Source organism: Carcharodon carcharias, chromosome 9, assembly GCF_017639515.1.
Source record: "Carcharodon carcharias isolate sCarCar2 chromosome 9, sCarCar2.pri, whole genome shotgun sequence".
Lineage (NCBI taxonomy): Eukaryota > Metazoa > Chordata > Chondrichthyes > Lamniformes > Lamnidae > Carcharodon > Carcharodon carcharias.
In genome coordinates, this window is record NC_054475.1 from 124,254,790 (window position 1) to 124,326,878 (window position 72,089).

Consider the following 72,089-nt stretch of genomic DNA (forward strand, 5'->3'; position numbering starts at 1 on the left):
GGGTTCTGGTTGATAGGTGATGGTGGGGGCATAGAAGGTGATGCTGGGGGAGGTGGGGTGTCAACAGTGATTAGGAAAAGGACATAGGTTACTGGGGAAGGGGAAAGGATAGGAGAGCTGAAAAGAAACCTTACGACAGCCATGCTTTTGAAATCAAAAGTGAGCGGAGCCTCATGTTGGATGCTCACAGGTGCTGCATGGGAGTGTGATCAGTTGGTGGGCGGAGATGCGGGTCAGCTCAGATGGACAGCTGAAAGAGAACCTCAGCAGGCAGCACTGAAAATGCTCAGGACATTGAGATGACCATGGTTGTGGAAGGCTCCACATGCATGGGAGAATGATTGCACGAGGCTCCAGAAGGTCCTGCCACACACACATTTCTCCCACCAGAATCACTCCTGGTCCGGCTGCGTGCAGCTCAACTGCAAGCAAGGTGGGTGGGGGAGGGATGATGCAGGGAAGAACTCACAAAACCTGTCAATGAAACTGAAAGACACCATTACACCTCATTCAGTGAAATTGAATATATTTTTAGACTATAAAGTGAAAAGATGTGTTCACCCATGCAACCACTTGAGATCAGAAATTCTTAACTTTTCTAGGCCTACCACTTTTTCTAGGTGCTGCCCTGACATCTGCAGGAGGGGTGGAGACAGCCTGTGCAATGGTTGGGCCCGTTGCCTCTGATGACTTTGGCGTGGGCCCTCTGGAAAGCGGAGGACTTGAGGGCCCTGGTTTGCATTGGCTGTCCACCTGTGGACCAGCTGCTCCACAGTGACAGAGGACGAGGTTGAGGGGGTCACAGGCAAAGGTGATTCAGAGGGAGAGGACAGCCTCTGAGATTCCTGAGTGGATGACCTAGGGGTATCCAGCTGCCGCTCCTCCTCCCTTCGAATGTCCGGGTACCACGGCCTGAATCCTTGATGGGAAAGACAACCTGGATGGGCGTCGAAGACCCCTGTTTCCCTCTCACATTCCTACTGCAGGAAGTCACCCATGGCTACCTTGATGGAGTGCAAGTCTGTGCCCATCTCTGCATTCTGCTGGACCAGGGTCTCCATGGTGCCTCCATCCTTCCCATGGAGATATCTATGCGGGCACATGTGGGTACTGCTTTGTCAGGGAGCATGCAGACGCACTCTGACTTAGATGCCACTCTGTTGAGGCCTTCCAACAGCTCTGCATTGTTTTTGCGCCTTCTGCTGACTCTCCATGATGAGTTGGAAGGCCAAATTCAGAAGCTTGTCATCTGACTCGGCCCTCACAAGATGCCTCTTCCCCAGCAGTCCCCGAGTGCCAGGGAGATTGGCTGAACCTGCCTCCTCCTGCTGTGGTGGACACATGTCTCTGTGATGCCCAGTAGACTGTGAACCTGAGCCTGCTCTAAATCTAGGTCCCACTGAGATATGCATCTCTGCACTGGTGGAGGGTGGAGTCAATGGGAATCAGGGGGGAAAACTCTCCACTGGTTAGAGTCATTCCTAGTGCAAAGGAAGATGATTGTGGTTGTAGGAGGTCAGTCATCTCAGCTCCAGGACATCATTTCAGGAATTCCCCAGGGTAGAGTCCTAGTCCCAACCATCTTCAGCAGCTTCATCAATGGCCTTCCTTCCATCTCAAGGTCAGAAGTGCGGATGTTTGCTGATGATTGCACAATGATCAGCACCACTTGTGACTCCTCGGATACTGAAGCTGTCCATGTCCAAATGCAACAAGACCTGGACAACTTCCAGGCTTGGGCTGACAAGTGGCAAGTAACAAGAGCATCACACAAGTGTCAGGCAATGATCATCTCCAACAAGAGAGAATCCAACCATCTCATCTTGATGTTCAATGGCATCACCATCACTGACTCGCTTATTATCAATATATCCTGAGGGTTACCATTGACCAGAAACTGAACTGGACTAGCCACATAAATACTGTGGCTACAAGAGCAGGTCAGAGGTTAGGAATCATGCGACAAGTAAATCACCTCTTGAATCCCCAAACCCTGTCCACCATCTACAAGGCACAAGTCAGGAGTATGATGGAACACTCCTCACTTGCCTGGATGAATGCAGCTCCCACCACACTGAAGAAGCTGGACACTGTCCAGGACAAAGCAGCCCACTTGACTGGCACCGCATCCACAAACATTCACTCCCTCCACCACTGATGCACAGTAGCAGCAGTGTGTACCATCTATAAGATGCACTGCAGGAATTCACCAAGACTGCTTAGACAGCACCTTCCAGATCCACGACCACTACCACCTGAAAGGACAAGGACAGCAGATAGATGGAAATACCACCACCTGGAAGCTCCCCTCCAAGTAACTCACCATCCCGACTTGGAAATTTTTCGCCGTTCCTTCACTGTGACTGGGCCAAAAGCCTGGAACTCCCTTCTAACAGCACTGTGGGTGTATCTACAGCACATGGACTGTAACAGTTCAAGAAGGCAGCTCACCACTTTCTCAAGGGCAACTAGGGATGGGCAATAAATGCTAGCCCAGCCAGAGAAACCCACAAACTGTGAATGAATTTTTAAAAAGTAGCCCCTAGACATGATTCCAACCTTTTTCTGTCTCTCAAGAGTCTAACAGATGAGTGATTGGTGTGAGTGCTGCATCAACATCTATGTCATAATAGTATCCCTTAAAACTACACTTCCCACCAAGTATACTATCCTGCTTTTTACAACATGAAACTATGTCTTTAACTATTTATATTACATATGTGTAACTCCCTGTTTATAACTACAGACTCTAACCAACTCTAACTCTACTCCTCCCGAGTCACATTACTGGAGGATTCAACGTCCCTCAGTATTTTCCACCCTTAGGGAAGGTGTCTTGGAGACATGAGGGCTTTCTTCTGCTTCTGGCAGGATATCATCACTTGCAGAATAGGACAGCACTTTAGCAGCATTGCAGCCAGCATAGCTGGGAAGTTGAGTGTAGATTTCAGTATGACTGAGCTGTAAGGATGAAGGGGACTTTGGAAAAAAAGATCCAAAAGAGAGGACTGAAGAGATTCGGCCTTTGGACCCTCTAAGGCTAGAAGAGAAGAACACGGGACACTCTGAGGAACTTGTTGCTCCGCCAAAGAACTCTGGGAAGAAGATTCGGGAGAGGAAAGATCTTCAACTTCAGGAAAGCCTGTCACAGCTGTACCCTTGACTGCTGGATCAAAGACTGAAAAGCATTAAAGACCTGAGTTTTCAATGAGCTTTGATGACAAAGCAAATAAACAACCAACTTCCTGTAAGAATGTCAGGACAAAAAGAAGAGATGATTTCCCGATGACTTTTTGGGAGGACTGTCTACTTTCAGGCAGAGATTCACTCAGCAGACGAGGGTGAACGATGGAGAAGTCCATGCATGTTCTGCTGATGTCGTGGCTCTGACATGCGAGCACCTCAAGGTCAACATGGAAAGGCTGGAAATCACTATTGAGACCTTGGCCTAGCAGTTCTTGCAGATTTGCGCTAGACCGTGAACTCCATGGCCACACACCCTGATGGGCACCATCAATATGTAGGCGACATAGGATGAGGCACCTTGATCTCCCTCCAGGAGCACCATCTCCTGCAGGAGTCAGGGCTGGCCCCTCAGGCACCCACATGGAGGATGAACGTCAGCCGGACACCCCGGGGACCTCCTCTCAGGACACTCCAAGGGAGTGCAGCTGCCAACATACCCCTCTGCCTGTGACCCTATCCATTCCAGCTTCTTAGGCACTGAGGGCCCTCTGCCCCTGATTGGGTGACCTTTATCAGGCCAGGGCCCTCCAGGCCTCAGGCCACCAGAGGACATCTGCCAAGGTCATCACAGACATCAGGACATAGCAGACAGTAGCCTGTCTCCACCTCTGCTGAAGATGTTGGGGCTGCACCCAGGCATAACGGTAGAGTTAGGAAAGTTAATAAAAATTGATGTCACTTCTGTGTCAAGAGTGTGCTATACATGTAAAGAAATTGCAATTTTCTGAATATATTTGATGGTAATGTGAATGTTCTTGGCAGCTGAAGGCGTTGTGATTTTGTACTTTAGAATCCTCTTATTTTGAGGTTTAGTCTTGCTCCCACTCTGTGATAGTGTCCCACTATGGGACTCACATTCCTGTGATGTCAACCTCAGTTGAACTAGTCTCCGCACCCTTGTGCGATGGCAGGGAGATGTGTTTAAATCTTTATTTGAAATGTGTGATGTAAGCGCTTCTAACCCTTCTTCCTTAAGGAACACAATTGAGTGAGGGCAGCTCATCAGCATTAATATTCTAGCGGCATGTGTGTCTCCTCAGTGGTAGTGACAGAAGAAAAGACATGCACAAGGAGGGGGAGCCCCCAGGCATTTCCACATCTCAGTCGCAGCAGTGTTGGCATCATTAGATGGCAGCGAAGCCTTCAGGTCTTTTCTCACATCAGTCATATTCCTCAGTGGACTCTCAGTTCCCAGAGCGAACTCACTCACAGGGCCCCATAGACTAAAGCAAAGATCATGGCCTTGTGATTCATGAGATCAGAACACGCAAGTGTGAATGCAGGACTCATTCTCACTGCAAGTGGGTGGACATCTCGAGTTGAAAGAAAATGACATTGAGGGTTAGGAGAGATGTGGGCATATTCTCTCACTTTACTCTTCCTGGAACCTGTCAGCAATTAACGTATCATGGGCATATCTCCCATGACTTCCTTCCTCCATGGCATGATATTAGTCATACTGACCCTCAGCAATCTCCTGAGATTCCTGGGCCTCTGGATCTTCATCCTCCGATAAGCTCTCATCCTCCTCCAGTTCACCCACTGGCAGGGGTTCACCCCTTTGCATAGCCAGATGGTGAAGGGCATAACACACTGTGATGATGCAGGAAACCCTGTTGGGAGTGTTTGTTTTGAGCAACCTGAGCGGTCCAAGCATCCGAAGCACATCTTCAGAATCCCTATGTTCTGCTTTTTAAGGGAGCGTGTGGAGCTGTGAGCAGCATTGTACGTCTCCTCGGAACAACTCTGAGGATGATGTATCAGTGACGTCAGCCAGAGTTTTAGTGGGTACCCCTTATCCCCAAGCAGCCATCCCTGCAGGCGTAATGGCTCCTCGAAAATCTCAGGCACCTAGGAGTGACTCAGGATGTTGGAGTCATGGCAACTCCTAGGGTTACCGTGCACAAACATGCAATATGTGCTTCCAGTGATCGCACACCAGTTGTACATTGATGGAATGGCAGCTCTTGCGGTTTATAAGCATTAGGGCCTGCTGCCATGGAGCCCATATAGCCACATGGGTGCAGTGTATTGCACCCTGGATTCTTGGGAAGACTGAGATGGTGGTGAAGCCAGTGAATCTCTCAGCCTAGTTATCTTCATCCAAGGCAAACCTGATATAATGATGGACCTTCCTGTATATGGGGTCTGTGACCTTGTTTATGCATCGATGTGCTGTGGACTGAGAGATGCCACACAGGTCCCCTGTTGATCCTTGGAAAGAACCAGAGGCCAAGAAATTTAGCACTGCGGTCACCTTCAAAGCCACTGGCATGGGATACCCTCTAACCCCATGTGGCATCAGATCTTCATGAAGAATGTGACATATGTGATGTGCCAGAGCCTTGGACAAGTGCAAACACGCACGGCATCACCTCTCACTCATTTGTAAATAAGAGACTCTCCTACGATATACCCTAGGTCTGGCGAGTTGCCCCAGTTGTCTGGGTTTCTCGTCCTGACCCGCCTGTTCTTTCTCTGGCTCTGCTTAACCATGTCCCTCCTGCTGGAGTTGTGTGCGGAGCTGCCTCTCCCTCCTTCTCCTCCTCCATTGCTTTAGGACCTTGACAAAGGCAGCGTTGAGCCCTGGGTCCATATCTGCTTTTGCCTTCTCTCTGAAAGGAAACATTGAAGACATTAATGATTCAAGGGGCAAGAAATTGAAGCTCAGAGGATGACACATTTGGATATTGTAAGGGTCCATAGTTTCTCCTGCCCTACTTGCATGGTGGCTGATGCTGCCTTGTCCCTGAGACACTAACACACACATCGAGGTGACCAAGATGGCATCTTGAGCCCTGCGTGGGATACAAAAGTTTCAGTGAGATGAGTGACCCAACCTAGCTCTGTGCTCCAATCTCTGATGTGGCATATTAATGACCAATCAGTTGCTCATGGTCAATGTGCGGATGCCCTTTGGCCCATTAGGAGTGTCAAATCCTGTGAACACATGACAGGCTTTCTTTGATGGAATGCCATATATGTTACAGCCGTGTCTCCCTCACTATTGCCTGCATTCCCAAATTCTACATTCCCATGTGTTACTCTTGAGATGCAGCGACTGTGATGTGAAGCAACTCAGTACTGAGTAGCCCTTTGACAGTGCTAATAAAGCCATAGGCTTTCAGTGACTTTTAGTGCAAGGAGGTCTTCCTCCTTTTGTCTAAGAAGACAACTGTTCACTCCTGCGGCAACAAGAGGTTAGAGGGCAACCCCAGAAATGCTCCCCTCATGTTCTCCCTTCCCCCTCACTGCCATTCCACAGCCTTTCTTCCCTGTTGCCCCCATCGTGTTCATCAAACCCAACCTCGCTTTACAGCCCACCCCTGGCTGAAGTGCTAGTTTCTGAAAGTGGAGGCCTGTATGAGTATCACAGCACAGTGATGTTCTTCAGGACAATGTAGGTATAGAGCAGGAGCAGACCAACCCTACAGCCCAGCAGTGCAGCATTTATTGCTACAAGACCAGCACAGTGCTATGGCAGATAGACTCTGTATGTTCCACTCACCTCGAAGTTACCAGCGAACTGAGGCCTGACTTGTGCACGCCAGCCATTTTCAACGGGTTTGAGGCTGACATAATTTCCCGCTGGCGTGACATAAGATTGGAAGACCTGGCAAGATTCCAGGGAGCAGCTATTTTAATGAGCATTCATGATATGTTAATGAATACAAATGGATTCACACCACCAGTTGGCAGGATAACCGACCTGCCATAAACCCACCATCGGAATAATTGCAAGCTGTTTTTACACTGGTGGATTTCCGAATTTTTGCCTGCCACTGAATTCTCCGCTCCCACCCACCATGAAACCCATCATGGACGGGATGGGAAAATTTCACCCCAGGCGTGTGACCTCGTCATTAGACAGACTGTAGACATACTCTGGTATCTGCTTAACACTTGTTTATTAGTACCACATCTAAACAGGTTACACAGTAGGAATATAGCCCCTAGTCATGATTCCAACCTCTCTATCTCTCTTTCTCTTTCTCTAGCACATGACTAACTGGTGGCAGTGGTATATCATTATTTACGTCATACACTAGCGTATCTCATCTGTTAACCCTCTACTACAGCAGATAGCCCGTCAGCTTTCACTGCGCAGGTTGTTGTCAAGTAGGGTGTTATCCCTGTGCCCATCAGAGGCAGCCCACCCCTTTGAAGTCCATTCTCCTCCACTTTAAGCCTCCCCCCCCAAGCCTCTAAAACACAGCCCCCACCCCTCACTGAGGTTTGTCCAAAATCCCCAGAATTATCTGAAGCCTGGTATGGCTATTAGTCTTCCTTTTCAAGGATTGTTTGTGCTCCCAGCAGTGGCAACTAGTCAGTGAAACAGATTGGCCGGCAGCTCTCAAGGGCAGGACCTCCTCCCAGCTGGGGGCGGAAGTCCCACTCTGAATCAATTAAGTCTGTCCCCAGTTTACCATTGCTGCAGGGCGACTGGGTTTCAAGTGGGTGGGCTGCCTATGGACTTTTCAGTTAGTGGGGAGGATGGGGAGAGGAATATGCCCCCCATCTCCTATGCCCCCCTGTAAGATCCAATCTAGGGACTCCCTGCTACATCGTGATAAAATTAAATAACATGCCATGCAACATTCAGTAATGATGACTTTATTTTAATAGCGAATGAAAAATGATCAATTTTTTGATGGAAGCCCCGCAACTTATTGTGTCCAATTTGGGAGAGTTTAAAGAGGGCTGCACCCTCTGCACTGGCCTGTCAACTTCTGCCCCTGCCACTAACAGTGCTGTTGCTCACTTGTGAAGTATGATTCTCCGGGTGAATCTGTTTTTCCAGAAAAACTCTACCAGGTTGATTCAAGTACTGGGTCCAGCCTTTCTAGACAGGTTTTCCTCCCCACTGATGTTTAGCTCCAGACAGCAACAAGTCGTTCAAGAGGGTCTCCAACTCTGGCATATTTTGCCTCCTGTGGCTGAACTGCCTGATTGGGTGAAAAAATGCTGCAACCTTTGGGGGGCTATTGATGCAAAGGAGAATCATTGAGCAGCAGCAGCACAAAATGTGTAATATATTTACAGGCCTTCCGAGCATACTGACCACGATTACAGAGAGAAAGAACTGAATTTTCACTTTCAGACTCGCTCATAGCGGAAGAGTCGGGCAAAGCTTTGGATATCCATAACTTCAACACAGCCGCTACATTTGCATTTGTCTTCCTGGTCTCCCAGCCAATTATAGCAGGTGGGTACGATAACAATCTGCATTTCAGTTCCATTATTTAAATGGACCCTGCCAGGGTCAAAACTAAAACCTTGCAGAAGTGTCATCACAGAGCCAGGAGCTGCACTGGTGGAGGCATCCCAGTTGCATTGCTGTGGGCTGTAAGGTGGTAAGGCCATAGGGAATTTCTGTTCCCCATGAACTGGAGGAAGCAGGCAGCCTTAGAGAACAAGCAGCCGAGACTGGAGGTGGGTGAAGAGGTCAGTAGCAGGAATGTGGTGCCTTGTTCCTGGCTACGGTGCCACAAAGTGCTCAATGACTTGATCAGGGCAGGAGAGGTAAGTGGCATGGCACTTTCTAGTACAAAGCCTCTCACTCTGTCTTCCCTATGTTTCTCCCTCACATCACTCCTCATTACAGTACAGCTGGCAGGTTCTCCCAACCTTCTCTGTCTAGCTATCTATTCATTTCCCATCTGACCAGCCACTACTGACACTCACCCTCATCCTATTGCAACATCATGCCAATCCCTCACAGTGACTCTCTACCAATGTCCTTCCATCATCTCAAAACATTTCACTACTCACACTCATTGATCTCTCCTTTCTCTCCTTAGAGGAGATAAGAACACCAAACACCAGGAAGAGGCAGAAAACCTTTAGTCGCCTTTACCGAACAGCTGTAGAGGAGTTGGTGATAGAGATAAGTCAGGTCTCCCATGTCTGGTCACTGGAGATGGGGAAATGGAAGACTCCCAGCTACCAGGTGATAGAATGAAATGTCACACAGCCACATGACATGTAGCACTCGCTCATATTGACTTGATGTCAGAAGTCACTAAAATATGATGGTTTGCTCAATTATGACCTAGAGCTATCTCACTATGTTAGTACTAACTCATGTTCTTCATCTGTCACAGCCCTTAAAGCTTCCCTTAGGAGGCAGTGCTGGAGGAGGCCAAAGACTCCTCAAAGGAGGTCTCCCACTTTGAGGAAGCAGTACCACAGGATACATTAGCAGGATAGTTGTTTTTTCATGATGGGATGAATGGCCTCTTTCTGTGTTGTAAATTTTCTCTGCTTTTAGCTGCTTCCCCAATGGCTGCAGCATGGTGGGTGGAAGGCTGCTGATCTCTAATTGAGGAGATGACCTCGAGCAGCTCTGAGCCTAGAAGACCCAGCTCCTCAGTGTGGGTTGCAGAAGCTCCTGTTGGTTGGCTGACAGGCAACAAAAAGGGCACAGGTGAAGTGGCAGGGATGGCAGCGAAACTGCTGTCATCCTGAGAGAGGACAGCAGGTTTGTGTTCATGGAGCCACTGGCATTCTCCTGGGGTAGCACCCCAGGCATCAAAATGATAGACTGCTGTAATGCCCTTGAAGCCCCTTTGAGCACTGATATCCAGTACCTTGTTGGTAGTAGTCTGAGCTTCCACTGCTGTACTCAGACATTTAACGGAAGCTGCAATGGAAGCTGTCCCATTAGTCACCAGACATCAAGGTTTACAAAAATGGTTCCAGGGATGAGAAACTTCAGTTGTGAAGATAGATTGAAGAAGCTGAGACTGTTCTCCTTGGAGAGGAGAAGGCTAAGGGGAGATTTGATAGAGGTATTCAAAATCATGAGGGCACTGGACAGGGTAAAGAGAGAGAAACTGTTCCCACTCATAGAAGGATTGAGAATGAGAGGGCAAAGATTTAAAGTGATTTGCAAAAGAAACAAATGTGATGTGAGAAAAAAGCTTCTTCACATAGTGAGTGGTTCAGGTCTGGAATGCACTGCCTGGAAGTGTGGTGAAGGCAGGTTCAATTGAGGCATTCAAGAGGGCATTAGATGATTAGTTAGGTAGAAACAATGTGCAGGGGTACGGGGAAAAGGCAGGAGAATGGCACTGAGTCATAATGCTCATTTGGAGGACTGGTGCAGACAAAATGGTCTGAATGGCCTCTTTCTGCACCAGAATGATTCTGTGAAAATGGTGGGTTTTGCAGGTGTGCTGATGTCCAGTGTTACCACCCATGTTACCACCCATTCTACATCAGACAGAATGGCTTCAGTCTCTGTGCAAAGGGCTGTGCCTATTTGGTGCTAGATTTCTACATGCTACTTGACATTATGTACAGGATTTCTGGCTGGCATTCCAACACACCAAGCATTTGATTATGTAAACCCATCAACATTCTTCTGTAGCCTGGTCCATAGAAGTCCCCATTTAGGTCTTCTGTGGCAGAACTCATTTGCGCTTTCGACTCCCAGCAAGCTGGCTCTTACACCATCCTTTCTCCTTGACCTGGCTCCTGTGCACCTACACCCAGTTTCTCAGACTCCTATGCTATCCTGGACTTTAAAACGCACACAGTGTTAGTTTCTGAGCAACAATGATGTTGACTCTTCATCTTCACTGTCTTTATCTTCTGTCTGGGGATGTTTCAGTTCCTGGGTATCTGAAGTTAAAAAGGGCTAAAGGTTTGTGAGGGGGAAGGAGTTCATGCTTACACCCAGTGTGGCTTGTAAATCAAAAGAGATTGAGGGATTAGTGTGAAGTGGGATGAGAGAAAAAGGGTTAAGCATGCTAACACTTTCATCATCAATGAATCATTGGCCATGGCCTCATCAAGGCTGGCATTGTCTCCTCCGCTAGGTCAAACCCGCTGGCATGTTTGCAATCTCTCTTCCAATTCTTTCCTGCTGCCTCCTCTTCTGCGCCACCTTTTCCTACAAAAAGAGCAAAGTTTGTCAGAGTTTCATGCAATATGTCGATGTGATGGCTGTCATGGATGGTAGCTACCTCTGTGTGCAAGCTATGAGTCGTGGGTGTAAGGCTTGCAACAGCGACGGTGAGGTAAACATATGAATTAAATGGTTGAATACTGATTGATAGGAATTGGCATTAAGGTGGGCAATGAGTGTGTGGTGAGTTGAGCAGCGAATGAGGCTAATAATGCAATTGGCAGAAAATAGCCACTCATCTTGAATTCACTCATCTTGATAACTCATGTCAGTTTGTTAAACTCCTTCCTGCACTATATCCATGCTCTTGGAGTAACACTCCTCTCATTGGTCTCCTTTCTATTTGGTCCCATTACCTTCTGTGCATTTGTCTGGAGGGCCTCTTGCCTCCCTGCAGATACAAGACATTTCTCACTCTTTCTACACCTCTCATCTAGACCTCCAGTGCATTATCTCTAAGCTTTGGTGCACGTTGTCTTGCAAAGTATCAAAGTCCAGATTACCTTTAAAAAACCTCATCATTTCTTGAAGCCACAATGCACCTCCCCTTTAAGAGGCCCAAGAAGTTTTTAAGCAGCATTAGCCATGATATTGCTCCCTGCTGATATGTGCAGCCAATAAACAACGCAGGGAGCACTGGCTTCATGCAGCAATTATGTAAAGCAGTATGAACTTAAGTGCAGCCTGCAACATAATGAATAGGAATAAGTTAAACATGGGCTGCGATTACCCCACCCATTTTCCCTTGTTAACTAATCTCTCACCCATCATCTGGAATTTTCCCATGAGCAGACATTAGTCAGGTTAAATTTGATCAGTGTCTTTAGTTCACCTGGTCTGCAAAGACCAATTGGCAATATTGCCATTTTTGTAGGAGCCATGCTTTTTAAAATAAAAACAGACCCAAAAGTTTGTTGATTGAAATGTTAACTCTGTTTCTCTCTCCACAGATGCTGCCTGACCTACTGAGTATTTCCAGCATTTTCTGCTTTTGTTTCAGATTTTCAGTAACTGCAGTATTTTGAGTCATGCCTCTAATCTCACTTGATGACTTTCAGCAATTTTCCCTCACAGTCACTAAAGATATAGCTCCAAATATCTCAGTGGAGCTTTTGTTTCACTTCAACTCCACTAAAAATGCATTAACATTGAATTGAATTAATGGCATTTATAGCTTCTGATAAATAATCATTCTCATCAATGCATTTTTAATTCTAAAATAAATGTGGTTGCATTTATAGCAAATGATACTACAGTGAATGTGAATGGTTTTGGAGAAGAGAAAACATTTTTCCTATTGAAATTTGGCTCTGCTCAGAGTTGCTCTTAGATGACTATTATTATGATGTGTGACTGTGCTCTCTCTATACAATCCTTTGATATATTATCACCTCTGTGTAGAATCATGTCTACATTACTCAGTCTGTGTGACTCTTTCAAGTACAAACCCATTCCCATCTGTTTCAGATGAAGTCACATTGTTTCCCATTGTGAGATTTGAACTCTTGATCTTGAGGTTACAAACCCAGTACCATAACCACTTGGCTATTTAGGCCAAGCCACTCAGTCTGTGTGATTCTGCATCATTAAACCACTGCTTAAATAGGTTATTAGTTCCTCTTTGTAGTATATTTATTCATCCACAGGGAAGATGATATGCATGCATATCTCTGATTGTAAACTGAATTACTGCGTGAGTTGCATAATTAAAATGAATAAAGAAATGATTAAAAGGACCATAACTTGATAACGTAGCATTGAAGCCACTTGCACTGAAGATTTATGAAGTGTGAAGTAACAGAATCACAAACCTACAAAGGATTTGTTTATCCTATTGCTACACATAAGGCAGGAAAAACAGTTCCTTTCCCCTCCCTCTATTTGATGTTCTCGTAGCTCAGAGCATGATTCCCTGACTGCCTCAGATTCCAACAAACCATTTCCAGTTTCCTTCAAAACAAGATCAAGAAAGGTGTAAGTGATACATCCTGCAGTAAGTGAGACTCATGACTGATGAGATAAAGAACAGCAAGGGTGTCCAATGTATACCCGGTCTCACCAGTCCTGCATTTGAAGTGAAGTGCATTAAATCAGAAGTTCTTGAGAGATGACATGTGGAATATGATCAGCAGATGAAATACGGAGGAGATATGTCTCCCAAGGTCAAAAAATGCTAGGAAATAACCATCACAAAATAGAGAAAGGCCAGCCATCTCCCCTTCACTTTCAATGGCAGCATCATTGAGACCCCATCATTAATGTCAACAGGGTGGGGCTTTGGAATTTGTCAGAGGCTGAATTGGACCAGTCATATCCACTTTGTGACTACAAAAACACTCCGTTAGCTGGGTCTTCGATGATGAGTGGCTCTTTCAAGCCTCCTCACCATCTATAAAGTTTAGGTCAGGATTGTGATGGATTACTTTTGCCTCTAGCCTGCGAGCAGCCACAACAGATAAACTGAAGTTTATGATGGGTGGAGGATGACAGGTCATTCAGCAGTGTATCAGGATAAACCAGTCTAGTGGTGATAAAGGCATCACTGGAGAGCTAAGGAGAGTGTAACAAAGGGCAAGTAAACTGTTAGTCAACATATTCAACACCTGAGTTATGAAGAAAAACTGAAGAAGACTAAAATATTATGGATAGGATAAATTGTGGAGTAGATGGCCAAAAGAGATTATTGGGCTTGATTGTATCAGCAAATTCAATAGACAGCTGGATAAGCACACGGAGAAAAGCAAATATCATAGAATATAATGTTTCATAGATATTGGAATTAGCCAGATGGATCCTGGACATTCCTAAGAACTAGTACAATGATAACTGAGGCAGATAATAGAAAACAGTCCTGTGACTCACTACAAGCAGCTCCAAGAGAGTTCTGCTAGATTTTAAAAATCACAGAATCACACAGTGCAGAAGAGGCCCTCCGGCCCATCGAGTCTGCACCAACACATGAGAAACACCTGACCTACTGCCTAATTCCATTTACCAGCACTTGGCCCATAGCCTTGAATGTTATGATGTTCTAATTGCTCATCTAGGTGCTTTTTAAAGGATGTAAGGCAACCTGCCTCCACCATCCTCCAAGGCAGCATATTCCAGACTGTCCTCTGAGTAAAAAAGTTTTTCCTCACATCCACCCTAAACCTCCTGCACCTCACTTTGAACTTGTGTCCCCTCATGACTGACCCTTCAACTAAGGGGAAAAGCTACTCCCTATCCACCCGTCCATGCCCCTCATAATCTTGTACACCTCAATCAGATCACCCCTCAATCTTCTCTGCTCCAACGAAAACAACCCAAGTCTATCCAACCTCTCTCCATAACTTCATCCCAGGCAACATCCTGGTAAATCTCCCCTGCATCCCCTCCAGTGCAATCACATCCTTCCTACAATGTGTATAAAAATAACTGAATAATATTTCTATGCTTCTATAGTGTGTGAATGGCCTCAAGGTCATTGATACTTTTAAAAATTAATTCATGGCATGTGGGCACTATTGGCTAGGCCAGCATTTATTGCCCTTGAGAAGATGATGGTAAGCTGCCTTCTCGAACCACTGCAGTCCATGTGGTGTAGGTACACCCACAGTGCTGTTAGTGGGGGAGTTCCAGGATTTTAATCCAGTGACAGTGAAGAAATGGTGATATATTTCCAAGTCAGGATGGAGAGTGGCTTGGAGGGGAACTTCCAGGTGGTGGTGTTTCCATCTATTTGCTGTCCTTGTCTTCCTAGGTGGTCGGGGTTGTAAGTTTGGAAGGTGCTGTTTGCGGAGCCTTAGTGAATTGCTATCACTGTGTGTCAGTAGTGCAGAATGTTTAAGGTGGTGGATGGGGTGCCATTATTTGGCTGATGACAATCCTTTAGATAGTGTCAGGTATACCACCCCAGGAACCAGCCTGGGTACTCCTCTAATCTCACTCTCTCGACTGCCTTATCTGTTGCCTGGGGGTTTCGCCACATTTTTGAACAGTACTAAGAATAGCCTGCTTCTAAACTTGTGCTTATTGATTCTTCTACAGAAACTGAAGTTCTGTATAGACATTAGGAAAGATTAGATAATTAGAATTCATAATATTCATTTGGCATGAAGTGCTAAACAAATAGTTGCTTATATAACTTAATTATTCATTTGTCATTGACCCCAAAAGCTGGATGTCAATTTTAATTTAACAGCCAAAATGAAAACAGAAGGCAGGGCCCACCTAAAATGCTAAGCTTTTTTAGATTCTCAATAATGGAAGGGGCCGGTGTTGACTGAAACTCCCACTGAGATTTAATCAAATTTGGCAGTCTTCATAGTGCCATCTGGAAAAAAAAGAAAATGGTGCAGGGAAAAATTCCAGTTGTACTCAGAAGTATATCTGCAGGCTTATGAGATGCAATAGTTAGATTTTTGGGTTTTAATGGCAGTCCTGGCTTCAATAAAGCAAAGTATACCAGGACTTAAAGAGTTAATCTTCAGAACAGGTTGCCTGCACTTGGCTTGTATTTCATTAAGTGGAGAATGTTGAGAGGTAATCTAATTGGAATGCTTAAAATGATACAAGATTTGAAAGGATAGGTACAGGGAAACTATTTCCTCTGCCAGGGAAATCTTTACAGAGTCAAAATCTTAGGGCCAGGCCAAAAAGGAGTGAAATCAGGAATCACTTCTTCACGCAGTGTATTTGAAATCTAGAACTTAAAAATTTGGGTCAGAGCCCCTGCGATCTCCTCCCATGCCTCCCTCAGCAGTCTGGGACACAAGTCATCCAGACCTGGAGATTTGTCCACTTTTAAACTTGCCAACATCTCCAATTCCTTGTCACTCCCTATATCAATTTGCTTAAGGACCTCGCAGTCTCTCTCCCCGAGTTTGATACCTTCACCCTCATTCTCTTGGGTGAAGATGGATGTGAAGTATTCATTCAACACTCTAGCGATGTCCTCTGGCTCCACCCATAGAGTGTCCCCTTGGTCCCTTATGGGCCCTACTCTTTCCCTGGTTATCCTCTTCCCATTGATATACTTATAGAATATCTTGGGATTTTCCCTACTTTTACCAGCCAGAGCTTTCTCATATCCCCTCTTTGCTCTCCTAATTGCTTTCTTAAGCTCCACCCTGCACTTTCTGTACTCCACTAATGCCTCCACTGACTTGCTTCCCTTGTACCTGCTAAAAGCCTCTCTTTTCCTTCTCATCGTAACCTGAATATCTCTGGTCATTCATGGTTCTCTGGGCTTGTTACTCCTTCCTATCACCCTAAAGGGAACATGTTGAGCCTGTACCCTCCCCATTTTCTTTTTGAATGCTCCCCACTGTTCCTCTGTAGATTTCCCCACAAGTAGCTGTTCCCAGTCTACCTTGGCCAGATCCTGCCTTATTTTATTAATATCCACTCTATCCCAATCCAAAACAATTTTTAATTCCTCTCTGGCCACGGGGGAGGTGCTAGAGAACTGGAGAACACCTAATGTGGTTCTGCTATTTAAGAAGGGTTGTAGAGATAAGCCCGGGAACTAGAGGCCAGTGAGTCTCATGTCAATGGTAGGGAAACTATTGGAGAAAATTCTGAAGGAGAGTATCGATCTCTACTTGGAGAGGCAAGGTTTGATCAGGGATAGTCGGCACGGTTTTGTCAGAGGGAGGTCATGCCTAACAAATTTGATTGAATTTTTTGAGGAGGTGACCAGGTGTGTAGATGAGGGTAGTGCAGTTGATGTAGTTTATATGAATTTCAGCAAAGCCTTTGACAAGGTCCCACATGGGAGACTTATAAAGAAGGCGAATGCACATGGGATACAGAGTAGTTTGATAAGGTGGATTCAAAATTGGCTTAGTTGTAGGAGACAGAGGGTCATGACAGAAGGATGCTTTAGTGACTGGAAGCCAGTGTCCAGTGGCGTACCACAGGGATCTGTGCTGGATCCCCTATTATTTGTCATTTATATAAACAATGACGGGGGTAGGATTAGTAAGCTTGCAGATGACACAAAGATTGGCTGGGTGGTTAACAGTGAGGTTGAGTGTCTTGGACTACAGGAAGATATAGACGGGATGGTCAAATGGGCAGATAAGTGGCAGGTGGAATTTAACCCTGAAAAGTGTGAGGTGATACACTTTGGAAGGAGTAATTTGACAAAGAAGTATTCAATGAACAGCATGAGACTAGGAAGTTCTGAGGAACAAAGGGAAATTGGCATGTGTGTCCATAGATCTCTGAAGGCGAAGGGGCATGTTAGTGGGGTGGTGAAAAAGGCATATGGGACACTTGCCTTTATCAATCGAGGCATAGATTACAAAAGTAGAGAGGGCATGTTGGAGTTGTATAGAACTTTGGTGAAGCCACAGCTGGAGTACTGTGTGCAGTTCTGGTCACCACATTATAGGAAGGATGTGATTGCACTGGAAGGGGTGCAGAGGAGATTCACTAGGATGTTGCCTGGGATAAAACATTTGAATTATGAAGAGAGGTTGGGTAGACTTGGGTTGTTTTTGTTGGAGCAGTGAAGGCTGAGGGGTGACCTGATTGAGGTGTACAAGATTATGAGGGGCATGGACAGGGTGGATAGGGAGTAGCTGTTCCCTTTAGTTGAAGGGTCAGTCACAAGGAGACATAAGTTCAAAGTGAGGAGCAGGAGGTTTAGGGGGGATGTGAGAAAAAACTTTTTTACCCAGAGGGTGGTGACGGTCTGGAATGCACTGCCTGGGAGGGTGGTGGAGGCAGGTTGCCTTACATCCTTTAAAAAGTACCTGGATGAGCACTTGGCACGTCATAACACACAAGGCTATGGACCATATTCTGGTAAATGGGAGGTAGGTCAGGTGTTTCTCACGTGTTGGTGCAGCCTCGATGGGCCGAAGGGCCTCATCTGCACTCTGCGATTCTGTGATTCCGCATCTCTAAAAGGCTATGGATGTTCGGTTGAAACTTTCAAGACTGAGATCGATACATTTTTGATGGATAAGCATGTCAAATGATATGGAGGAAAGGTATGAATCAACCATGATCTACTTGAATGGCAGAACAGGCACAAGGGACTGAATGATCTACTCCAGTTCTTATGACTTGCACACATGCAGCATCTTTTATACCTAAAGTCCCACATCCCAAGTGCTTCCCAACCCATGATGGGGATGGGGATGGGGAGATGGTGGTGTAGTGGCAATATCACTGCAATAGTAATCCTGAAGCTCTAGCTAACATTGTGGGGCTGAGTTTAAATCCCATGTGGCTACTTAAATTCATTCCATTAAAAAGAAATCTGGAATATAAGTCTCAATGACCATGACAACCATCACTGATTGTTATAAAAACTCATCTGATTCACTAATCTCTTTTAGGGAAGAGAATCTACCATCCTTACCTGATCTGGCCTACATGTGACTCCAGACCCACAGCAATGTGATTGGCTCACAACATCCCTCTGTAATGGCCTAGCAAGTTGCTCAGATCAAGGGCAATTAGAGATGGGCAACAAATGCTGGCCTTGTCAGTGACATCCAAATCCCATGAAAGAACTTTTAACAAAATAAATCTGGTATATATAGTAAATTCTCTCATTCAAACAATCCAACAGAGCAAAAAACCTCTAAAATTGAGTCTAGCCCATCCACCTTCAGCATTTCTGGAGAATCAACATGAATCCTATGAGGAAAAGTTAGTCCCTCAATCACAAGTATTCCATAGCTTCAGCCTTGGGATAATGAAGGAGCGATTGGTCCTGCAAGTTGGTTGTGAGTAGCCTTGACCTAGACAGCCCCTGATAGGCCAACCAGGTAGCAGCAGAGTTGTCTACAGAGCTTACAAGAAACTTTCTCTCCACATGAGATTTATACATTAGACATGGTGGTGTTCTGCTACAGGATTAATAAAATCAGAGGTCATGTGTTCAGATCCTACCATGACAAGTTTTGAAATTGAATTCAATAAATCAGGATTGTCATCAGCAAATAAAATGGCCATGAAAGCTGATGATTGCTGTGAAATCCCAAGTAGCTTGTTAATGTCATCAGGGAAGGGAACCAAGACTCCATGGTCTGGCTTGCATTTCCCTCTAGTTCCGCACAGAATGGTTGACCCCCACATTAGAATGGTCTAAACAACTTAAAGAAGGTGGTCACTAATTTTCAAGGGCAACTAGGGGAAGACAATGTAAGGAATTACCCACATCACACAAATATATAAAATAAACACTAATGAAACTTGTAAAAATAATAGCTAGATAAATACGTGAGGGAGAAAGGAGTAGAGGTTTATGCAGGGATGGATGAAGGGGAGGAGCAGGAAGCTTGTGTGGAGCATAACCGCTGCCATAGACCAGTTGGGCTGAATGGCCTGTTCCTGCGCTGTACATTCTATTTAGTTCTTTTTTTGTAAACGATGCCAATATGGTGAGCTTTAAAATAGAACAGAAAGAGTGATACAAAACTGAATTCATTTCAAGGAAATACTCGTGAGAATTTTTAAACTGTTGTGCAGATTGAGGTTGGAAACGAATGCCTTTCATTTATAGATACTGTTGAGCTGCACTGTGGTCTTGAAGTTCATGCCAATCAGAGACAGGAGGCATTGAAGCAGAATGGAGGTCAGGACTGTTTGTTAGCAAAACACACTGTTCCCGGCTTAATCCACCCAATGAAAAATAAACTTATTAAAAGCAGATCGTGTTTAAGGTGATTTTCAGCAAGATTACACGTTGAATTCTAATGGATTAACTGGGAAAAGAGTGCAGTGGAGGAGGGTTATAGCTTTAACTCAGTATATAGTAGTCCCTTGCTATTGATATAGTTTCTGATATCATGTACTATTTATGAGTCATTCAATAATCAAGAAATAATGGCCCAGATCTTCTGGGTCTGGGTGGTCTTTCCCCCGAGGTACTCCAGATAATGAACTGAGGAACACTTAGAAGTCCCCATGCACTGACTACATGGGAATTACCTGGGAAGTTTTTACTTCCCTTTCACAATTCCCCTGCACCTGGACCCTTCAAAACTCGGAGTTAATTTTGGGGGCTCCGGATGGCTCCCACTCAGTTAACAAAATATTTACCCAGGAAAGGTTAGAAGGATTAAAACCAGTTCTAACTCCAGGGTAACCTTACTACTGATCCCCTGACTCCCCACTGAACCCATCGGCTATCACCCCCTGACTACATCCCCACCCCTCAACTAACTACCCGTCCAACCCGCCGATGATACCTCATGCCCCCCGACGATACCCACCCCTTGATAAACCTTTCACACCCCCACTAACCTCCCATTCTGACTACCACCCCACACCCCCAACTACCCCCATCCCCTGACTTCCCCTCCATGCTGCCCACCCCGGCTACTGCCTCCACCTCTCCAACCCCCAGCTATACCCCCCACACACCACCCCCCCAACCCCCCGACACACCCTATCCCCTCACCCACTTATCTTGCATACTTACCTTCTCTCCACAGATTTTAAAAGTGGCTTTGGAACAATTAAAATTACCGGTATATGGTTGCTGGTGCCATAAGAAGGTGTTGGCGCTTGGCTTCCTCCAATGCTCCTCCACTAAAAGGGAAGAATTTCAGGAGCAGGTAAGCTGTGGTGAGGACACAGAGAACCTGAAAAGAAATATAGACAGGTTAAATGAGTAGGCAACAAGACAGCAGGTGGAGTATGATGCAGGGAACTGTGAAGTTATTCACATTGGTCATTAGAACAGAAAAACAGCATATTTTTAAAAAGATGTGAAACTTGTAAGTGTCAATATTCAAAGAGACTTGGATGGGCTTGTACAAGGAATGCAGAAAGTTAGCACACAGGTGCAGCAAGCAATTAGGAAAGCAAATGGCATATTGGCCTTTATTAAAGGAGAACTGGATTACAAAGATAAATAAGTCTTGCTACAGTTGTATAGGGTTTTGGTGAGACCACATCTGGAATAATGTGTGCAGTTTTGGTCTCCACATTTAAGAAAGGATATACTTGCATTGGAGGCGGTACAGCAAAGATTCACTAGGTTAGTCCTTGGGATGAGGGGATTGCCCTATGATGAGAGGCTGAGTAAATTGGGTTTATAATCTCTGGCATTTAGAAGAACAAGAGGTGATCTCATTGAAACCTACAAAAGACTGAGGGGGTTTGATACGGTGGACACAGAGATTGTTTCTGCTGTTTGGGGAATCTAAAACATGGGGCCATAGTCTCAGGATAAGTGGCCGATCTTTTAAGACTGAGATGAGGAGAAATTACTTTACTCAAAGGGTTGTGAATCTTTGGAACTCTCTACTCCTGGGGGTTGTGAGTGCTCCATCGTTGAATACACTTAAGGTTGGGATAGGCAGACTTTTGTTCTCGGAGGGAACTTAAGGCATATGTGGAGTGGGTGGGAAAATGGAGTTGAAGCCCAAGATCAGCCATGATTGCATTGAATGGCAGAGCAGGCTCAACAAGGTCTACTCTTTTTTCTATTGACTCATGGGATGGGGGCATTGCTGGCTAGGGCAGCATTTATTGTCCATTCGTAATTACCCTCAAGAAGGTGGTGATGATCTGCTTTCTTAGCTACTGCAGTCCATGTGGTGCAGGTACACCTACAGTGCTGTTAGGGAGGGAGTTCCAGGATTTTGACCTGATGATAGCAATATTTTTCCAAGTCAGGATGGTGAGTGGTTTGGAGGGTAACTTCCAGGTGGTGGTCTTTCCATGCACCTGCTGCTCTTGTCCTTCTAGATGGCAGTGGTTGGGAATTTGGAAGTTGCTGTCTAATGAGCCTTGGTTAATTCCTGCAGTGCATCTTGTAGATGGTACACACTGCTGCTAAACTGTGTCAGTGGTGGAAGGAGTGAATGTTTCTGGATGTGGTGCCAATCAAGCGGGCTGCTTTGTCCTGGATGGTGTCAAGCTTCTTCAGTGTTGCAGGAGGTGCACTCATCCAAGCAAGTGGGAGTATTCTATCACACACCTGACTTGTGCCTTGTAGATGGTGGACAGGCTTTGGGGAGTCAGGAGGTGAGTTAATCACCACAGAATTCCTAGGCTTTGACCTGCTGTTGTAGCCACAGTATTTATATGGCTAGCCCAGTTCAGTTTCCAGTCAATGGTAACCCCCAGGATGTTGAAAGTGGGGGATTCAGTGATGGTAATTCCATTGAATGTCAAGGGGCAATGGCTGGATTCTCTCTTGTTAGAGATGGTCATTGCCTGGCACTTATGTGGCGTGAATGTTAGTTGCCACTTATCAGCCCAAACCTGGATATTGTCCAGGTCTTGCTGCATTTGAGCATGGCCTGATCCAGTATCTAAGGAGTTGCAAAAGGTGCTGAACATTGTGCAATCACCAGCAAACATCCCCACTTCTGAGCTCATGATGGAAAGAAGGTCATTGATGAAGCAGCTGAAGATGGTTAGGCCGAGGACATTACCCTGAGGAACTCCTGCAGTGATGTCCTGGAGCTGAGATGACAGACCTCCAACAACCACAACCATCTTCCTTTGTGCTAGGTATGACTCCAACCAGCAGAGAGTTTTCCCCCTGCTTCCCATTGACTCCAGGTTTGCTAGGGGTCCTTGAGAGTAGACTGATGGGGCAGTAATTGGCCGGGTTGGATTTGTCCTGCTTTATGTGTACAGGACATACCTGGGCAATTTTCCACATAGTCAAGTAGATCCTCATGTTGTAGTTGTACTGGGACAGCTTGGCTAGAGGCGAGGCAGGTTCTGGAACACAAGTCTTCAGTACTGTTGCCGGACTATTGTCAGGGCCCATAGCCTTTGCAGTATCCAGTGCCTTCAACCATTTCTTGATATCACATGGAGTGAATCGAATTGGCTGAAGACTGGCATCTGTGATGTTGGGACCACTTGGTCATATTTATAATCATAGAGTTATCGAGCTCTACAGCACAGAAAAAGGCCCTTCAGCCCATTGAGGCTGTACCGGTCAAACAATTACCTTAGTGTTCTAATTCCATTTTCCAGCACTAGGCTCATAGCCTTGTATGCCATGGCATCACAAGTGCACATCCAAATACTTCTTAAATATTATGAGGGTTTCTGCCTCTACCACTCTTTCAGGCAGAGAGTTCCAGATTCCCACCACCCTCTGGGTAAAAAAATTCTTCCTCACATCCCCTCTAAACTTCCTGTCCCTTACCTTAAATCTATGCCCCCTGGTTATTGATCCCTCCACCAAGGGGAAGAGTTCCTTCCTGTGTACCCTATCTACGACCCTCATAATTTTATACACCTCAATCGTGTCCCACCTCAATCTCCTCTGCTCCAGGGAAAATAACCCCAGTCTATCCAATCTCTCCTCATAGCTAAAACTCTCCAGCCCAGGCAACATCCTGGTAAATCTCCTCTGTATTCTCTCTAGTGCAATCACATCCTTCCTATATGCGGGTTTCAAAACTGCACGGAATACTCTAGCTTATTTCTTGTGTTCTTGTGCTCCATGTTTCTCAGGAGGTTGGGCTTGGAAGTCCAGGTGAGAAATGTAGAGCTCCAGGGTAAGGTAAGTAAACAGGAGGGGAATGGCAATCTGTCGGTGATGGTCATCCCTTGTAATATTCGGCACAATATAACACAATTGTTTTAGCACAGTTTTTGCACAGAACCACCAGGGCAATGGCTGTGGATGTTAACCTTTGTGTTTATATTTTCAATCTTTTTTTTAAAAAGGTCAGGTTTTCACTTTATATAAAAAAACACTGGCTCAAAATATCATGCTCATATTATCCAGAATTAACTGTAATGAATAGGCCTTCCAGCTATGTGTGCAGTATAAGATGGATAGTGCAGCCCCTTGTCACTCAGCTTTCATATGTTCCTGCAATGTTCTCTGTGACAAACTCCTGAAACTCCCTCCCTAACAGCACTGTAAGTATACCTACATCACATGTATTACAGCAGTTCAAGAAGGTGGTTCACCACTACCATCTCAAGAGCAATTAGAGATATGTGATAAATGCTGGCCCAGCCAGTGATGTCCATATGCCACACATGAATTAAAGAAAAGTCAACTGCAGAAGTGAGTCAGACTGAGAAGGACTCATTTTTGATCTGCTTACTGCTGAATAAACTAGCTGGGAGACACCAAAAATAGTCTCAATGCCTTTGGTCATGGAGGGAACAATCAACCAGAGTTCCCAAACATGATCATAATCCTGCTGGGAAGTGGAGGCAAGATGAACAGAAAAACAGCGTATTTTCAAAATGGAGAGAGGCTGCAGAACTCTGAGGTACAGAGGGATCTGGATGTCCTAGTACATAAATCACAAAAAGTAAGTATGCAGGTACAGCAAGTGATTAGGAAGGCAAATGCAATGTTGTTGTTTATTAACAGGCGAATAGAATATAAAAGCAGGGATGTTTTGCTACAGTTGTACAGAGTATTGGTGAGACCACATCTAGAGCACTGGAACCAGTTTTGTCTCTTTATTTAAAAAAGGATATAAATGTGTTAGAAGCAATTCAGAGAAGGTTCACTCGACTGATTCCTGGTATTAGGGAGGGTGGGGGTGGTATCTTATGAGGAAAGGTTGGACAGGTTGCCCTGTATCCGTCGGAATTTAGAAGAATGAGATATGATCATATTGAAACACATATGATCCTGAAGGGACTAGGCAAAGTGGATGCTGACAGTATGCTTCCCCTTGTGGTCCCAGTGCTCTAGATGTGGTCTCACCAATGCTCTGTACAACTGTAGCAAAACATCCCTGCTTTTATACTCTATTCCTCTGTTAATAAACAACAACATTCCATTTGCCTTCCTAATCATTTGCTGTACCTGCATACTAACTTTTTTTGTGATTTAAGTACTAGGACACCCAGATTCCTCTGTACCTCAGAGTTCTGCAGCCTCTCTCCATTTTGGATGCTGACAGTATGCTTCCCCTTGTGGGAGAGACTAGAACTAGGGGATATAGTTTAAAAATAAGGGATGTTGCATTTAAGATGGAGAATTTGTTTTCTCTCACAGGGTCTTAAGTCTGTGGAACTCTCTTCCCCAGAGAGTGGGAGTGACAGCATCATTGAATATTTTTAAGGCAGAGGTAGATAGATTCTTGACTAACAAAGGAATCAAAGGCTATCGGGCGTAGGCAGGAAAGCGGCGTTGATGCTCCAGTCAGGTCAGCCATGATCTTATTGAATGGCAGAGGAAGCTCAAGGAGCCAAATGACCTACTCCTGCTCTTAATTCATATGTTTGTGTGTTCGTAGGCGTGGAGATGTCCAGTGGATAACACCTGGCTCAGCTATTAAATGCTCCATGGTTGAATAGTTTGCACTAGGTTCAAGAATAAAGGATACCAATGGGACCCAATGAACCATACTGCTGCATGAATCAATGCCTTCAGAAGAGGTGGGAAAATTGGAATGGGAGCTGAATATAACATTAAAAGTTGGAGAAAATTGCAGTATGAAATGCCTACTGTTTCCATGATACTGACTATTTTTTCCACACAGACACTGATAAAAATGTCACCGTAACTATGAGTGATGATTTGGCAGTGCACTCTCCTTTTAATTCTGCAACTTGAGTTTGAATCCAGTAATGATAATTTCCTCTCCCCTGTATAAATTGGAGTAATCTGAGAAGTAAGGACGCAAGTCTCAATGACGGAGATTTTTAGGAGTGATTTCACAGGCTCTTATTCCCAGTGGGGAGCTGCATACACAATCATCATGAGTGGGAGAGCTTGGCTCTACAATATTATCACCCTATCTCGAATCTGTGCCCGTGGCTTCTCCACTGACAGCTCTATTCTGCATCTTGCATTGAACCTAATTCAGGTGAATGGATTCTAATGAGTGGAACAAAGAAATGTATTCTGTTTCTCAGGACTTTTAGATAAAATATCCAGTTGCAGGAGATAGCCAGATAAAATTCTAAATGGAATTTAAAAAAAACTAACTTAGGGCAGGGTAGCCAGGAATATAGTACATGGGTACAAACTGATACCAGGCTAGTTCAGGATTGACATCAGTAACACTTCCTCATGCAAAGAATAATGCAATGAAAAGGCCACCAGACAGATCAGTGGAGACAAAGGGTCAGCTCCACAATTAGGGGGGAGCCATATGTTCTGAGGTAAAGGAGCTGGGAAGTCTTCCTCCTTCATAATCGTCTTTGTGTTCTAACTCTCATGAGTTGAGCACATAAATCTGGAAATTTCTAATTTATCAAAAATGTATTCTTCACATTCTGGTTAATCTCAAATAAGCATTTTAGTGGAATGTATGGGCATTTGAGTGCTTATTAATGTTAAATGAATAATCTGTTTTCTATAAAATGTTGATCAGTAATCTGGCATGTACAGTGTTCAATTCAGTGACAATTTTGTGTCACACTTTTTATTTGTTGATATAATGGAAAGCTTTCCAAAACGCATATTTGTTGCCATCTACTATTACTTTGAAGCTAATGCATTTTGGAAAGTCATGTGACATAGTATAGAAAGTGACTGCAGTTTGGGCTGTGAACATGACAAATAGGTCATCAGGACAAGACATATTCACTTAGCAGTAAGACAGCCTCTCCATTATGATGAGTGAATACAATGATTATAGACAGCAAATGGTTCACAATTTCTCCTCACAGAACTTCTCATGGCTACAATCAACTGCAAGTGAAAGTGTGAAAGATTCAGAAAGAAATGGAGCTGTTTAAATTTAACAAGCAACTAATAAGTGACCCTGGTATCTGAATGTCCTTGAGAATACTAAGAGCAAATTAAATCTATTCATTGCATTAACTATTGTATTGCATCACCTTATGTTATTCCTGATGCAATCCATGCCATTTTTCTGTCTCTGCCTCTGATCCATGCCTGTATTTTCACATAACCACCTCTCCACTATTTCAGCGATAACCTTGGAACTTGCTACAGTGCTGTTCAAGGTTATTTGGCAGCCAGGGTATAAAAGATCTATCAGGGTCCTGTTTCTTGAACATAAACAGTGATACTCCTCGCAGCACTGTTGACAGGGGTGCTACCATCTTCACAGGGCGATGGCATTCAGCTCTCACTCTGCCCTTCAAAGGAAATGTCACTGTGAAAAGGATAAGATGAATCAAGGCAGCATCCTTTACCACATCTTAAACCACAAGAGACATCAGCATCTACCTACCTGCAGCTGCAAGCATGAATCCAAAGAGAAGGTAGCACTAGGATCGCCTTACATCGCCTGCAAGGCTGCTTCTGAAGTTCTGCTCAAGACTATGAACTTTATTAAAAATCTGCCCTCCTTTCGGTGGCTGCTGCAGCCAGACCAGCTGCTATTGCTGGAGAACTGCTGGGCTGCCCTGTTCGTATTGGGCTTGGCTCAGGAAGGGGTGGATTTCGAAGTGATTGAGCCATCAAAGACCAGCATACTGAAAGAGATTCTAACAAATCAGAAGGGCAAAGGCAGCGATGAGAAAACAATCAGTGAACCATCAGCTGCTGAGGTACAGAAAGTCAAATCGTTCCTAACTAAGTGCTGGAGCATAGATATCAGCACTAAGGAGTATGTTTACTTAAAGGGGATCATTTTATTCAGCCCAGGTGAGCTATCCCACTGGAGTCCTTGACTCAAAGCTTGATTTTTATTTTTAGTAAACCTGTGTGGAAATGATTGAATTGACATTGAAAGATTGTTAAGGTTATTCAGGAAACCTAAATCTTCTTGTTTGTGTCATTCATGAGAAAGCAAGAAATTAATTTGCAGTTAAAAGGCCACTCTGGTGAAACATTATTTGTTTGGCAAGGTTCAATGTGTGTACAAATTGACAATGAAAAACTTTTAAGGATGATGTGTTTGTGGTACAGTTAAAGGAAAGTTAGTGAAGGCAGCTGAGGGAAGAAGCTGAATAGAAAAGCAAAGGGTGGGGTGTAAGGGTAGAAGCTGAAGAAGGATGGGAAAAATCAGCTTTTGTTTAACTCTCAGTGAAATAGTTCTCTCAGAAATGTCACAACATTGTTCAATCTCTTTGGTTAAAACTCTCAGCAGGTCTGTTCTTTACCTATTAAGGAATTAAAATTGATGCAGCTCTTCACAACTGTTGACTGAAATGTCAAATAAATTCAAACATGTTTCCAACAAGCCCATGGCTGGATTACTATCTCATACTAAAGTAAACTCTTCTGTAGTGTTACACTGGAAATTATCACGTGCTCTGTAGTTACTAATTACTATTGTTTCCAAAAGTGTTTGCTTCAAATTTTATACGAGAGAAAAAGAGAGCTTTGCTTAAATGATAGCTCTGATCAACAATGTGTTGTGAAAATTGTTTGATAAGGAACAAAACTGTTTAACCTTGACAGGAAATGTTGGCCTTCAGAGCTGATTGGCACCTTAGAAGGTTCAGGAACATGCTGGTGTCAGTGTTTTTAGCAAGGGCTATATGCAAAATCATGACTGGCAGCTCACGTATTGGATTATATTATATCCAATAAAGTGCCAATACATTTCACCACTTGCAACCTCAAATATTCAGAGGTTTCCCTGATTAACAGGAAGATCTTAATTAAATTTAAAATAACTACTGAATGCTACCTGAGATAGCCTATTTTAAGCTTACTTTAACCAGTGTTCTGTAGCTGTTGATCCTTGGCAGTTTCGTGAGGAGCTCTCCAGTGGGCTTGCAGTCGTAAACTTATACATAAACATAGGAATGTGCAGGATCAAAGATCACTGTGGCTTAGCTGGTCAGCCACAGTGACTTGTGCGTATATTTGGAGGGGTGAGAAACAAAAGGAGTAGGACAATTAGCTCCTTGGGCCTGCTCCAGCATTCAGCTATACCATGGCTGGTCTGTGCTCAACTCCATTCACTTGCCTTCACGTATCCCTTGAAACCCTTAGCCAACAAAAACCTAGCGATCTCAGTCTTGGAAGATTCAGTTGACACCCCCACACCCACCTGCCAGCATTCACGGTCTTATGGGAGAAGCAGTTGCAGATTTCCACAACTTTTGCATGAAAAAACACTTAGCTAGGAGACACTTTGTCTTCATTCCTTAAAAGTCTTGGCAGATTGGGAAATGTGTCCAGTCCTGTGGGATCTGTGAGTTTACATTCACTTGTGGTCTGGAGGAGGTTTGAGTCGGCATTGGCCAGGACCATTTTTTATTGATCTGGGTAGGAACATGAGAAGTTTTGCTGACAAAATTATTTAGCCCAACAAATTTGCCTCATTTTTGTCCATCTTGGCCCCATTTTCCTGCCTCCTCACCAGGTTCTTTAATCCCTTCTTTCTCCAGAAACATAGCTATTTGTCTCTTGAGCCCATTTACTGTTTATTCAATAACCATCCCTTGCATTGAATTCCACCTGCAGATTTTATAAATTAGACCTCCAGACACACAGCTGGACAAAGGGTCACAGGAGATGTTCTGATCCCTGTGACTGAATTCATTTTATGGAATCCGAATGAATGAAACTCAGTGGCGGTGAAGGGGGCGAAGATGGTGGAGGACTAGGTCTAATTTGGAAAAATATGAAATAGTTCAATATATTTACACTTATAGCCCTCACTTTTAACTCCACCTCCACCTCCCTTGGATCTTAAACATTTCATCTTTGTGAGTTATTTAAAGCTTGAAATTCCCGAAATTCTCAATGTCTGGAACTCTGGCAGGTTAGTTTGCTCTGATCTTGGCACTCTCCTGTAGCAGGGTGTTGAGTACATTAGCAGCTTGCTTAGTTTAACTGCATAGCAGTTGTCTAAATAGGCACAGCCTGATTATTGCAGCAGCTTACAAACTCCTGATGTCAATCAAAGGAGCATAGTTCTTTGTAAATGCCTGATTCCAGGTCAGAAGAACCCAGTGTAAAATGCCCGACTTCTTTTCTACTTTCATTAATGATTCTTACAGATAGAAAGCAAAGGGCCAGAACTTCCATTTTCCAGGTCGTTGGAGACTGGACATATGACCCAAGAGGAGTGTTGGGAGCCCGCAAAATCCTGACCCACTGACCTTTGTGGAAATTGCTCAGGAGGTTTGAAATTCCGATGGACAATTCGCCTGCTCCCTTGGACCCCCAACAAAAGTCTTCGACCCTGAGCTACGTCCCCCAATCACTCACATTGACCGTGCCCCCAACTCTCCTGACTGCTCCTCTCAATCATGCTAATGCTCAATCACCTGACTACCCCTCTGACCAGACCTGCCAACTCCTCACCACCTGAGTACTCCCCAACCCGACTGGATTAGCCCCTGACCTAATTATCCCTTCCCATCCGTCCCAACTACCCCAACCCACCTAGCCACCTCACCCACCTACCCACCTCACCCATTTCGCCCACCTGCCACCCTACACACTGGCCTCCCTATCCACCCACCAATTCACCCACCTGCCACTCTACCCACCTACCGCCTCACCCACACTACCCACCTACCCACTTACCTCACCCACCGACCAACTTACGCATTCACTAACATTCACACTGGATATTTCAACTTACAATGTGGCAGCTAGTGCTGTAAAAGGCAGGGGTGTGTGTCCTGTCATCCCCGCACCCCCGCACTCCCCCCGCCCAATGCTGCAACGCTCTGACGGAGCTCTTCGATGGACAATGTGCTTCGCATTTCTGGAAAAGTCCAGCTCGGAAGAGCAGGCTAGAAATGCAAAGCAGTGCCAAGAAGTGGAAAAGCTCGAGCAGAGTGGCAATCCGCAATGACTTCCACCCCACAGAGTGTGACATCTGAAGCGTGACAAGCGGATGCCAAATACAGGACTTTTGAATATAGATCACAATGCAATCCAGTGGGGGGAAAGTTTAAGCAGAGAGTAAAGGTAACAGCTGTAACTAAAAAAAACCAATACAGCCATTGTTAGCAAATATTGTTTCTTTGCAAGCCATCAAGTGACTACAAGGTCAGAGTTGGCTGCCCCTGCGAGACAGGGTGACAGGCATGGTTGGGGGGGGAGTAAAATTGGCACCGTTCCTGCTGCCAACAAGCCCCTGCCCATCCTACTGCAATTTTGCAGAAAGGACATCAGGCAACACACTTACCGGTAGTTCTGTTGAAGCCCCTAAGACCCTCTTTCTGTTGCCACTGGGATTTTATCTACGTTGGGGAAATCTGCGTCTAGTGTCCAGCCCGCCAGGTGAAGCCTGGTGGACCAGTGGCTGAGTTGGGGAGGAAGTGCCTTCTTTTCTGGACCCCTGTGCCCATTGGAGGGCCCTTCCCTCCAAGGCATCTCCACCCCAATATCCCCCTGCCATGACCACCCCCCCACCCAATCTCCCAAGTGTTTCCCCTCCCTCCCTGCCCTGTCCATCTGAACCCACCACTTCCCTCACTGCGGTCTGCGGGCCTGGTCCCATTGAGGTCCTGAACTTACCTCCAAGCCAGGCTTCATCGTAACTCACTTTCCTTCTGGGATTTGCTGCAGTACAAGTGGCGATGCTGGGACCAGACACCTGCTAGCCTGATGGCCATTACATGGCTGAGGGGCCAGCCCACCAAGTTGGTGCAGGCTCGCCCCCAACTTTTATGCCAGGGAGAGGGGACCCTGCACCCAGTGTAAGATTCAGCCCCATGCGAGTATGGCGTTTAAGCCAATAATAAATAATTCTGCATGTGTCCAAAAGAGGGAGATCAGCCCTGAGGGAAATTCTGTTATTCATTTTATAAAGAACTCATGGAAGATTGACGAGCCGGAGTACAATTGCTTGAAGATGTAGGGACCTTGATTGCATTACCCCTGTCAATGGGCCTGGAGGATCATGATGCACGATTAAGCCGCACCCATTAAATGTAATAAAGACACCACAACACCTTTGTATTGTTTGTTTATATACACGGTTCCCGTGTGCCGCCATCTCTAAAAACGCTGTTGATTGGCTGCATCACCAGGGGATCAAACACTAATATTTGCTAATCCCACACACAGCTACACTGTACTGCTTAAAGGGGAGGTGTACTGTGGGTGGAGCAGGTTCTGGGAGTCATCTGTGAGCTGAATCTAATGTGGAAAGGAAGAATGATTGAACATACAAGCATAAGAAATAGGAGCTGGTTTAGGCTATTTGGCCCTTTGAGCCTGCTCTGCCACTCAACAAGATCATGGATGATCTTCCAACACTATCCTGATACCTCTCCATTCACTTAGCTGAGTTATTCAATGAAGAAGCAGGGAGAGCTGATGAGGGCAATGTGGTTGATCTGGCATACATGTACTTTCAAAAGGCATTTGATAAATTGCTACATAATAGGTTTCCCAGCAAAGTGGAAGAGCATGCAATAAAATCGACAGTGATAGTACGGATGCAAAGTTGACTGAATGTCAGGAAACAAAGATTCGTGGTAAATTAATTGTCGTTTGGTAGTACAGAACTTGAGTGTTGCTGAGAAAAGAGACATGTCAAAGCTTTTCATCTTGCACTCATCAGGACATTGCAAGAATACCATTATAGGGGGAAAACAACAATTTATACTATATGGGAAGAGAGTACTGATTGGTTGGCAAGTGGATCATGATTGGTAGAGACATTGCCATGGAAAATGCACCAATTGATGATGACTGACAGTTAACTGCCATTGTTTGAAATTTAAACCAGCTAGCTTGACCTTGACTGGTCATGGCATTGCCCTGAGGAATGAGTCAGTGAATGGCTGTCACTTATTTTGTTTATCTGAAACAAGCGCAATGCGTGTACATGTTCTTTCTGTCTGCAAAGAACAGGGCCCTGTGTATTAATATATGTGGCTTCTTGTGTATACAAATGCACCACACTGCAAGCCCGACTGGCAATCTTAAATTAGTTGTCAGCGTAATTGAGGACTAGTTAGCAAATATTGTCCAATCGCGGAATCACATCTAATGTTGGCCACGGTGTTATGAATTTTGCAAGCACTGCTGGTTGGGTACAGTCTGTAGCTTGCCCATTGCAAACAGTGGATGGGACATGCTGTTTGATTTATGAATGGATGTCCACTGGACTCATCAGATAACAAAGCACTATGGAGGAATCTATCTGCCTTCAGGCTGAGGTGATAGCGCCTGCATGCCAGCACATTGAGGTCAACACTAGTAGGATGGCAGCTACCATGGAGACCTTGGTTCAAGACATTGGTCTTGCACTGCTGTGCGGGCTGAACTACATCACTGATGCCATAGTTGGCCTTCAACAGTGTCAATATGAGAGGGGTGTGGGGCAACTCAATCTCACTCCAGCTTCTCCTTTTCCTCAAGGAGTCAGTGTGGGGCCCTTGGGAGGCCATAGGGAGGAGGATAAGCAGGTGTCTCCCCAGGGCAATCCACCCAGGTGACTCTGGGAATGTCCGGCCCATCCAAATCCCTTCTTCCTGTGACCTCAGCAGCTCCAGCTCCACAGGCCAAGGAGAATGTCATTGCCACAGGGTTCAGCTCACAAAGTATGCAATAGGATCAGGAGAAGTTAAGTTTCCCTTCTATATCTCCATGAAAAGACCCTGTTCATAGAGCGCAAGTGACCTTCCATCAGCCAGACAGGAGTCAGACATTCACATTAGCTATGTGAGCATCTATGGAGTGTCCCCACTGCATGTTGTCATCATCCTCCAGAAACGTAGGAACCAAAGGCATTTGCTGCGTCTCCATGACAGGAGTCTTATCACAGAGGGTATGTGCACTGCCATCAGCCAGACTGGAGTCAAACGTTCACAGATGCAATGTGAGGATCCATGGGGTCACCTCGCTGCATGTCATCATCATCCTCCACAAATCTAGCAGCTATGAGGGCCTCTCAAGTGCCTGCCTTGTCTGGACAGTCTAATGGCCTCATCGCCATCATCCTCACCTTCAAGGACCTCCTCGCCCTCATGCCCATCGACATCCTCCTCATTGAAGGAGATATGCAGCTCCTCCACCTCCTCCTAAGCCAGCTCCTCCCCCTGTTGCAGCCTGTGAAGGGTGCAGCAGACGACAACAATGCGTAACACCCTCTGTGGACTGTATTGCAGGGCTCCACCAGACCGGTCCAAGCACTGGAACCTCATTTTCAATATCGTGATGGTCTGCTCCATCAAAGTGTGAGTTGTAGCATGATCCCCGTTTTACATTCTTTCTGCTGCAGGCTGAAGCCGCCGTCAGGGATCTGAGACCAACTGAGAATGTAGGAGTTGTGGACACTCTCTGGGAACCATGCATAGACCTGCAGAGTACGTTTGTGATGGTCACACACCAGCTGAACATACCCTCCATATCCTGTGGTGACAGATCCTGCAGCTTGTGGCAGATGTGGCCGACCAGTTGCCTTGACATGCGCAGTCTTCAGCGACACTGGTTCTCAGTAATCTTCAGGAATGACAAGTGCCATTTGTATACCTTGGGTCTAGCTAGGCACCAATCAGCAATGGCTCCTGTGGCTCTTCAGCGGCATGTGCGGGAGCCCCAGCCACCCCTTTTTCTTGAGGGTGTTTCTCCTCTGCCTGCCCAGCCAGGTACGTCCATTGCTCCCCACTCCTTCGTCTCTGCTCCCTGGAAGCTATGTGGCATATAGCTAGGTCATCAGTCTCCATGGTCCTGATGTACTCCTGCTGCAGGATGAAAGAGAGAGACATGTGAGGTTAGTATGGGTGCACTAAGAACCTTTTTGGTTAAGTCTGAAGGCCCCTTAACACATGCCAGAGTGCTGGCTACCACTTAGATGGCCAGAGATTAGTGTGCTGCCTGGCTGCCTGAAACCTCACCAAACTCCATCCCACTCCACCTGACCAATTGGCAGCAGCTTTGCCCACTGGACTGCATGTTGTGCTCTCAGCTCAGGCGCAGGCATTCTCCTAATCCACACTGAAAGGCTGCGCTGTAAACTTTAACCATGGGGGAGACTGATCCAAACCGGGATGCTGACATTGCAATGGGCTGTGAGCGCTTCCAGCAGTGACTGCTATATGGCCAGTTTTCACAAGGAGATTGTACAATTTGTCCAGTCGTCCAATTGTTCTGCAGTCCACTAAAATGCTCATTAGTTTGCAGTTCATGTCCGAGGGTTAAAAGTTCAGGAGCATTTGGTGGCACTTTCATGCTTGGGCTGCTTGAGTGGGCAGATAAACTTGGGGCCCGACACGAAGGATATCAATGTGGCTGCACCTGAACTGTCTCAGCTGCAGAGGAATGGTCACTTTATACAAGGCTTTCGTAATGCATGGCAGCCGCCCCGCATGTGCTTGTGTACTACTTTCAGACTGTGCTGTCTTGCCCCCCACAACTCGCCCCAATTGCAGTGCAGCCCTTGGACTGGCATCGCATTGTTAGCCAGCCGGGAAAAAGTGGCCTGCATGTGGCGGCACCTCAACCTTGAAATCCAATGGGCGACCCTTGTGTGCATTGCTCAACATTAGTGAGCGCTCACCTCCGAGTTCCCCGTGAAGTTCAACTCACCTTATAAATGCTGTTGTGAAACACGTCAGTGTGGCTGGAAGACCCAATGTGGGGAGATGTGCAGGGATTATAATTATATGCAGATGTATTAAAGTGACATTCCTGACTTATGGCAGTGGGAAACACAGCCCGCCATTGACGGGTGGAGCGGACGATCACAGCTGGTTCCACAAGGTCGTGAAACTGATTTTTGACCTTCTTGCCATATTACCCGCTCACACCCACCATGACACTCGAAGCCAAGGGGGACGGAAAATTGTTTCTGGCCATTAACCAATCCTCAGTCAATGCTAATATATTACCCCTAATCCCTTAATTCTAATTTCGTGAAATAACCTCTTGTGTGGCATTTTGTCGAATGCTTTTTGAATTTTATATGCCACCTGCAGGTGTATTTCCCGTGGGGGAGGGGCAACACGTAAAATAGAATGGGTTCCCACCCCACCGCCTTCCCACCCACCCCTGAACTCACTCCCATGACACTGGGGCGCAGCTTGGTGCTGAAATCGGCAGCCCACCCATCATATTTAAATGAATAACTAAGGGTCAAATAGGCTTGTTGTCAAGCCAATTGATGCTGGTAGTATGCTGCCCACGCCATAAAACATTTGACGTGGGCAGCTAGGCGGGAGCAGTAAGACTGATTTTTTAACTTCTGTGTTTAAAGAGCAGGAAGGATGAGGGGGTTCGGTCTTCAGGAGTCGCCCTTTGCCGATCACAGGGAGGCCTCCGTTAGGTCGAACCCCAATCCCCCCACCTTCATTCCTACCTACTCCCTCAGCTAAACCCAGCCGCTTCTGCCCTCCCAACCCCTCTCCCTAACCCACCCACATCATCCCGGCCCAAAGCCCCGGACTTATCTGCTTCACGAACCCATGGGTCCGGCGTGGCCATTCATGCCTTCCTGGCACTGTCGGGACTGATGGAGCTGCCAGATAATCAGATTGGCCGGCAGCTCCAGAGGGTGGGGCCTCTGCCTCAATGAGGGGCACAAGTGCACTCAGCCCTCATTAGTCTACTTTATGGCACCCCGCCAATGTTGTTTCGGGATGGTGGGGGGTTTGCTTGGCGTCTGTCTTCCCATATTATCCAGCCCTACATCACTGGTTTCCCCTTATCCATCCTACTGTCTACATCCTTCAAAAGCCTAACAGATTTGTCAAACATAATTTTGCTTTCATAAATCTGTGTTGATGCTGCTTAATCAAATTATGATTTTCTAAGACCCTGTTACCAAGTCCCTCATGATTAATTCTAGCATTTTGCCCACCACTGATGTTGGGCTAACTGGCCTATAGATCCCCATTTTCTCTCTTTTTCCTTTCTTAAATAGCAGGGTTATGTTTGTTACTTTCCAATCCAAGGAAACTGTCCTAGAATCGAAGGAATTCTAGAAGATCAAAACCAATGCATCCATTATCTCTGTAAACACTTCTTTTAAACCCTGGGATGCAGGTTGTCAGGCCCAGAGGATTTATTTCCACCTAGCCCCATTAATTTATCCAGTTCTATTTCTTTATTTATATTAAATGGCACTTATGAAGCCTTACAAACACACAGTGATAAAGCAGTGGGAGCAAATAGCCATGGAAGTCAATACCAGGGGTCAAGCCCCAAAGGATCTGGATAGATGTGCTGCACAGGAGTGGCCAAGGTCAGTGAATACATCTTCAACTGCTAAATCACTAACACCACTAGCCTCACATACAGTCTCAAACCACCACACCCCCATCATTCATCCATCAGCAATCTCTATCAATCATGATTCATACCTGACATTTATAGGCTCCACCTGCCTCTCACACACTTAACGCAGCTACAAGTCTCACGCCCTCTTCTCTCAGATTACACAGACTGCCAGCAATCCAATCATTACAATAACATTAGCCAAATAGATTGCTTAACACTCACTGACACACTTCCCTCTCTCTTGCCAGAGAAGGTGTTGCACAACTGGAGTAGGCAGGAAAGAACTGGAGAGGGAGAGGATTGGCTGCATGTCCTAAGCCCCCTGGAGGCGAAGGTGCTGGCCATAATCAGAGTACCATTGCTGTGGTTGTGGCAACTGGGTGGGCTGAAACTATTGAAGATGGCAGCATCCTCATACCTAACCCTTCTCACATCTCACTTCCTCAGCCAAAATCTCTGCTGATTTACAAGCTGCAGATGTAATTAGCACTCAGCCCTGACTTTCACCCCACCCACTTCCCCTCACCATATCCTTAACCCTATGCCTTGGCCAGGCAATGGAGGAACACGGAGAATTGCGCGCTGATGAAGATGCACTACCACATGATTTCACATTCGCAGCTACCAGCTCCCATTCTGACACTGCGCATATCTTAGAGGAAAGTGTAGAGGTGAGATTTGTATGTGGTGAGAAACCAGGCACAAAGGCACTGCAGCCAGGGCAGGGGGCAAGGATTGTGCAGATGTGAGCGTGCCAGAGGATGAGGTTGCATGTGAGTTTTGCTGCAAAGAACTCAGACGAGGATGTCGATGAGACAGCCTACAGAAGATGTCCGATGGATGTACACAACAGAATACACAAAGCTTTAGGAAGCCTGTGTTTAATGCCACAGGCCATGGAGGAGTCTGGTACAAACCAGACACAGGGGTTTGTGCAGAGCTTGGAGTTCACCATTTCCACATGGCATTGGTGGCTAACTCCATCAGCACACTTGTGGACTCAATCATAATGCTGTGTCTGATGGTGATGTGTCAGTTTCCATTACAGAACAAGCACCCTCCACCAAGTTTAAGTTTGTAGTGGAAGCTCAGTTTGCTGCCATGCAAGCTCCAACCATCGCTGTGATGACTGTGGATATTATAACTCAAAGAGGGGCTTGAAGGGAATCACAGCAGCTCAGCAGTCTGCCCTCCAACAGATTACTACAATTGCGGACGTGTTGCCCAGGGAGTAGCAGTGGCAAGTGTAGAGCATGAACCTGTTGTCCACTCTGAGGATGACAGCATTCATCTTCTCACCACTGCTTTCTCCTGTAGTCTGCCAGACTGATGCTGCCCATGCTGAGTTGGTGCAGACCAAAGGCTGGCTTTCTAGGTTCAGAGCTGCTGGATGTCTTCCTGCAAGGCCATCTGCAGTCTCCCCCAGTGAAAGTCAGGAGTCCTCCTGCACCCCAGCTGCTGCCACTGAGCTTTGCACTGTGTAACAGCACTAGGACAGGCCAAGGCACATAGGAGACAGGCACTAAAGGAAGGCATGTTTGTACACAATAGAGCATGATTTTGTTTATTAATTTGGTTTGGAATGTTTTATTTTTGCATTGTGGCCAAACGAGCATTGTGATGGTCAGTAACAAAGTGAAAGTAAGGAGTTTGGCACTGTTGGTGAATGGGGAATTAGAGCTGAGGCCACTGGTATCGTAGTTGAATTTGTTCCTGAGGCAGGATTTTGCCAGATTTACGCTAAGTGCGGTGGCTGGTATGAAAAAAGATGTTTTTTCCGCCAGCCACAAGGGCAGGTTTTTGTGCATTATTATTATTTATTTATTTATTTATTTATTATTATTATTATTTTTGTGCATATTGTCTGGTTCCCGCCTCATTACCACAGGAAAGCACTGTTCCGCTGGTGGGCGGCCTCTGAATCGCCTGTCACGCCGTACCTCACTGTTTCCTCACTCCAGGTGCCATATCTAAACAGCAGCTGCGCACACATTTCTCAATGCTTGCAGCCCAGGACTGCTCCAGTGAAGATGTGGCCCTGAAAGCCAAGAGGATTTCAGTGACCCGTCTTTAAAATGCCTTTTCAAGGCTCGCTATGATGTCCTCCACCCCTGCTCTGGCCGCAGGAGGTCCAGCAATCTCACTACTCCAGCTTGGGAGGCGGTAGCAATGATGGTCAGTGCCAATGCTTCACAGAAGAGGTTTTCCATACAGTGCAGAAAGAGGATGAATGATCTCGTTTGTGCCGCCAGGGTAAGGCAGCTATCTCATCACCCTAAACTCACACACTCACAAGCCCATCACACGTTCACTGGCATCTCACTCACTACCAGCTCAAGGACATCACCACCCATTCTCACACACACCCTCGCATCTCCATCTGGCATCATCTCCTCTGGAGGCTGACTCCCCAGCCCTCACCATCTCGAGGCCACTTGCACAGATCAGCATGTGCCCCCATATATACCTTGGGATACCCCTCTTCCTCAAGCAAGCCCTAGCCCTGCAGACATTGAAAAGTCATCCCCCACCTCACCAGTGGTCTGGTAGGAAGATACCTGCCAGTGATACCCCCTAAAAGCGATGTGGTGCTGCCGGCGAATCCTGACACCGATGACTGCGAGTGCTGCCTGTTTCAGGTAAGCAAACGAACTGCAGAGCCCCGGTCGAAGTGCAGCCCACCAGCTGAACAGATGCACTAAAGTTCATCACCACTGTCACCTTTGCAGCAATTGGTAATGCAGTCCATACCCTGCTGAGGTTAAAGTTATCGCTGCCACAGGTGGCAGGTTTCAGTGAAGCAAAGGCATTGCACACGGTGTGGGATTCAGGTAGGAGCATAGGTCTTTGAACACCCTGGGAGGACATAGCCTCCTGCTTTCTCCTCCTTATGTACCGTTGTGAAACACATCAGCATGAAATCACATCAAAGTGAGATCATGATCCAATGTAGGAGGTAGGTTCCAGTGACCAGGGCTGATAATGAGATGCTGAAGTATTGAAATTAGGTTTGTGATGTACAGTGGTGGGAAATGCAGCCTGCCATTGACAGGTAGGGCAGACAATCGCAAACTGGTTTCACGATGATGTGAAACTGATTTTTGTGATCTCCTGATATTTTCCGCTCCTGCCCGCTATGATTCCCACTGCAAATGGGAGCGGAAAATCCCAGCGTTTGTGTGCAGCCTGGCTAGAAAGGATCTGTCTAGGTTTCTGCGTCTTTCTTCTTAACCCCACTCCCACCCCATCCCCCCTCCTCCTCCGTCTCTTCCTCCTGGTGTTTCTGTTCATCAGCTTCTCTCCTGATAACAGGTGCCAAGGGCTATCCCCTCACGATGGTGAGGTTGTGCAGCATGCAATAACAGCCAAAAATCTGACACTCGGTCTGCCAATTACTGCAGGGCTCCTCCAGTGTGGTTCAGCAGAAGCACTGTTTTAGCACACCAAACACATTTTGTGTGTCAGCATGGCTTTCGCTTTATGCATGCTGTGTGTGGGTGTGTTGGCAAATCTGACTCATGAGTTAGGTGGTCAGCAGATAGCCCCTGTTACCCAATCGCCTCCCCTTTGACTTGCTGTTGTGGTTGAAATGCCGTGGGCTGCTGTAGAATAAAGGCATTATGTCTGCTGCCAGGATACCAGTCGTTGACCTCCACAATCTGCTGCCAATGGTTTCCTGATCCCTTCCCCCCACCCCACCCCCACTAGGGCTATCTGTACCTTGCTCGTCCTGCTTTTTACCCTTAATTAGCACATTCCTTTAGATAATATCACCACCTTCAACAACTCTTTGTCCTTTTGTCTGTGACATCTTTTGGTTATCTCCACCTATCACTGGCCCTCAATCCAGCTCTTCTTGTCTCCCCCCACCCCCCAAACCAACTTATATTTCACCTCTTTTCTATTTTTACTTAGTTCTATTGAAGGGTCATTCGGACTCAAAACGTTAACTGTGTTCCTCTCCACAGAGGCTGCCAGACCTGCTGAGTTTTTCCAGGTATTTTTGTTTCTGATTTGGTTTCCCAGTAGACTGATGTTAAGGGAGTGGAATTCCTTTTGGTTCCAGTACATAGCAGAGTTGAGATATGGTGCTCGCAAGGCTATGTGTGTGCAGTCAATGGCACCCTGCATCATGGGGAAGCCTGCAATCCTCGTGAGGCTTTGTGCTCACTCCATCTGTTTGTCTCTGGCAAGAGAGTGAAATGTATTTAACTTTTTTTGAATAAGGAACCTCAGTAGCCTTCTTTATGCAACAGTGGATGGCAAATTGTGAGATATTGCAAATATCTCCAGCACCAACCTGGAGGGAAACAGATGCACTAAAGTTCATCACCATGGTCACCTTTGCGGCAATTGGTAATGCAGTCCATGCCATGCTGTGGTTAAAGTTATTACTGCCACAGTTGGCAGGTTTCAGTGAAGCAAAGACATTGCACACTCTGTGGGATTCAGGGAGAGAATTGGTCTTTGAACACTCTGGGAGGACATAGCCTCCTGCTTTCTCCTCCTTATCTTCCCTCTTCCAGTAGCTTGACCTGCTCAATGTGGCACCTGCTCATTCTCCCCATTATGCTGTATTCCAAAGGCAATGTCAACTAGTGCACCCAAATCTGGGAGCAACTTGTGCAGAAGCTTTGAAGTCAGCAAGAAGTAATTTTACATCAGTCACACCATTCCCTTTGAAACTTGAAACAATCATGGACAGTTCCAAAGAATGTGTAGAATTGTAGCAACTGCTAGAAGAAAGCAACCAGAAAATAACCTGAAATTAGTAATGATCCTTTAAACAGCCATGATGGGGATCGTTCCTGCTGTTGAACACGTTTTCAGCTGTGCAAACTTAAGAAGGGACATGGCAGGATTGTGGAGCATTTAAGGGAAAATTTGTGTTCATATAATTGCTCTTCATGCAGACACCAAAATGGCAGCGCTCGTTGCGCACTGATTGGTATCATGATCTGCCTGCTCTGCATATTTCCACTGGACATTCATTGCTTGCGCACTAATCTCTTTACCAAGATGCCATCTGGCATGCATCAAATCCTGTGGCAGTATCATATGTTCAATTTTGGTTGTTTAAAAATACTAGTAGTGCTCAAAAGATGAGTTACTGAGCCCAGTTTCTCATCACAGATTGAAGATCTTATAAAAGGATTGGTTCCATTTCAATGCCCTTCATTGCACATAACAATGATGGAACAGAATGAAGCTGAGACATTGCCCCGAGAGCCTTCTGAACTCAATTCTGACAACGGTTGGAATACTAAAAAAGTAACACTGGAATATGTGTGCTGCTTTTAATTGCTATTGAATTTGAGGTTGCAATGCAATTATTAATGACAAACTTTCTCAGGGGCTTGAAAACAGGTGAATTGACCCAAGCTAGAACCCATATGCAATTGAGGTATGAGCTGTGGCTCAGTTGATATCTCATCTGTTTTAGGAGGTTGTGACCTGAGACTTGAGCACATACTCTAAGGTGGCATTCACTGCAGTAGTGAGGGAGCACTGCAGTGTCAGAGGAAACAGTGAACCCATGGCACTATTTGAGTAGGTGAATTCTCCCTGTGTTTTAGAAAATGTTTATCTGTCAACCGTCATCACAAAAACAGGTTACATGATCAGTTATATAATTGCTGTGACTGTGACCTTGCTTTGCACAAGTTGGCTGCTGTTCTTCCTACATTGCAAAGATGACGACACCTCATAATTATCTTCTGGGCTGTAAAATGCTCTTGGGTGCCCTGAGGACATGAAGGATGATTATATAAATGTAAATTTTCCTTTAAATGCAAGCATGAGATTAAATTTCTAGAATTTTGAAGAATTGCTTCTGAGCCAAATGGATGTCCTTGAAGATCAAAGTTTTGCCAGCCTGATTTTGTCCAATATTCCTACTGGGAAATGTGCTAAGATCAACATTTTTCAGAAGAAAGTAGCTATTTTAGTGAAGGCCCATAGCACGAATAGCTCAGGAATTTGCACAAATCTATCAGGATTTTACAAATGCAGCTGAATTATTATCTCTAACCAATTGCGCCAATATATTTATGTGTTTTTTTTTCTGCAGATGTATCAGGGCTGCAATCTCCACAATACATCTTGTGTCTGCAGCAGGAGGCTGAACGAGCCCTCACTGAATACACCCACTCTGTCAACCTACAGGACACAACCCGCTTCAGTCAGATACAGCTTGCACTAACATCCTTAAAGAGTATCAATGCACCTGCCATCACACAACTGTTCTTTCGACCACTGATCGGAAACGTGCAAATGAATGCTTTGCTGATGGAAATGCTGTACACGAGTTAGTCACACGTTGCTGTACGTCCCAAAACATTTAAATGATGGACAAGACAGTTGTGCTTTACTTTCTATTGAACATGCTAACTTATTTGTCACAATTGTGTTTTCTAAATGTTTAAGTGGTTATGATTATGCCTGAACTGTGCCTAACCTACATAATCTGAAAAGCCGATGGATTCATTAAAGTATGTATAATGTTTACCTTTAGTGGGTGTCTTTTATTTTGAAAATACAATAGCCTGTAAGTTTTCTCATAGCAGCAGACCAACTCAAACTGGGTAGCATGGGCCTTGAACATGTTGTTAGCCTCATTGCCTGTGTAACTAACAGGTTGAATGCCTGTTTCAGGCATAGACCATGGAGACCATTTTTATAAAACCAGTATGGCACACTTCCAGCTGGTATTGGGTGCACACACCGTGCCTTCCACGTTGGAGGCTTAAGTGCCCATTTAGCCCCTGAAAAATTTGGGCAATGTCATCAAATATCTAGACTTGTGCATTCCATAAACATAGAAATTTTTAAAATCAACTTGTGGACTGTACTAGGGCAGGACAACACTTGCTATTTCAGACACAGAAACTGATTCTAACCAATTGCAAATATGAGGGTGGGTGGATGAGGGGGGCAGCAAATTCTCCACCATCCCTCCAACCTCCACACCCCAGCTGCTTCCATATACCAAGCACAAGGCCCAGGCAATTTTAAAATCTGGGCCTGGCTATAATCCACCCAAAAATGCAGAATAGCTGCAGGTGCTGGAAACCTGAAATGAAAACAGAAAATGCTGGAAATACCCAGCAGGTTAGGCAAGGTGTCTCTGTGGAGAGAAAAACAGAGTTAATGTTTCAGCTGGAACTGGAAAAAGTTATAGGCGTAATAGATTTTAAGCAAGCACCTAGGAAGGGGAAACTGGGGAGCTGCTACGCCCCAAAAATAAATGGAGGCAGAAGTTAGGATCTGAAATTGTTGAACTCAGTGTTGACTCCAGAAGGCTGTGAAGTGTCGAACTGAAAGATGAGGTGTTATTTCTTGAGGTTAGCTTGTGCTTCACAGAAACATTGCAGGAGGTAGTCACACATTGGCAGACTGAGTGGAGGCATTCTGCAGTGCAGCCACCCAACCTGCATTTGGTCTGCCAACATAGACGAGGCTTCATCAGGAGCAGTGATAACATTATACTTAATTGAAAGAATCACCTTTTCACCAGGAAAGGGTGTTTAGTGCCTTGGACAGTGGGAAAAGAGAGAGTAAATGGGCAGATGTTGCACCTTCTGAGCTTTCATGGAAAGGTGCCATATAAAAGGGAGGGGATATTGGGGATAACTGAGGAGGGCACCAGTGTACTGCAAGGAAATGTCCCTTCAGAATGCTGAAAAGCGAGGGCAGGTGGCAAACATGGCAGAGGATGATCCATCCATTGAATACGAAGGCTGGGTGGGGTGTTGGTGAGGGCAAGGGGAACCTTATCATGGTTCTGGGATGGAGGGGAAGGGGTGAGAGCATAAGTCTGTGAAATAGAATGGACATGGTTTAAGGCCCTATCAGCCACGGTGGAGGGGAATCCTTGGTTGAGGCAAATCAAAGACATATTCAAAACTGTGGTATGGAAGTTGTACTGCCAGAACAGATGCAACTAAGGTGGAGAAACTGGGAGAATGGAATAGATTCCTTACAGGAAGTAGAGAGGGAGGAAGTGTAGTCAAGGTAGCTGTGGGAGTTAGTGGCATTAAATTGAATATTGGCCAATAACCTATCCCCAGAAATGGAGATAGAAAAGTGGAGGAAGAGAAGGGAAGTCTCAGAGGGGGACTCTGTGAAGGAGAGGGTGGAAACTGGAACAGAAGTCAATAAGATTCTCCAATTCAGGGCAAGAGGAGGAAATGACACTGACACCATCATCAATGTACCTGAAAAAGGTGAGGGAGGGGGCCTGAGTTGGATTGGAATAAAGAATGTTCCACATGCCTCACAAAATATCAGACATTGCTAACAGGCATAAGGATTCCTGTAGCAACATCTGTTATTTGGAGGAAGTGGGTGGAGGTAAAGGAGAAGTTGCTCAATTTGCGTTCAGGTTCAGCCAGGCGAAGGAGGATAGATGGGGGTGGTGGCTGATTGGGACCTGTTCAAGGAAGAAGCAGAGAAACCCTCAGGTTGTATGGTCATCTGCCATTTTAATTCTCTGCCCTAATTCCACTCTGACCCCTGTGTCATTGCCCCATCCTCCACTGTTCCCCTTCACCATGGCTGAGGAAAATAGATGGCATGGAGATGACAGGCCAAATAGATTCCCTCTGTGCTACATACTCTTGTGGTTTTCTGATTTGCTGGAGTGGGTTTTAACCTGACCTGCCTGGAATTCATTGGGTGATAGAGGCATTAAACAACCCTAAACCAAGGCAAGGTTAAAAATACTTTTGTGGGGCCGGGGCGAACTGAGTTGGTGCTGCAGGCATTTCAGGATTAATTTAGATTACTGCTGCCTCCCCCCGCACAATTTTTAAAAATGGAAACAGTCACACAAGGAGATATTAGGGCAGGTGCAATGGTTTCCCTAAGCTTTGAGGATGTGAGGCAACCTGAAAGATCCTATGCAGGCCATACACAAGTCAGCACCTTCAAGTTACTGCACGTGTGAGTTGTTGTATATTTTAGATCCTTGATTTGCCTCAGGGCTATGCAGAAATGGCACTATTTTCTAAGTGTGCCACAGGTTTATTTACAAGATATCTCTGCAATCACAAAATGTCTGCACACTTGCTTAAAGTGCATCTTTAAGTAGCTTCTGTGGTGTCTGCATACTTTGCTCTGACTCCACACCCAGGTCTGACCAATCAAGCACAGTGAGCATAGATCAGTTGCCAGACTCTCATAATCAAACACAGAATCATTGAAAACTATACCCGGCTGCACAAATAGATTTACAGGGGCCACACACTTAAATAAATCACCTGCGCGCTCCAACAAAAAGTATTAGAGGGCACATTGGATAGGTGATAGAAAGCTTGACTGAAGAGGTAAGTTTTAAGGAATGCATTAAAGGAGGACAGGGAGGTTTAAGGAGGCAATTACAGAACCCAAGAAGAAGGTAGCTGAAGGGACAGCTACCAATGGTGGCATCGAAACCAAGAATACTGAAGAGGCCAGAATTGGAGGAGTGCAGGTATCTCAAATAAGTGCAGAGCTGGAGGAAATTAGAGTTAAGAGGGGGCAAAGCCATTGAGTGACTCAAAAATAACAATGGCACTTTTAAAATTGGGATGTTGTCTTACTAGGAGCCACGTAGTTCAGCAAGCACAGGGATGATGGGTGAATTGGCCTTGTTGCAAGTTAGGATACTGGCAGCAGTGTTTTGGATGAGGTTAAGTTCTACAGTCTTCAATAGGATAGAATGTGGGAGGCTGGCCAGGACAGCACTGGAATAGTCAAGTCTAGAGGTAACAAAACCATGGATGAATGTTTCAGCAATTTATGATTTGAGGCAGGGGTGGATGATGCAACAGGAGAGGAAATAAGCATTCTTGGTGATGGTGTTGATGTGTGGTCAGGAGCTCATCTCAGAACTAAGGTAACAAACAGCCTGGTTTAATCTTCTGTTGTTACTAGGGAGAGGGACAGAATTGATGGCTTGGGACTAGACATTGTAATATAGATCAAAACAATGATTTTGGTCATCACAATATTTAGTTATAGTAAATTTCTCTGTACCCAGTACTGGATGTCAGAGAATCCATGTGACAAAACAGACACTGAAGATGGTGGTGAGGCAGAGCTGGTTATGGAACTTGGTGTTGTGTTTTCAGATGGTGAAACCAAGGGGCAGAGTGTAGATGAGAGATGGGGTGGCCTGGAGTAAGATTAAGTCCCTTCTGCAACAACTCACTTGTCTGACACAAAATGGATAAAAAGCTTTTCAAATTTTGCATCTGTATTTTTATGATCCTGGACCAGATCCCTAAGTTTTTGGTAAAATCTGGTTAGGGACCAGTAACTTCTTGTTTTAAGTAAACAAAGTTTGAGATTCAAGACATTGGCTAAGAGAAAAAATCACAATATTCCATGGGTTTTGGACAAGCAAAAATAAACTTTATTATACAAGGCCAGAAAGATAAAACAATTTACATTATCAATTTAATAATCTAACATTCAGGGTTAATATGAGGTACATGTGAATTAACAGGTAAACTGTGGTTGAACATACCACATAACGCAATAAATGACAGGTGTGACCAAGACAGATTCCATGATTTCTCAACAATGCACCCAGGCATCAGTTACACTGTGAGTCAACCAATCTCTTTGAAGCTCTGTCTCTCTCTCCTGAGGGATCCCAGTCTTCACCTTTGAAGATCTCTCCTCGGAATTCTCTAAAAAAGTTGCTCCAACTCAGGCAGCCTCAACAACAACCCAGCTAGTTGGATTCCTGAGCTTGTACTCAGGCACCAACTCACAAGCAGAGCTTCAGCTCTTCAGCTGCGCCAAGAGAAACACTATTACTGCAAAAGTGTACCCTTGCCCAGTGACCCAAGGTACAGAGTCACCACCTGCTGCTGTCTTTTTCAATTGCCAGGGCTTCTCCTGAGACCTCACCTCTTATGGTCTGCCAACCAGATCTCCTTGGAGCTACTTACTCTGCTCCTCTTTCTTCTTAATTGGGTCCTCTCCATGACCCCGCTCCCTGTCCCCTCTACCTGTCCCCTTTCCCTGTTTCCTCTCCCTGTCCCCTTTCCCCGTCCCCTCTCCCTGCCCCCTTTCCCTGTTCCCATTCCCTATCTCCTTTCCCTGTCCCCTCTCTCTCCCTGTCCCCTGCCTGGGACTCTTCTAGATTATGGTGCCCCTCTCCTGGTCATATGACTGGCGTTTCCACACCATTTTCTTTTTGCTCAAGTGAACTGGGGCCGATCTCATCCTGAAGAACTACAAAAACGCTGGTTTTTGCATGAGCTACCCGCTCCCAGCCTATGCATGTACGGAACTCCCCAGGCATGCTGGGATTTGTAGTTCTCAGCCTCCTGACGACAAAGTAAGTCTGGATCTAATAAAGTATTCACTAAGCATTCACAGTCATCTCTGTCCTAAAAGGGCGACCTCTGATTTTAAAACAGTGCCCCTAGTTTTGGACTCATTCACAAGAGGAAACATCCTTTTGACATCCACTTTGTCAAGGCCATTCAGGATCTTGTATACTTCAATCAAATCACCCCTCACTCGTCTAAGCTCCAGTGAAAACAAGCCCAGTCTGTCCAAACTTTCCACATAAGACAACCGACTCATTCCAGGTATCAATCTAATAAACATCATCTGAACTGCCTGCAATGTATTTACATTCTTTCTTAAATAAGGAGGCCAAAACCGCACACAATATTCAAGTTGCAGTCTCACCAATGCCCTGTATAACTGAAGTATAACATTCTTACTTCTAAGTTCAATCCCTCTCAGAATAAAAGACAGCATTCCGCTAGCCCTTTTAATTACTTGCTGTCCCTGCATACTAACTTTTTGTGACTCATGTACTAGAACACCTAGATCCCTCTGCACCTCAGAATTAGAATTATGCAGCTGTTCTCCATTTAAGTGATATTCTGTTTTTTTGTTCTTCCTGCCAAAGTGAACAACTTCACATTTTCCCACATTAAACTTCATTTGCCAGATCTTTGCCCACTCACTCAACCTATCTATATCCATTTGCAACCTCCTCATATATTCTTCACAACATGCTTTCCTACCTATCTTTGTGTCATCTGAAAATTTAGCTACCATGTCATCACTCCCCTCATCTAAGTCACTGATGTAAATCGTAAAATGTTCAGGCCCCAGTGCAGACCCCTGTGGGACTCCACTTGCCTCGTCTTGCCAAACAGAAAAAGACCTATTTATGCATACTGTCTGCTTTCTGCCAGCCAGCCAATCTTCTATCCATGCTAATATGTCACCCCCAACAATATGTGCTTTTATTTTTCATAATAACCTTTGATGTGGTACCTTATCAAATGCCTTCTGGAAAATCAAGTACAGTACACCTACAGGCTCCCCTTTCTCCGCTGCACATGTTACTCCTTCAAAAAAACTCCAATAAATTAGTTAAACATGATTTTCCTTTCACAAAACCCTCCCCTATTGCCTTGAGCTCCTCTAAGTGCTCAGTTATAACCTCCTTAATGATCGATTCTAATAACTTCCCCATGACAGACATCAAGCTAACTGTCCTTAGTTTCCTGTTTTCTGCCTCCCTCCCTTCTTGAATAGAAGGGTTATATTTACTACTTTACAATCTGATGGAACTTTTCCAGAATCTAGTGAATTTTGGAAAATTAATGTCAGCGCATCGACTACCTCATCAGCCATCTCTTTTAAGACCCTACGATGTAGCCTGCAGCTCCATCAATTTGCTCAGTACTGTTTCCCTGGTGATTTTAATTTCACCAAGTTCTTTTCTCCCGTTCACTTCCTGATATGCAGCTATTATTGGAATGATTTTGTATCCTCTGTAGTGAACACAGAAGCAAAATATTTGTTCATTTCTTCCACCGTTTCCTTATTATCTACTATTAACTCCCCATTGACACTCTCTAGAGGACCAACACTCACTTTACTTACTCTTTTCCTTTTTGAATACCTGTAGAAACTCTTGCTATCCGTTTTTACATTTCTAGCTAGCTCCCTCTCATACTCTAACTTCTTTCTCCTGATTAACCTTTTAGTCAGTCTCTGCCATTCCTTATATTCTGTCTAATCATCTGTACAGCCACTCATCTTTGCGGAGTTGTATGCTTTTTCCTTAAGTTTGATGCTTTCCTTAACATCTTTAGTTATCATGGAGGGTGGGTCCTCCCATTAGAATTTTTCTTTATAGTGGGAATGTACTTATTTTGAATACTCTGAAATATCCCCTTATATATCTGCCACTGCTTCTCTATTGATCTATCCTCTTGCCTAGTTTCCCAGTTCACTTCAGCAATCTCAGCTTTCATCCCCACATAGCTGCCCTTATTTAAGTCTTAGACCCGCTCTTCTCCCCTTCAAACTGGATGTAAAATTCAATCATATTGTGGTGGCCTTTACTCTGAGGTTATTAATTAATCCTGTCACGTTACACAATACCAAGTCTAATATAACCTGCTCTCTGGTTGGTTCCAGAACATGCTGCTCTAAAAAACTATCTCAAAGCATTCTAAGAACTCTTCATCCAGGCTTGTACTGCCAATCTGATTTTTCCAGTTTATGTGTAGATTTAAATCACCCATGGTTATTGCCGTCCCTTTATCACAAGCGAACAATATTTCCTCCTGACTACTTTATCCTATACTGTGGCTATTGTTAGGAGGCCTGTAGACCACTCTCACTAATGACTTATTTCCACTACTATACCCCATCTCCACCCAAACCGATTCTACATCCTAATTTCCTGAAGCAAGGTCAACCCTAACTATTGTACCAATGCCCTCTTTGATTAACAGAGCTACGCTTCCACCTTTACCTAGCTTCCTATCCTTCTTGAATGACATGTGCCCTTCAATATTAAGGACCCAGCCTTTTTCGCCCTGCAGCCACGTCTCCATAAATGCTATTGGATCATATTTATTTACTTCAATGTGAGCCATCAATTCATTTACTTTGCTATGAATGCTATGTGTAATCAGATAGAGAGCCTTCAGCTTTGCCTTTTTTGTTACCTTTATAACACCTAGTCTTGACTGTTGATGTATTTTTAGATTTTTTCTCTCTGTCCCTTCCTGCCATTTTTTGACCCTCATTTCTCATAATACTATTTTGCTCTCCTGTCTTGACACTACACCTTGATTTTCTACTTCTATCCAAGCTTGATCCCTTGCCCCTCTTGTTTAGTTTAAAGCCCTCTCTACTTCTCTAGTTATGTGATTTGTGAGGATACTCGTCCCAGCATGATTAGGGTGTAGACCGTCCCAACGATACAGCCCCCACTTTCCCCAGTACTGATGCCAGTGCCCCACAAACCGGAACCCACTTCTCCCACACCAGTCTTTAAGCCACTCATTCATCTCTCTAATCTTATTTGCCCTGTGCCAATTTGCACGTGGCTCAGGTAATAATCCAGAGACTATTACCTTTGACATTCTGTTCCTTAATTTGGTACCTAGCTCCTCATATTGACTTCGCAGAACGTCTTCCCTAATTCTAACTACCTGACCAGACCAGACATATGTGGCTATATAAGATCAGGCCAGAAGCTAGGATTTCTGCGACAAGTAACTCACCCCCGATTTTCCAAAGCTTCTCCACGATCTACTTAAGGCACTGGTCAGGAGTGTTTTTTTTAATTCATTTACGGGATGTGGGCATCACTGGCTGGGCCAGCATTTATTGCCCATCTCTATTTTCCCTCAAGAAGGTGGTGGTGAGCTGCCTTCTTGAATCGTTGCAGCCCATATGGTGTAGGTACACCTACAGTGCTGTTAGAGAGGGAGTCCCAGTATTTTGACCGAGCGACAATGAAGGAATGACAAGATATCTCCATGTCACGATGGTGAGTGGCTTGGAGGGGAATCTCCAGGTGGTGGTGTTCCCATCTATCTGCTGCCCTTGTCTTTCTACAAGATAGTATTTGTGAGTTTGGAAGGTGCTGTCTAAGGAGCCTTGGTGAGTTCCTGCAGTTCATCTTGTAGATGGTACACACTGCTGCCCCTGTGAGTTAGGGGTGGAGGGAGTGAATGTTTGTGGATGTGGTGCCAATCAAGCGGGCTGCTTTGTCCTGGACGTTGTCAAGCTTCTTGAGTATTGTGGGAGCTGTATTCATCCAGGCAAGTGGGGAGTATTCCATCACACTCCTGACTTGTGCCTTGTAGCTTATGGACAGGCTTTGGGAGTCAGAAGATGAGTTACTTGCCACATGATTCCTAGCCTCTGACCTGCTCTTGTAGCCACAGTATTTATATGGCTAGCCCAGTTCATTTTCTGGTCAATGGTAACCCCCAGGATGTTGATAGTGAGGGATTCATTGATGGTAATGCCACTGAACATGAAGGGGCGATGATTAGATTGTCTCTTGTTGGAGATGGTCATTGCATGACACTTGTGTGGTGTGAATGTTACTTGCCACTTGTTAGCCTTAGCTTGGATATTGTCCAGGTCTTGATGCATTTGGACATGGTGCGGTGGAGTACTCTCCCCTCTCTAGGATGAATGCAGTTCCAACAACACTCAAGAAGATCAGGACCACTCTTACACATCACCCTGACTTGGAATGATACTGATTTTCCTTCACTGTCACTGGGTCAAACACCTGGAACTCCCTTCCTAACAGCACTGCGGGTGTAACTACACCACATGGACTGCAGCAGTTCAAGAATGCAGCTCACCATTACCAGCTAAGGGCAGTTAGGGATGGGCAATAAACGCTGGCCTGGCCAGTGATCCTTACATCCATAAATGAATAAAAAAAATTCCGGGAGATGCCAAGATAAACCTGGGGGGTTGGTATCATTAAATAAGCCTAGAGCGGAATCGATGCACATTTGCACTAAGTGCGGAAGTGGGCGAGAAAAAGAACATTTCACCCGCTGACAGCAATGGTGGCTTTACACACTGTATCATCCCAATCCCACCTCATTAATCATGCATTCCCTGGAAACAAGCTGTTTCCATGGCGGGCAGGCGCTCATTCGCTCGCCATGCCATCACCTCGCCACTTCCTAACGCCGGGTGCCATACTTAAAGTGCAGCCGCGCGCACCTCTCAGTGCTCCCAGCCCAGGGCTGCTGCACAGAAGACATGGCACTGCAATACAGGAAGCCTGCAGCCCCACCAGCCCCCCCACCCCACTGATTCAGTGACACACTGCTGGAATGTCTTTTGGAGATTGTGGAGGCCTGCCATGATGTGCTCTACCACTCCCCTGGCTGCAGAAGGGGCCGCAAACTCATTAATCTGGCTTGGGAGGCGGTGGAAGTGGTGGTCATTGATTACGCCTTGCAGAAGAGGACAGGCTCCCAATGCCGAAAGAGGATAAATGATCTCCCCCATTCCGCCAGGGTAAGTCACTCTTCTCATCACCCTCAACTAACACACTCACAAACACATCACACATCCAGAGAGATCTCACTCACTGTCAGTTCAAGGGACATCACCATTCATTCTCTCCCACACATCTTCATTGTCCTCATCCTATCCATGGCACCACTCACCACCTACACATGCTAGGCATACTTATCATCTGGCCTGGCAAAAGCCCTGATTACACTTTCTCCATTTGTCTTCATGCAGGACAAGCTGGCACACAAGAGGGAGAGATCACAGGCTGGTGGAGGAATGCCTGAAATCAAGGTCCTCAAGAACTTTGAAAACAGAGCCATCTAGCTGGCTGGCAATTATCTGGACCATTCCTGTGCTGACGGTGAGGTCAGCGGTGCTCAATCAAGTGAGGATCCAGCAGTGCAACATGCATCAGGCAATCATGCTGTGAGTAATGTGTCCTGTTCTACAGGCCACTGCCATGCACTAATTATCTTTCCTTGCTTCCTCAGGCACATCTGGGAAGCAGCCAAGGGGGTCCATGGCCCAGGTCCACGAATTAAGCCCCAAAGAAATCTCCGAAGAGGAATCTGCTGAAACCCCAACTGTAAACCTGTCTCAGCGTTCACCCACACCCTCCATCAGGGCAGGAACATACACCTCGGTGGGACCTCTTTCTAGAGTAGCCTCAGGGTCACAATCTAGTGAGCAAATCGCACTTGCCTGATCCACAGCAGGCAGTGGCAGGGACTTCTCTGGTGTCCGGTATTTGGAGGACTGCTGGAGGACAGAACTTTACTGAGTCCGAGTCAGATGACAAGCCTCTGGACTCGGTCATGTCACAATTGCTGGATCTGCAAAGGCAAACCTAGGAAGGAATGTCCACTGCACTCGTCAAATTGCAAGGCACGATAAAGGAGTCCGTCCGCCTTCAGGCTGAGGTAATAGCGCTAGAATGCCAATGCACCAAGATCAACACTGATAGGATAGTGACCGCCATGGAGACCTTGGTCCAGGACCTTGCTGGAAAGCAATATGCCAGAGTATGGAGGTTATAGTTGCTAGTTCTTTAATGCCAATTTCTACATAAATGGTAACACTGAGATGAGTTGTCTTAATTAAAATAATAGCAGAAAAATGCTGGAAGTACACATCAACAGCAAATCGCGTTAATGTTGCAACTTTAAAATAGTAAAGACATCCCAAGGGGTTTCACAGAAACGGTAGTTACCAAACAAGATTTGATACTGAACCATATGGTGACGATAGGAGAGGTGATACCACAAGCTTGGTTGAGGAAGCAGATGTTAAGAGTGCCTTAAAAGAGGAGAGAGAGGCAGAGAGGCTTAGTCAGAGGTTAGGGCCCAGGCCCTAAAAGCATGGCAATGCCTGTCAATGGTGGAGCATCTATCATTACCAGGATGGAAAACCCATTATGTCAGATCACTGTATACAGCCGCAGTGCCATCGTGTGGATTTATTAATGAATAACAGAGTTGTTAAAACAAATCTGCAGAGACTGATTAAACAGTTTAGGTGGGTTTTAAACACAAAGGAACATAGGAAAAAGAATAGGCCATTTAAGCCTGTTCTGCCATTCAATGAGATCATGGCTGACCCTGACCTAATTCCATATTCCTTCTTTTGCCCATATCCCTTTATACCTTTAGTTAACAAAAATCTATTAATCTCACAATTGCCGTTTGTGGAAGAGTTTCATAGTGCCTGTTTTTTTCCCACTTGGCCACTTTTTTAACAAGGCCAAAGACTTGACTTTGATCCCTTGAGCTTAAACTCTAGCGAACATTCTACCACTCCTGCCCCAGCACTGGTATCAGTATCCCATAAATGGGAACCCCTTGTTCACACACCACATCTTGTTCACCTCCTTAATCTCCATAGCCCAATGCCAGTTTGCATGTGGCTCAGGTAATAACTATAACCATTGAAGTGTTGTTCTTTAATTTGGTTCTTGGTTCCTGGTTCTCTCAAAACAGGACCTCTGGCCTACTCTTCCCAGTGTTGCTGTTTTTAAAGTGGACCACAATGACTGGACTCTCCTCCTGTCTCTCCAATAACCTTTCAAGCCAGTTCAAGGTATCCCTCATCTGACACCAGGTAGACAATGTGTAGGACTCTCAATCCTGCAAACAAAGGATGCTATCCATCCTCCTAATCATTGAACCACCTGCAACTATCACATTATGCTTCCCCTCCACCCTTCCTCCCCACTTTTGGACAGCCTTTTTTCTAAGGCTCATGGTCAGTAATTTGTCTGTGCTTCCAATAGTTTTTATCTTTATCTTCACAGGTAATAGATATGTCACACCTGCTGATTAGGACCAATTTCTGTGGGGATTCTCATTCCTTATCTTGCCTGAGTTCTCCTTATTCTGCACCTCCTAGTCACACCAACCTCATTGTGAACCTATACCTCTGTGAGGTGTGACTGAGGCCTGGAGTAAACTGCCCAGATATGTCTGCCACCCCCGTCGCCCCCCCACCCTCTGAGCCCCCTCCCCCCCACCCCCTCCCCCCACCTGAGGCTGTACAGCAGCTCTCCACCTCTCCCCACCAATTCCCACTCTCACCAATTTTCCAACTTTTACTACCTGTGTACATTGCATTCCATTTGGGACGCTTCTGTGGTTGTATAATAATAATTCTCAATTTAAAGAAATCGAAAGTATATGGGTAGGTTTTTGATTATGGTCTGAACATGGGTAATTTTGCTTCCAATTTCAACCCATCACTCACCTTCATATGGTCCATCTTCAACTTCCTCCTTTCCATCTTTGACATTGTAGCCTCCATTTCTGGCGACAGACTGTTGATTAATATCCACTATGTGCACACTGACTCTCACAGCTACCTTGACTGCACTTCCCTATACCCAGAAGGGACTCAATTCCATTCTGCTAGTTTCTCCAAATCCATTGCATCAAGTGCTTCTGCAAAGTCTTCCTTTTTTCTCAACTGAAGGTTTATAGGGCCCTTGGCCATGTCAGTTCTTTTCCTGAAATTTTGGTCTCACCCCTTCCCTTCCTTCCTAGACCCATGGCAGGATTCCCCTTGTCCTCACCTTCCACCACACCAACCTAAGTATTCAATGGATCATCCTCCACCTCCTGTGTGATGTCACCACCAAACACATCTCCCCTGTTTCCTCTCCTTTACACATTCTGAAGGGACTGTTCCCTTTTCAACAAATTGAGTCTATTCCTCAGTCACCCTCAAAGCTCTTCCACTTTCCATGGCACCTGCCCTTATACCTCCGACCTGCCCACCATCCAGGGCTTCAAACACTCCTTCCAGATGGAACAGTTATTAACTTGTACTTCCTTTGGATGTAATACGCCTTTAAGGAATTGCAGCATGACATCACTAGAAGGAAGTGTGTCATGCAATCTGGTTTTCATTTCACTTTTGCTTTCAAGCAGAGCACATACACAGAACTCTGCTGCTGGTGTCTTCATGCTTTATGCCTCTATACAAATGTTTCCATGTGCCTGGTCTCAGTAAATGAACCCACAATGCATTTACCCAATTCCCTTATGAGTGATTGGTGCCTTTATATCATTGTAACATACACAACACTTTCTGCTCACAATGCGATCCCTTCAACACTGAAAAGAACAAACACAGATTGGGTAATCACTTTTTGAAAACCCTTCATTCAGTCTGCAAGTATAGGCCTGAGCTTCCTGTTGCCTGTCACTTTAATTCACCACTTGGATCTCACTCTGACCTTAGTGTCCTTGGCCTATTACACCATACCAATGAAGCTCAATGTAAGTTTGAGGAATAGTACCTCACTTTTTGATGAGGCACGTTATAATCTGCTAATCTCAACATTGAGTTTAAAAATTTCAGAACATAACCTCTACCCCCATTTCTTTTTCTCATGTTTTATTGTGTTATTTGTTTTTGGATGATAGCTGCTGGTGATGATTCTGATTTCTTTCATTTATACCTCCTCTAAATCAATCTCTCACTTCATTCAATTGACCCATTACCATCACTTGTTGCCTTGCTTCGCCATCCTTTTTGTTGTTTAATCTCTCCTCTCTTTCACCCCATCACAGGTCTGCCATTTTTCTTTTCCCCCCTTCCTGATTTTCCTTTCTCTGTACATGCTTAAAGTCTGTTTTATCTCTAAAGCTTTCCAGGTCTGATGAAACATCATCCACCTGAAACATTGGCCCGAATTTTACTGATTGGATGGGTGATGCTGTGGTGGGAAGAATATCCAGGTAAGCGGTCCACTCAGGCAGATGGCAGGACTTCCTCTGCGGTTTCACGAGGAAGAGACAGCTGAGGGCTGGCAGGTGGGGGGTCCAGCCAATTAAGTGTGAATGTGGAGGCAGGGAAGCCATAATGCCAGCAGCTCGATGTGAGACGCCATTTCTAAAGGCACATGTAAAGCACCCAGGAATGCTGCTGACCCAGGCAAATATATTTCACCTCTCTTCAATTTTTACTTAGTTCTGATGAAGGGTCATTCGGACTTGAAACGTTAACTGTGCTCCTCTCCGCAAATGTTGCCAGATCTGCTGAGTTTTTCCAGGTATTTTTGTTTCTGTTTTGGATTTCCAGCATCCGCAGTTTTTTGCTTTTATTTCTTTTATAAAAACAAGGGGTCTATTGTACAAAGGAAAGGATTCGCCATGAGGAAGAGTTGCTCATTGATTCAGTGACACATCCTTGGAGGTGCTACTGCAGGTAGTAAGGCAAAGGAGAGATGCCCTGTTCCCAGCAAATAGGAAGAGACTAGCAAGCCTAGTGAAGAAGGTACGGCTGGAGGTGGTAGAGCTAATGAGCAGCTGATATCATTTATTCTTTCATGGAATGTGGGCATTACTGGCAAGGCCAGCATTTATGCCCACACCTAATTGCTCTTTAACCAAGTGACTTTCCGAACCATTTCGGAGTGTAGTTGAGAGTCAACCACATTGCTGTGGGTCTGGAGTCACGTGTAGGCCAGGCCAAGTGAGGGTGGCAGATTCCCTTCCCTAAAGGGCATTAGTGAACCAGATGGGTTGTTACAACAACCGACAGTGGTTTAATGGTTGCCATTACTGAGGCTAGTTTTTCAATTCTAGGTTATTAATTTCATTTAAATTCCACCAGTTGCCATGTTGAGATTTGAACCATTCTGCCCAGGACATTAACCTGGGCCTTTGAATTATTAGTCCAGTGATGTTACTACTATGTCACCATCTCCCAGTACCAGCAGCTACTGTAAAAATGAAGCTTCAGCTGTAAACAAGCATCTGGGTAATCTGGGAATTTTTTTTTTTAAACTTCATCTTTTTATTTGGCCAAGCTAAAAGATCTCATATCAGATAAAAGCAAAATACTGCGCAAGCTGGAAACCTGAAATAACAAAGGAAAATTCTGGAAAAACTTGGCAGGTCTGGCAGCATCTCTGGAGGGAGAAACAGAGTTAACGCTTCGGGTCTGGATGATTCTTTTTCAAGAAGAGTCATATGGACTCGAAGCTTTGGGCGGAATCATCCCAGGTTTTACCCTGCAATGGCGGCTTTTCATGCCGTATCGTCACAATCCCACCAGCATTATTATGTATTCCTGGGAAACACACCATTTCCATGGCGGGCAGACTCTCATTCGCCCGCCATGCCATCACCTCGCCACTTCATCACGCCGGGGGCCAGGTTTAAAGTCCAGCTGCGTGCGCACATCTCAGTGCTTCTAGCCCACAACTACTGTAGGGAAGAAATCCACGAAAGGTAAAAAGACTGCTGCCCCCAGCTTTAGTGATACATCACTGGGACACCTTATGGACGCTGTGGAGACCCGCCATGATATCCCATGCCTCCACACTGGCCACATGATGAGTTTGGGAGGCAGTGGTCAGCGCCAATGCCCTGCAAAAGAGGGCAGCCCCCAGTGCCACTATAGGGTGAGTGGTCTCATCTGTTCTGCCAGGGTATCTCACTCTTCTTATCACTCTCAATTTACAAACAACCTAACACATCACACATCCAAATAGATCTCACACCTCACGGGACAATACCACTAACTCTCACACACACCCTCAAACCTCCATCAGACTCATACCCTCTCGAGCTGGCACCCTCATCTCGTCCATGACTCTGCTCATCACACAAACATTCCACGCAGTGCCATGTGTCCTGTTCACACTGTCTCCATCTGTTTTCATGCAGGAGAAGCTGGCTCACATCAGCAGGGAGAGGTCCCAGACTGGGAGTGGAGTGGCCAACATTAAGGCCCCTCACTCACTTTGAGTGCCATCGCGCTAATTGGTAAGGACATGGACCGTGTCTCCGGCGAAGATGTGGTCGACAGTGAACACTCACCTGAGGATTCTATACCCCATCATCCCTTTTCAACACAACTCTCTCTCCTGCTTTTGACTCTGCTGCCATGCACAAATTATCTCTACTTTGGTTCACAGGGAGCTCTGCCAAGTGACTGACACACTCAGCTAACCAGTCCATCAGCTCCAACCAGATCCTCGCCTCCATCCAAGAGGACTCCTCCTCCAGTGAAGAGGTGGAAATAAGCAGCCCGGAAGAACTGTCACCACAGAGGGAGCAGCTAGCCCACAAGTGATTCTGGAGTGAAAAGTATGTGTCTGGTAGGGCCTTTCGGAGTCTCGTGCAAGCACTCTCACATACACGCGGGTCCTTCACATTTCACAATCATCTCAACATCCTGAGCATTTTGAATGCTGCCTGCTGGGATTTTAGTCATCCATCTGAGCTGACGTGCATCTCCACCCAACCACTGATCACACTCCCATGCAGCACATAATCTTGCTCACCATGACTCTCGCTTCACTTTCGATTTAGCCAGCATGGACTGGTTTCACCACATTGTGCGCTCCCTCTCTTACCCTCCCCAAGACACCCATTTCCTTTCCCCCATCACAATTGACTCCCCATTAACCTCCCGGCATCACCTGCCACCTCCCCTCCATGACCTACCAGCCACAACCCTTTTCCTTCGAGGATGTCCAGGTGAATGTGCATGTTGCCCTCCTTCCCGAAATTCCCACCCCCATCCACATTCACCTCCCCGACCTCCTCCTTCCCACCCTCAGGGTCCGCATCTGCCTCCCAGTCCCCACCAACCGCCCTCACTGTCCCTTTTATTACTATCATCGAACTCTCTCCCTCCCAACACACTGCCTCACTCTGCCCTCGTTCATTCTCACCCTTCCTCCACACTACACCCACCCTCAGTTCGCTTCCCAGGAGGCATTCTTGGGCCTTTCTGACTCCTCCTGTGCATGCTTACTTGTACATCCACCCCTCCACACCCATTCTCCCCTCCGTACCCCATCCCCCCCCGAAACCCTTACCACTACCGCCCTCCCCCACCCCCCTGAGCCTCTTCCCTCCCAGTACTCTCATGCCCCACTGGAGTCCTCTCCCCCCCAAGCTTAGTCCCTCCCTCCTACCGGCTCCTTCCTCCAGCCTTACTCCTACCCATTTCTTGACTCCTGCCTCCACTTTTGCTTCTTCCTTAACCCTTACTCCCCCTCCTCTCTGAACCCCTTCCTCCCCCTGAACACCCTCCCCTCTCTGCACTCCTTCCCCATCTGGAACCCCTTCCCTCTTTTGCATCCCTTCCCCCACTGCAACCACTCCACCACCACCCCCCCCCACCCCCCGCCCCACCAGCACCTCTCCCTCCCCTGGACACCCTCCCTTCTCTGCACTCCTTCCCTTGCTTCCTCAACCCCCTTACACCTACCTTCCCAGTCATGGTTTTCTTCCCCGTTACCCCCTACTCCCCCCATTCTCCTTCCCCACTCCCAACCTCTCTCCCCTGACACCTTCATTCCCTAACTCGCACACTCACCCCACCCTGACCTCTTCATTTCCTCCCCCCTCGCCAACCTGACCCCATCCTGGCACTTTCATTCCCCCCTTCCAATCTCACCCCCCTACAACACCTCTTCCTCACCCAGATCCTAGCCCCTCTTCTCCCATACCCTTGACCATCATCTGTTGTGAGCACCAACGGTGACTTTCCAACTTCAGTGAACTGCTTCGCGGTGGAGCCATGTCCATGATAATCTACCCAGCATGCGATGGACATTCCTCCAGTGTGCCATTGGTGTTGGGCTCCAACATCTTCTGCTCCTCAATTGTCCATGATGTAAGCAAAGCCCTGGCAGGTAAGTCCCGATTTCTGCGCATCACAGTTGTCAAGATGTGTTCTACACCGGAGTGCTTTCCCACCAACGTGGACGGATAATCCAGCAGGGTGGGGGGCAATTTTGGTGGGCAAACTCACTAATCCTGCATGGGAGGCAGTGGCAGCAGTGGGCAGCATCAACACCCTTCAGAAGAGGACAGACACCCAGTGCCGAAAGAGAATGAATGATCTCCTCCCTTCTGTCAGGGGAAGTTGCACTTCTCATCTCTCTCAACTCACACACTCACAAACCCATCACACATCCACCGGGATCTCACTCACTGCCAGTTCAAGGGACATCACCACTCACTCTCTCACTCACACCATCATTGTCTGCATCCCATCCAAGGGACCACTCACCACTCACACATGCCAGGCATACTTTTTGTCTGGCCTGGCAGGCATCTTGATACACTCTCTCCAACTCTGTCAGTGGAGGACAAGCTGGCACACAACAAGAGGGAGAGGTTGCAGACTGATGGAAGAATGCCTGAAATCAAGGTCCTCATAGAATTTGAAAACAGCCATCCACTGACTGGCGAAGATCTGGACCATTCTTGTGCTGACGGTGAGGTCGGTGCTGGTCTACCAAGTGAGGATCCAGCAGTACAACATCCATCAGAGAACCATGCTGTGAGTGATGTGTCCTGTTTCACAGGCCACTGCCATGTATTAATTATCTCTCCTTTCTTCTGCAGGCACATCTGGGAAACTGCAAAGAGAGTCCACAACCCAGGGCCTCTAATCAAGCCCTGAGGGAACATCAAGAAGAGGAATCCACTGAAACCCTCCCTGAAGACCCCTCACGGCACTCACCAACACACTCCACCAGTACAAAGACACAAACCTCAGTGGGACCTAACTCTACAGTAGCCTCGGAATCAGAGTCTGGTGAGCACATCGCACTGTCCGATCCACAGTGAGCGGTGTCAGGGTTTTCCCAGACATCTGGCACTCGTAAGATGCTGGAGGCCAGGCATTCACTCAGTCTGAGTCAGATGATGAACCTCTGGACTCGGTCGTGTCTCAGTTGCTGGAGCTGCAAAGGCAAGGCAAAGACATCAGGAAAGGATGTTCGCTGCACTCCTCAGATTGCAAGACATGATGGAGGAGTCTGTCTGTCTTCAGGCTGAGGTGATAGTGCCAACATGCCAATGTAGTGAGATCAATACTGGTAGGATGGCAGCCGCATTGAGATCTTGGTCCAAGGTGTCGCACTGCTATATGGGCTGAACTCCATTGCCGATGCTATAGTTGGCCTCCAACTGTGTGTACCCGAGAGGGGTGTGAGGCAGACCGATTTCACTTTAGCTACCCCTTCTCCTCAAGGAGTCAGCTTGGGGCCCTCGGGCACCCATAGGGAGGAGAGTCAACAGTGCACACCCCAGGGCCATCCATCGAGATGACTCCAGGAGTGCCCAGCCATTCAAATCCCCTCTCCCTGTGACCTCAGCAGTTCCAGCTCCAAAGCTCGTGGAGGTACCACTGGCATATAGCAGGATCCAAAAGCAGGCTAGGGTTGTCCAGCCTCAGCCCATCAAGGTTATCATAAACAGGACGTATCAGCCAGCCAGCTGCCTCCACCTCTGCTCTGGATGCCCGGGTAGCACCAGGATGTAGTGAAAGTGTTAGTAAAGTTAAAATGTAACACTAGCAGGTCACAACCAATTAAACTAAATTAACAAAATCAGGGACAAAGTAAAAGCAGCCCCTTAAAGGGAACCTGCAAAAACAAAAGACAAAATGTAAAGTAAACTTACCAACATCAAATCAAAATGTGATTAATGGGGTCTATAAAATACCCCAGTCCCCGCAGTGTCCACTGAGCATGGAAGCCCTCGACAGTGCCGACAAACACCGCGTGCTCCCTCTCCTCGGACACCTGGCCCTGAACACAGCCATGGAAGAGGGGCAGACAGTCGGGACGACCCCCTTGATCACCCGCTGCCTTTGCCTGTTAATGGCCAACTTGGCCAGGCCATCAGGAAGGTGTAGTTACCCAGCCTGGGCACGGGTGTTAATCATTTGTACATACTGTTCACTATTGTCAATAAACTCCCAAGAATGTCTCCCTGCCTGTGGCTCCTTGTTCTGATGAGGAGTGTTGTTGTCACTCAGATGTGAAACTTTTCTGCACAAGATAAAGGCAGGTGTCTCAGTCCAGGGCCTCTTCCCTGTGCTGTGTGTAGCCTTCAGACCACAGTGATAGTCCAGCCTCGTACTCCCTGGAAACATTACTGATGCCTGCACCTCGATGGTGCCTGTCATTGCTGCCAGAATGTAATGGGCAAGCATCAGTGATTCTGTCATTCTCTCTGTCTGCTCTCAGCACCTTAATGTGGGGCTGGCCCCCATCTCTTCAGCATGTATGACCAGTGACGCTGCGCTCCTGAAGGGTAGAGGTGCTTAAAGTGGACAAAGATTTTACGGCTGCATCACTGTGTAATGACCCTGATCACAGGGTGCAAGCAGGCTGCCCTTGGCCAGGCAGGAGTCAGACATTCTCAGAGGCTATGTGAAGATCTATGGAATGTCCTCACTGCCTGTCATCATCCTCCTGTAATTGAGTGACTAGAAGAACCTACACTACGTAGGAGCAGTGGAGGACAGGAGAATTATCACAGAGGGTATGTGTGCTGCTATAAGCCAGACTGGAGTCAAACGTTCACAGGTGCAATGTGAAGATCTATGATGTCCCTTCATCGTATGTTGTCAACGTCTTCCACAAATCTAGCAGCTATGAAGGCCTCCTGCATGCCTGCCTCATCTAGTCAATGTGAGGGCCTCATCGCAGTCATCGTCATCTTTGAGGACGTACTCACCCTCATAACTGTCGACGTCCTCCTGATCGGAGGAGACCTCCAGTCCCTGCATCTCCTCCTCAGCCAGCTTGTCTCCCCATTGCAGTGTCAGGTTGTAAAGGGCGCCGCAGGCAACGACGATGCGTGACACCCTCTTTAGACTGTATTGCAGGGCTTCACTAAACCAGTCCAGGAACTGGAACCTCATTTTTACCTTCCTGATGGTCTGCTCCACCAAGTAATTAGATGCAGCATGAGCCTCGTTACACCTTCGCTCTGCTGCAGTCTGAGGCCACCGCACAGGTGTCATCAGCCATGGCTTCTACAGGCAGCCCTTGTCCCCGAGGAGACAACCCTGGAAGACATCAAGGATCTGTGACTGACTGAGAATACAGAAGCCATTGACACTCCCCGGAAACCATGCACAGACCTGCAGGATGCGTTTGTGGTGGCCGCATACCAGCTGCACATTCAGCGAATGGAAGCCCTTGCAGTTGACATAGTTGCCCCCATGGTGTGATGGAGATCTGAACGCCACGTGAGTACAATCGGTCACATCCTGTACCTGAGGTAAACCCGAGATCTGGTCATCCTGGCTGTCTTGGTCCTGGGCGAAATGCACAAAGAAATGTGCCCTCACGAAGATGGCATCCGTGACCTCATGGATGCATTTGTAGGTGGAGGCTTGGAATATGCCACAGAGGTCACCTGTGGAGTCCTGAAAGGAGCCACTGACAAAAAAATTGAGCACTACAGACACTTTCATGGCCACTGGCAGTGGATGACCTCCATGCACCCGTGGTGCTAAATCCTGCAGCAGCTGGCAGATGTAACCAACCAGTTCCCTAGACATGTGCGGTCTTCAGCGACACTGGTTCTCAGTCATCTGCAGGAATGAAAGATGGGATCTAAGGACCCTGGGTCTAGCTAGGCGCCAACAAGCGACAACTCATTGTGGCTCCTTGGCAATGTATGTGGGAGTCCCAGCTGCCATTTCTTCCTGAGGCTGCTGCTGCTCCCTCTGCACAGGAAGACATCTCCATCCTCTCTTCTCAGCATCTCCGTTATCTATGCGCCATGAGGCATACAGTTAGTTCACCAGGCTCCCTGCTCTTGATGTACTCCTCCTGCTGGATAAAAGAGAAAGATGTGTGGGTTAGCATGGGTGTATTAAGAACCTCTCTTGGTTAAGTCTGAAGGCCCCTTAATGATTCCCAGAGAGTGCTGGTCACCACCTGGATGGCCAGAGTTTAGTGAGCTGCATGGCTGCCCAAAACCTCACCCACCTCCGCCCCACTCCACCTGACCAATTGGCAGCAGCTTGGCCCATTGGACTGCATGCTGTGCTCTCAGCTCAGGCACAGACATTCTCCTAACCTACACTGCAAGGCTGCGCTGTTAGCTTGAACCATGGGGGAGACTGGTCCAAACCGGGATGCTGACATTGCGAAGGGCTATGAGTGCCTCCACCAGTAACTGCTTCATGGCCAGCTTTAGCAAGGAGATTGTACAACTTGCCCAGTCATCCAACTGTTTTGTAGTCCACTAAAATGCTCATTAGTTTGCAGTCTGTGCCTAAGGAGTGAAAATCTCTGGAGCACTTGGTGGCACTTTCATGCCTCTCCGTTGCTTGATTGGGCAGTTAAGCCAGAGGCCTGACTCCATGCATATCATTGTGACTGCATCTGAAGTCTCTCAGCTGCAGAGGAACGGTCACTTTATATAAGATTGCCTGGCCGCGTCCCTCCCCCACACCCTACATGTGCTTGGGCACCACCATCAACCGCAAGTCAGCCTTTGCCCCCCACTCTTACGTGCATCCATGGCAGGGCAGCTCTTGCCCCCACCCCCAAGTCGCCTCGACTGCAGGGCAGCCCTTGCCCCATTGCCTCCAACAAGTGACTTACTCTGGCAGAACAGAGGAGATCATTCATTCTCTTGCGGCACTGGGTGGCTGTCCTCTTTTGAAGGGCGTTGGCACTGACCACCGCTGCCAATGCCTCCCAAGCCAGATTCATGAGGTTGCTGCCCATCCTGCGGCCAGAGCAGGGGTAGAGGACATCACAGTGGGCCTCCACTGCATCCAAAATGCACTCAAGTGATGCAACTTTAAACCTGGGGGCTATGGTCTTCTTGTCTTTCAGGGCCATGTCCGTCTTGCAGCAGTCGTGGGTTTGAAGCACTAAGGGGTGTGTGTGGCTGCACTTTAAATATTGTGCTTGGCGTGATGAAGCGGCAAGGGGATTACATGGAGGGCGAATTAGAGCCCACCCACCATGGAAATTGCATCTTTCCCAAGAGTACGTAATTAATGCAGCAGGCTTGGAACAATAAGGCATGAAAAGCCGCCATTGCAGCTGGCAGGTAAAACGACATTTTACCCACCCACTACTGCACTTAGTGTAAATCTGAGATGATTCTGCCCGCTGTTGTGAAACACACTGATGATCCAGCTTGGGGCTTGATTCTGGCAGGTTGGCTTATAATGATATACACATGTATTACAATGAGATTCCCGACGTCCGATGGTGGGAAATGCGGCCCGCCATCGACATACTGAGCGGACGATCACAAACTGGTTTTGCAGTGTTGTCAAACCGATTTTTGGCCTTCTTGCCATATTGTCCACTCATGCCACCGAGCATGCCCAACGCCAGTGCGCATAGATGATTCCGCCTCTTGTCACTGATAGTTGATTGTAGTTTGACAAGTGGTTTTGTGGACAATTAAAAGCCTCCAGAAAGGATGCATTTCCTTCAAAACAACAGATGCCAACTTGTTTGCATCCAGCAGCCATCTCTCATCTCAAAACTGTCTTGGCTTACCTTTCCTAATATGTCATCTAAATTGTACCCTTGCATGCTAAAGCCGACTGATCCTAGGAATGAATAACTTTTAAATTTTTCATTAAAATTTCACTGCAGCTTAACTTACAATGCTGTGAATGTGGTTTGCTGCAAGTATAACACATCATGGAGCTTTTATGGATTGTTCAATTTATTTTTAGTTGGCAGCTTGAGTCAAATAATGCCAAGGCATTATCACTAATCCTTGTTTTAATTTACTTTCTGTGTGTCACTGCCACCATTTTAAATTCAAAATGGAGCTATTATATTAGAAAGGTTCAAAAATAAAATGGAGACAGGAATAGGCCCATCAAATCTGAAGCACCAATGTTGAAAGGATGTCAGTGTGAATTTGATGAGGAGAGACATGTCCGTGTCTAAACCATCTAAACATTAGACAGTAAGTTCTCAAGAGGAATGAGTCAAATATTGGCAAGCAACAAAAGAAACACTAATGAGATCTTCCCTAACTTCCCAGAAAACCTTTGAGATGTAGGTCTGGGATAGAGCAGAACTCCTAGCTACCCACTAGCTATGGGTCCCTGAGCCTACCTAAAGTCTCCAGGTGGGGTCTCGTCACATACTGTGGCTGGACACTGTCGGGTGAGACTCTCCTTTTAATAGGAGAGTCCACCAGTAAATTGTAGCTTTAAATTGGCTTGAATTAGCCCAACCAGTTCATGTTAGTTTTTTTCCTCCACATGACAGAAATCTTAATCTTATGCACCACCTTGTTTCAACATCACTTTATCCTCCTTAATCAGCTTTTTAATCTATTTTTAAATGTTGACAGTTTTTATGCAGTTTCAAAAAGCAATTAACTCCTTTGTCAACTGCACCTCTCTAGTTAGAAGTGAAGGAACTGCTGAAGCTAAAAGATGGATGCAAAAGACCATAGCAATTGCACATTGTCCCTATAAATCTTTCACTACAGGTGGAACTTTGAGGCAATTTGAGGTGTGACCCAGAATCACTAGGGTCTGGCCTGGATTGGGGAAATATAAATGCAAAGAAAAGTTTTGAAAATTATGGATGATTTTTAGTTGAATAGAGGTGATTATGTGGTGAAGAAAGCTGTGTTTAAACTTACAAAGGAATCAGATAGAGTTGATAAGAAAATAATGCTTCCAATGGTTAGAGTCTAGGACAAGTGGCATTAGATACAAGATGAAATACAAGAGATTTTGGAGAGAGAAAGCAGGGATTTTTTTTTTACACAAGATGATTGTGAAGCTGTGGAAAGCACTACCAGAGATGGTGTTTAAGACAGAAATCATGTCAACATTTAAAAATAGATTAAATAGCTGATTAAGGAGGATAAAGTGATGTAGAAACAAGATGGTGCATGAGATTAAGATTTCTGTCGTGTGGAGGAAAAAAACTAACATGAACTGGTTGGGCTAATTCAAGCCAATTTAAAGCTACAATTTACTGGCGGACTCACTATCATTGGTTATAACTGTGATAGTGGTGATCCAAGGAGTTGGAAATGGACCTCAGAAGTTGGTGGTTCTCCAGAGATCGGTTTATTTGGACACAATGACAATACCATTTAAAGCTATCCTATTATTAAGTGGAAGGGGAAATAAGCCAAAGAGTTCAGGCTTGTTTCCCATTTTCATATATTAAAAAATCTTTATACTGCCATCTGAGTTGATTGGCATAAAGTGTGTAAGCTTTATCCTATTTTGTGATTAATACTCGCTTCTTATTCTCACATTTACAATATCATTTTCATTTTATTCAGATCTGTTTATGATCAGGGCAGCATGAAGGGATACCAAAGTCTGTTAAAACAAACCTACTCATTCATTGCCAAGTGTCATTAAAACCTGAAATGGATCAGGAAAACTAATGGCTGAAGGCTGAGAAAAATGACCCTAGCAAAATGTTATTATACAACTCAACTTTATACTGCAAAAATCACGTTACTGGCTTGAAAGGCAATCTACATAATGTTATAGAGAAAATCGTTCAAATTCTGATCATATTTTAATTTGTTCCAATGCATTGACATGGTCCATTTTATTAAAAGAGAAGGGTGACTTTAATACTCAAAGATTTCTGGTGAATACATGGCCGGAAAGTCTACCCAGCTTCATTTGGATTGAAGCGCCAATTACGATTTTGAACAAAATTGGTTTTAGTGCCATGATACTTTTCTATTTTGAGACTGCATTTATTCAAATGCTGCATTTTAAATCCTCACATGTGAGATTTAATGGATGTGCACTTAATGAAAAGGAAAACAACAGCACAAAGACAACAGGGACGGGGAAGGGGGAGATATTCTAAGTTTCACCATGTGCAACTCCAGGACAGAAGTGTAGGTCTTTTGTGGCATTGTGCATGATTAGTCCTCCCATCATATTACAGACAGTAAGCTGAAAAATATGGGCCCAGAGTTTTCAGCTGTAATGACAGAGAAATTGTCAGTGTTTGCTATCATTACTTTGAAATTAACAGCTACTGACATCCACATGGACAATTAACTACACAGTCCAGAAGTTGCTGTCAGTGATTCACCTCTCCTCCACAGGGTATACTGTTGAAGACTTCTCAGATGGGAATCAATTAGAAATTACCAATTCAACGTGAACTACTTTTTACACAATTAGTTTCACTGGAAAAACCTTTTATAACTTTTGTCTTGTTGAATGGGTTCTTAACTTCTTGCTAAGTAATAATTATTTATGAAGATCATCTCTAGCCCTGAAAAAAACTAATGTTATTGTGTCCCAATCTTTACTTCACTTTCTGTAAAACTATTAGAAAGTGAAAGCTTGCCCATTACTTTCTGGTTGCCGTGAGGATTCTTCAGTATGATTGGCTGCTTAGCCTGCTTTATGGCAACACTGTTGGTAGACATCAGATGTACACGAAAGCTGGTGTCAGAACGAAACTAATGACTAAAAAGATGAAATTCACGCCATAGAGTTTGCTTAATTTTCGTGGGCACCTCTCTTTGAGGTCAGTTGCTAGTGTCATCACTTCGCCACTGACCACAAAATCTAGACCATTGTCTGTTTCTTAGGTTCTCATTGTCTTCATATTGCTATTTTTCTTGATAGGGTGGATGCTGAAAAGATGTTTTGCCTTGTGGGATCAACAGTAAGAAAGGTGACTGGAAAACTGCTAAAGAGCAACTATTAAGGCCTCCTGAAAACAACCAGTCATGTCCACTGATAAGGTTTTAATCCAAGTGCCTCCCCTCTCAGGTGGACATAAAGATTGATAAAACTATTCAAAGAAGAGCAGGAGAAACCCTGGACCCTTTATTATATGCAGGCAGGATTGGTGGAGGTGATGTACCAGCATAAAAGTCCGGAGAAGAACTTGGGATGCAACACTCTCCTGTTATTTTAATATAATGATGAAATTCTTACCTGTTCCCACCCTCACTCCCAGGCCCAAAGGAAATGTGACTTTGTGGTTTGCTAACCGTTTTGTTGATGTACAACACCTCATCAACTAGGGCACTCAGAGCATAAACGCCATGAAAATCAGTTTGTGATTAAGTTTGATGGTGAAAGGACTTGTGGATCTGAGGCCAGGAGATAAAATTTATGCTTTTTGTGTAATCGGCGATCTGGGTGCCAAGGGCATCTGAAATTACGCTGATTTTCTGAAAAGAAGTTATGGCTCATATTTCCACTCAAACAAATCTGTATAGCGACAAATGTAGAGGCTGCCATGAGCCAGTGCAATCAGGAAGTGCATTGGCAATCAATTGCTTTCTTTCTCTAAAAATGTCCCTTGATATATTTATGAGTGGTGACTTGGTAAGTTTGATTAATGCAGTTGAAAATAGATTTATCACAAAACAGTAAAAAAAAGAGTTCTCGTGAATAACCTGATTTTTAAATAACTTGAAAATTACTTTTAAATCTATAGTGAACCATTTACTGTCTGTGGTAAGCGTTTGCAGCTTGAGGAACTACGGCTCAGAGTCATTGAGCTGGAGGCTGAGCTGCAGACACTGCAACACATCTGGGAGGGAGAATGTTACTTGGATGCTTTGTACCAGGAGGCAGTCACTCCACTTAGGGTAGGGTCTTCTGATTTGGTCAGTGGCCAGGAACAGGAGAGTGTGACTGCGAGTGAGGCAGGTAAGGGGACCCAGGGGGCAGGAGTGCAGGAGCGTCAACCTCTGCAATTGTTCAATAGGCTTGAAGTTCTCTCAGCTTGTTTAGATGAGAGTGGGGCTGTAGGGTGGATGAGCAAACTGACCCTGGCACTGTCGTGCAGGAAGTCATTCAAGTGGGGGAAGCAAACAGGAACGTAGTGGTAAAAGCAAAATATTGCAGATGCTGGAAATCTGAAACAAAAACAGAAAATGCAGGAAAATCTCAGCAGGTCTAACAGCATCTGTGGAAGACAGAGTTAACGTTTCGAGTCCGTATGACTCTTCTTCAGAGGAATATAATGGTACATGACTCAATGTTCAGAATCTAATCTTTGTCATCCTGCAGCCATGTCTCCATAATGGTTACCAGATCATATTTATTTACTTGAATGTGCACTATCAATTTGTTTACTCTGTAATAAATGTTACGCACATTCAGATACACAACCTTTAGTTTTGTCTTTTTGTTGTCTTTGTAATACCTAGTCTTGATTGTTGGTGCATTCTTAGGTTTTTTTCTCTCTGTCCCTTCCTGCCATTCTCTGACCCTCATTTCCCATATTATTATTTTCCCCTCTTACCTTGTCTCTTCTCTTTGATATACCACATCTTTCCATCTTTGATCCCTTGTCCCCACTCTTTAGTTTAAAGCCCT

At 45.7% G+C, this 72,089-nt stretch overlaps 1 protein-coding gene and 1 long non-coding RNA gene across 2 annotated transcripts; one reads left to right on the forward strand and one right to left on the reverse strand.

Moving 5' to 3' along the window:
- Window positions 1-10,360: 10,360 nt before the first annotated feature.
- Window positions 10,361-27,339, reverse strand: LOC121282195. The gene is made up of 3 exons (XR_005944010.1): window positions 27,262-27,339; window positions 20,633-20,748; window positions 10,361-11,143 (listed from the first exon to the last, which is right to left on the reverse strand). It is a non-coding gene; the product is annotated as an uncharacterized LOC121282195 (long non-coding RNA).
- Window positions 27,090-43,682, forward strand: LOC121282194 (nuclear receptor subfamily 0 group B member 1-like). The gene is made up of 2 exons (XM_041195771.1): window positions 27,090-27,677; window positions 43,246-43,682. The coding sequence occupies exons 1-2, from the start codon at window positions 27,143-27,145 to the stop codon at window positions 43,485-43,487; spliced, it is 777 nt and encodes a 258-aa protein (XP_041051705.1). The 5' UTR covers window positions 27,090-27,142; the 3' UTR covers window positions 43,488-43,682.
- The last annotated feature ends 28,407 nt before the right edge of the window (window positions 43,683-72,089 follow it).

What these genes read in the sequence shown, in the direction of transcription:
- LOC121282194 (XM_041195771.1), top strand. Translation starts at nt 27,143, where the DNA reads ATGGCATTCAGCTCTCACTCTGCCCTTCAAAGGAAATGTCACTGTGAA. An exon ending in GATCATTTTATTCAGCCCAG is followed by an intron (nt 27,678 to 43,245) that starts GTGAGCTATCCC and finishes TTTTTTCTGCAG; the next exon opens with ATGTATCAGGGCTGCAATCT.